At 43.9% G+C, this 72,089-nt stretch overlaps 2 long non-coding RNA genes across 2 annotated transcripts; one reads left to right on the plus strand and one right to left on the minus strand.

The window, feature by feature from the left end:
• Window positions 1-12,194: 12,194 nt before the first annotated feature.
• Window positions 12,195-32,184, minus strand: LOC116572086. Its single transcript, XR_004278120.1, has 4 exons — window positions 32,093-32,184; window positions 18,105-18,545; window positions 12,536-12,622; window positions 12,195-12,451 (listed from the first exon to the last, which is right to left on the minus strand). It is a non-coding gene; the product is annotated as an uncharacterized LOC116572086 (long non-coding RNA).
• Window positions 32,185-46,544: 14,360 nt separating this feature from the next.
• Window positions 46,545-66,426, plus strand: LOC116571607. The gene is made up of 3 exons (XR_004277924.1): window positions 46,545-46,841; window positions 47,822-47,952; window positions 65,897-66,426. It is a non-coding gene; the product is annotated as an uncharacterized LOC116571607 (long non-coding RNA).
• The last annotated feature ends 5,663 nt before the right edge of the window (window positions 66,427-72,089 follow it).

The following is a 72,089-nucleotide window of genomic DNA, read 5'->3' on the forward strand; positions in this document are numbered from 1 at the left end:
CAGGATTTGGGGCACATGCGGTTTGTTCCTAGAAACAGGTGCCCCAAAGAGATCCAAAGAATAGGACAGTCTACATTTCACTTATGACCCCCAAGCAGATGTTTCCCTTTCTTCTTTGGCTGTTATCCAAAATTACTTTTTCTAGGTGATATGCTGTCTAGGTCATATGCTATCCCCCATCCCTTTCAGTTCCCCAGAAGTAAGCATGGTGTAACTATAAGGACATTTTGTCCTCAGTTACACAATGAATAGCCAGTCTTTCAACATATGGTGAAAGATGGCTAATTGGTTAATGAATTGTGTTAATGAGGGATAGATACCCAAGCACATAGATTGTTAGGAATGCACAAAGAACAATGGGTGATGTAGACCATGAGTAGAGACAAACTTTACATGTATGTGGATAAACATGTACACTTGTCCATGAGATGGTAGCTCGAAAGCAGAAAGAGTCTTCATTAGAGTGGTTTTGATAGAGTGTTTGTTAGTTCTCTTGACCTTTCCTCCAGATCTCTTTCCAACAGCTAAGCTATGGCTTTTTTCTGTGACAAGGGCCTCAGAAACTCATGTTGTTTGGAGGCACTTATGTTTGTGTGAGGAATACATAATGCGAGGTGGCATTGTTTCACATGCTTTAAAACACTAGACTTTGCAATAGTGACCCTGCCATCCTTCACCCTGGGATTCCTCTCATTTGGTCTGCTGACCATGAGTCAGGCAACTGGAACAATCTAGAGAATAATCATGACTATTTCTGACCAAGGGTCCCAGAGAGTGTATTCAGGCAATCAGCAATTGGTTGTTTTTTCCTTATTGACTTCTTGATGCCTCTGATCTATCCAAAAGAAATTGTGTTGGGGTAAAACACTTGTATTTAGGCAAAGCAGCTGTGTCACAAAGCAATGGTCTGGGAACTCAAATGCCCAGATGTGAACCCAGCTCTGGAAGCTGTGAAATTGTGAGATCGCCAACAAGATCTATACCGTCTAATGAGCCTCCCTAACCATGCGACATGGATTAATTCAGTAAATGCTCATCATGCCCCTATTTGATGTTTTGTTTACTCTCCGTATTTCCCAGGTGGAGGAACGCAGGCATAGGGATGAATGTGACCAGGTTCATGGTCTCCTATGTAAAGGAGCCAGGAGGTGAACCCAGGCCTGTAGTCCCAGGGCTCATGCTCCAACAACTGAACTGAACTGCACTGATTACTCAGACATGGGATCATTCATGCTGTGCATAGAGCTGTAGTCTCAGCGTGTACGTCAGGAATTACCTGAGCCAAGGGAAATCCCAAGCACTATTTAGCATTATGAGGTCAACTCAGGGGTCACATAGGCCGCCAAAGCTCCTGAGCCCCGCAAGTACAGACCTTGCCATAGTCTTTACTTGGAGACATAGAAAGCCTGGTCAGTTCAAAGATTTTGAGGGATGGGAGGCACCCTTTAGGACAACCCCGTCAAATTATGTTTTAATACAGGGCTACTCCTCAGCACCTGACCTCAGTCCAGTCAGAACTGAGGAGACACTTTCACTGTATTTGATGGCACTGCCAATATGAGTACGTCCTAGTAACGCAGGAATCCTGTGAGCCCAGGGACACTCCTGGGACAATGAAAGGGACTCAGAGAACCAGTTCATGATTAGCCTTCTCTCCACTGCCCTCATTGCGATTGCCTTGTAGAGCTGAGATAGAGAGTGGTCAGTGTCATGGCATGGTCCCTTTTCAGGGCATGGCACAAATAGAATAAGAATAGGGAGCATAATGGGTGGTTCCTGGCTGACTCAGTCAGGGGAGCATTTGACCCTTGAGTTCAGGGCCATGAGTTCAGTCCCCATACTGGGCATGGAGCATACTTAAAAAAAAAAAAAAAAAGAAGAATTGGGGACCTAGTGTAGTATATTGGATAACATTCTCCCCATAAGCCATAAAAACATGCTTGAATGCTGTGAATTACACACTTTAGGGACACTGACCAATAAGAACTCAAACGCTTGTAACAGCCTGGTGTCCATCGTCCTTATTTTGACAGGCTTGTCCTGCAGGGTCAGGGAGTGTCCATGCTCCAGTGGGGACCTTGCCTCCATAAAGAGCTCTCCCATTGTTGGCTAGTAAGTGCAAGCATGGAGAGAGTCCATGCTCAATGAATATGTACACCTGGCATCACACAGCAAGACCAGAAGGAAATCAACATAGAACTAAGAATGGTGTTTGGTTTTCAATGACAGGACTTCTTTATTTACAAATTGTCAACAACTGGTGAGCTTCCTCACCAAGGACCAAGCAATTTGGTTGCTTCCTAACCAAGAAACATAATGTTGTGCCTAGATTTGAATCTGGTCTCTCAATGAAAGGTCACTCATCATCAGGTGCCAAGGAGTATAGAGCAGAGGAGAGATGAATGCAAAAAGAGGTCTGCATGATCCTCAAGGAGTGTCATGAGAGGGGGAGCTTCATGGGGGAGTGTGTTTAGAAGTGTCCCTCCCTATGGGTCCTTTGTATATTCCCGGTTTTTGAAAGAAGATTTTATTTGAGTGGGAGAGAAAGAGAACGGGAGCACTGGGTATGAGGAAAGTGGGGAGGAGAAGAGGGACAAGCAGGCACCAAGCTGAGTGCAGAAGCAGAGGATGGGCTCGATCCCTGCACCCCGAGATCATGACATGACCCTACGTGAGACATGTAACCCACGCCACACAGGTGCCCCAGAGGGGTTCCGCTCAAAGGAGGTGGGACTTGGTCCCCTGCCACTGCAGGGTGTAGAGAAGAATGAGGAGTCTATAGAGACTGGATCTGGGGGAGGGAGGAAGGAACAGGGAAGGTGGGCACTGAGACCCTGTTCACTCTGAGCCAGCCAGACCTTTGTCCAGGCTGTTTGGAGACTTACTCAAATCAATAACCAAGGAGACACTGAAGGTCCCAGGCTTGTTTAATCAACCACCAAAGACTAGGCCAGGTGGCCATTTTCCCAGTTAACTGGGAGGAACGGCTCAGCCAGGCTTAGTTCTTTGAAGGGAAGTAGATTCTTGGTAGAGCTATCATTTGGAATGTCCTGGCTTCTGAATGAGCTTGGGATCCCAGCAGACCACTGGTCCCTGAGGGTGGTCCACTGGTCACAGGGAAGGCTCCACATGAGAGAGCTAGGAGTATGAATGCTGTGGGTGGATGACCCTTGGCTTCCCCTGGCTCTTCAGAGGGGTTTCTCATGGGGCCATCTGCATTGTGTTCAAGGCTGGGGATTGAAACCTAGTGGTAGGAGGCCGAGTTAGGATTTGGACTGTTCCATTGGCTCAGGCACCTCCTCCAGGGCATCAAGTGTCTCCCACACTCCCACTTGGGGAAGGAGGATTTGAGAATGAGATGGAACTGAGAAAGCCCTGGTTCAGGACTGCAGGGCATGATCTCAGGTGCCCTGGGAAGATCTCAGGTATTGAGGGATCTCTCTCCCCAAGGATTCGACTCCATTCCTGTCCCAGATTTCTCACTCCTCAGTATAGTCACTCTTGACAAGTCACCAACCCCACACTCTCAATGACAGTGTCATTCTGTCTTTCTCTATAGTCTCACACAGTGTCTGCTAGAGCTTTTCCCCCATCTTTTCCTGTGGTAGTAAAGGACACTTAAGCTACACGTAACCTACATTCCAACATTTTACTGATTTTCAAGCCTGGAATACAGAGTTGTTAATCCCCGACCCCATGTAGGAAGGTCCATTACCAGAACTCATTTATTCCGTATCGTTGAAACTTTATTCTATCGTCAACATTCCCCTCTTTGCTCCTCCTTCCAGCCCCTATTCTATTCTCTGCTTCTATGTATTGGACTGTTTGAGGTGCCCCATATAAGTGACGTGACGCCATATTTGTCTCACTGGGTCTGGCTTATTTCTCTTAAGATGAAGTCCTCCAGGGACATCCAGATTGTCACAAATGTTGACAATTCCTTCTTTTGCAGGTGAAAAATTATCCCAGATTTGGGCCCAACGATGGAGACATCATAGAAAAATAAAACCCTCTGACAGACCAAATGAAGGTACCATGGGAATTCGTTCATGAAGTGGATTCAAGAATAATTATTCTAGGAGCACCTGGGTGGTGTCCAACTCGTGATTTTGGCTCAGATCATAATGCCAGGGGCCTGAGCTCGAGCCCCATGTGGGGCTCCATGGTGGGTATGGAGCTGCATAGCTTCTCTCTCCAATTCCCATGCCCTTCCCCTGCTCACACTCTCTCTTTGTTGCTAAAAAAAAAAAAAAAGAAAAGAAAAGAAAGAAAGAAAGGAAAAGAAAAAAAAAGAAGTTGTATCATTATACTAGCTTGTGAGTGTTCCATACTTCAGACAAAGATAGCAAGCCATATTAATTTTGTGAACATTTTATTTCAGCTGGTCACTCATGAGTTTATAACCACAAGAGTAAACTTGCATTTGCAACTCGAGTTTGGTCACGTTAAATGGTAGGTATAGTGAAGCTAACATTTGGACATGAGTGTGTTGTTAAACACTAGCCAAAGAGATCTCTTCTTAATTTTTAATCAATAGACCTTAATACTTAGAGTCGGTTTAGAGTATCCTAACAAGTGAAGAGATAATCAAAAAAATTTCCCTTATCCCCCTTATCCCACAGTGCACCTTTTCACAAGTATCAAAACCTTCATCATTGTAGAACATTCGTCACAAATAACAAACCAGCCTAGAGATATTATTCACTGAATTCCACCATTGCTATTAAGGTCTGCTCTGTGTTGTGCAGTAGTAAGGGTTTTGACAAATGGGTAAAGTCCTGTATCCACCATTTATAGGGTAGGTTCACTGCCATAAAAATCCTATGTTTCACCTAGTAATGCCTTTGCTCTTTCTCTAGGAATCAGAGCACCACTGGTGGTTTGTCATCGCTCTAGATTTCCTTTTTCCAGAATATGTTAGAGTTGGAACCGTAAGCCATGTTGCTTTTCCACACTGACAGCTTTCCCCTCTATCTATACAGTTACCATTCATTGATATATTTCTGTGACTTGACACCTGAATTATTTTTCTTTTCTTTGTATTATTGTTTTAGTTAGAGAAAAAGGGAAAGTGTGGGGGAGAGGCAGAGGAAGAAGGAGAGAGAAACTTCAGCAGGCTCCTCCTCAGCATGGAGCTTGCCTGATGCGGGGCTGGAATTCCTCACCCCGAGATCCTGACCTGAGCCAAAATCAAGAGTTGGGTGTTTAACTGAGAGAGCCAACTACATGCCCGGAAGGCTCATCTCTTTTCGTTACAGAATCCTATTTCATTGTATGAGGGTACTGTTGGTTGTTTACCCATTCACCCTGTGAAGGACAACTTAGTTGCCTAGAGTTGTGGTGTTCCTAAAGGAAGCTGATAGATTATTTGTTCTTTGGGTGTTGAGTTTGCTAAGTTCTTTATAGATTTTGGACACTAGTCCTTTATGTCATTAGTCCTGATATGTCATTTGCAAATATCTTCTCCCATTCTGTCAGTTGTCTTTTGATTTTGTTAACTGTTTCCTTTGCTGTGCAAAAGCTTTAGATCTTGATGAAATCCCAATAGGTCATTTTTGCCCTTGCTTCCCTTGCCTTTGGAAATGTTCCGAGGAAGATGTTGCTGCGGCTGAGGTGGAAGAGGTTTCTGCCTATGTTCTCCTCAAGGATTTTGATGGATTCCTTTCTCACATTGAGGTCCTTCGTCCATTTTGAGTCTATTTTCATGTGTGGTGTAAGGAAATGGTCCAGTTTCATTTTTCTGCATGTGGCTGTCCAATTTTCCCAACACCATTTATTGAAGAGGCTGCCTTTTTTCCATTGCACATTCTTTCCTGCTCTGTTGAAGATTAGTTGACCATAGAGTTGAGGGTCTATTTCTGGGCTTTCTATTCTGTTCCATTGATCTATGTGTCTGTTTTTGTGCCAGTACCATGCTCTCTTGATGATGACAACTTTGTAATAGAGCTTGAAGTCCGGAATTGTGATGCCACCAACTTTGGCTTTCTTTTTCAATATCCCTTTGGCTATTTGAGGTCTTTTCTGGTTCCATATAAATTTTAAAATTATTTGTTCCATTTCTTTGAAAAAGATGGATGGTACTTTGATAGGAATTGCATTAAATGTGTAGATTGCTTTAGGTAGCATAGACATTTTCACAATATGTATTCTTCCAATCCAGGAGCTGGAACATTTTTCCATTTCTTTGTGTCTTCCTCAATTTCTTTCATGAGTACTTTATAGTTTTCTGAGTATAGATTCTGTGCCTCTTTGGTTAGGTTTATTCCTAGGTATCTTATGGTTTTGGGTGCAATTGTAAATGGGATTGACTCCTCAATTTCTCTTTCTTCTGTCTTGCTGTTGGTGTAGAGAAATGCAACTGATTTCTGTGCATTGATTATATATCCTGACACTTTCCTGAATTCCTGTATAAGTTCTAGCAGTTTTGGAGTGGAGTCTTTTGGGTTTTCCACATATAGTATCATATCATCTGTGAAGAGTGATAATTTGACTTCTTCTTTGCCGATTTGGATGCCTTTAATTTCCTTTTGTTGTCTGATTGCTGAGGCTAGGACCTCTAGTACTATGTTGAATAACAGTGGTGATAATGGACATCCCTGCCGTGTTCCTGACCTTAGCAGAAAAGCTTTCAGTTTTTCTCCATGGAGAATGCTATTTGCGGTGGGTTTTTCATAGATGGCTTTGATGATATTGAGGTATGTGCCCTCTATCCCTACACTTTGAAGAGTTTTGATCAGGAAGGAATGCTGTACTTTGTCAAATGCTTTCTCAGCATCTATTGAGAGTATCATATGGTTCTTGTTCTTTCTTTTCTTGATGTGTTGTATCACATTGACTGATTTGCGGATGTTGAACCAACCTTGCAGCCCTGGAATAAATCCCACTTGGTCGTGGTGAATAATCCTTTTAATGTACTGTTTAATCCTATTGGCTAGTATTTTAGTGAGAATTTTCGCATCTGTGTTCATCAAGGATATTGGTCCATAGCTCTCTTTTTTGATGGGATCCTTGTCTGGTTTGGGGATCAAGGTGATGCTAGCCTCATAAAATGAGTTTGGAAGTTTTCCTTCTATTTCTATTTTTTGGAAATGTTTCAGGAGAATAGGAATTAGTTCTTCTTTAAATGTTTGGTAGAATTCCCCTGGGATGCCGTCTGGCCCTGGGCTTTTGTTTGTTTGGAGATTTTTAGTGACTGTTTCAATCTCCTTACTGGTTATGGGTCTGTTCAGGCTTTCTATTTCTTCCTGGTTCAGTTGTGGTAGTTTATATGTTTCTAGGAATGCATCCATTTCTTCCAGATTGTCAAATTTATTGGCGTAGAGTTGCTCATAGTATGTTCTTATAATAGTTTGTATTTCTTTGGTGTTAGTTGTGATCTCTCCTCTTTCATTCATGATTTTATTTATTTGGGTCCTTTCTCTTTCCTTTTTGATAAGTCGGGCCAGGGGTTTATCAATTTTATTAATTCTTTCAAAGAACCAGCTCCTAGTTTCGTTGATTTGTTCTATTTTTTTGGTTTCTATTTTGATTTCTGCTCTGATCTTTATGATTTCTCTTCTCCTGCTGGGCTTAGGGTTTCTTTCTTGTTCTTTCTCCAGCTCCTTTAGGTGTAGGGTTAGGTTGTGTACCTGAGACCTTTGTTGTTTCTTGAGAAAGGCTTGTACCGCTATATATTTTCCTCTCGGGACTGCCTTTGTTGTGTCCCACAGATTTTGAACCGTTGTATTTTCATTATCATTTGTTTCCATGATTTTTTTTCAATTCTTCTTTAATTTCCCGGTTGACCCATTCATTCTTTAGAAGGATGCTGTTTAGTCTCCATGTATTTGGGTTCTTTTCAAACTTCCTTTTGTAGTTGAGTTCTAGCTTTAGAGCATTGTGGTCTGAAAATATGCAGGGAATGATGCCAATCTTTTGATACTGGTTGAGTCCTGATTTAGGACCGAGAATGTGATCTATTCTGGAGAATGTTCCATGTGCACTAGAGAAGAATGTGTATTCTGTTGCTTTGGGATGAAATGTTCTGAATATATCTGTGATGTCCATCTGGTCCAGTGTGTCATTTAAGGCCTTTATTTCCTTGCTGATCTTTTGCTTGGATGATCGGTCCATTTCAGTGAGGGGAGTGTTAAAGTCCCCTACTATTATTGTATTATTGTTGATGTGTTTCTTTGATTTTGTTATTAATTGGTTTATATAGTTGGCTGCTCCCACGTTGGGGGCATAGATATTTAAAATTGTTAAATCTTCTTGTTGGACAGACCCTTTGAGTATGATATAGTGTCCTTCCTCATCTCTTATTATAGTCTTTGGCTTAAAATCTAATTGATCTGATATAAGGATTGCCACTCCTGCTTTCTTCTGATGTCCATTAGCATGGTAAATTCTTTTCCACCCCCTCACTTTAAATCTGGAGGTGTCTTCGGGCTTAAAATGAGTTTCTTGGAGGCAACATATAGATGGGTTTTGTTTTTTTATCCATTCTGATACCCTGTGTCTTTTGACAGGGGCATTTAGCCCATTAACATTCAGGGTAACTATTGAGAGATATGAATTTAGTGCCATTGTATTGCCTGTAAGGTGACTGTTACTGTATATGGTCTCTGTTCCTTTCTGATCTACCAGTTGTAGGCTCTCTCTTTGCTTAGAGGACCCCTTTCAATATTTCCTGTAGAGCTGGTTTGGTATTTGCAAATTCTTTCAGTTTTTGTTTGTCCTGGAAGCTTTTAATCTCTCCTTCTATTTTCAGTGATAGCCTAGCTGGATATAGTATTCTTGGCTGCATGTTTTTCTCGTTTAGTGCTCTGAAAATATCATGCCAGCTCTTTCTGGCCTGCCAGGTCTCTGTGGATAAGTCAGCTGCCAATCTAATATTTTTACCATTGTATGTTACAGACTTCTTTTCCCGGGCTGCTTTCAGGATTTTCTCTTTGTCACTGAGACTTGTAAATTTTACTATTAGGTGACGGGGTGTTGGCCTATTCTTATTGATTTTGAGGGGCATTCTCTGAACCTCCTGAATTTTGATGCTCGTTCCCTTTGCCATATTGGGGAAATTCTCCCCAATAATTCTCTCCAGTATACCCTCTGCTCCCCTCTCTCCTTCTTCTTCTTCTGGAATCCCAATTATTCTAATGTTGTTTCGTCTTATGGTGTCACTTATCTCTCGAATTCTCCCCTCGTGGTCCAGTAGCTGTTTGTCCCTCTTTTGCTCAGCTTCTTTATTCTCTGTCATTTGGTCTTCTATATCACTAATTCTTTCTTCTGCCTCATTTATCCTAGCAGTGAGAGCCTCCATTTTTTATTGCACCTCATTAATAGCTTTTTTGATTTCAACTTGGTTAGATTTTAGTTCTTTTATTTCTCCAGAAAAGGCTTTTATATCTCTCGAGAGGGTTTCTCTAATATCTTCCATGCCTTTTTCGAGCCTGGCTAGAACCTTGAGAATTGTCATTCTGAACTCTAGATCTGACATATTACCAATGTCTGTATTGATGTGGTCCCTAGCCTTCAGTACTGCCTTTTGTTCTTTTTTTTTTTTTTTTGTGGTGAATTTTTCCACCTTGTCATTTTGTCCAGATAAGAGTATATGAAGGAGCAAGTAAAATACTAAAAGGGTGGCTACAACCCCAGGAAAAAATGCTTTAACCAACACAGAAGAGATCCCAAATTGTGAGGGGGGAGAAAGGGGATAAAAGGAGGTTCAAAAAGAAAGAAAGAAAAAAATAGGAAAAAAAACGAAAAGAATTAAAAAAGGAAAATGAATAAAGAAAAGTACAAAAAAGAAAAAATATATATATTACACTATTTAAAAAACATTAAAAAAGAAAAGGGTAAAAGTTAAAAAAAATTTTAGCAGAAGAAGAGAAAAAAATGAAAAGGAAAAAAAATAAATTAACTGCAAGACTAAAAAATCACAGGGAGAAAGCCATGAGTTCCATGCTTTGCTTTCTTCTCCTCTGGAATTCTGCTGCTCTCCTTGGTATTGAAACCGCACTCCTTGGTAGGTGAACTTGGTCTTGGCTGAATTTCTTGTTGATCTTCTGGGGGAGGGGCCTGGTGTAGTGATTCTCAAGTGTCTTTGCCCCAGGCAGAATTGCACCGCCCTTACCAGGGGCCGGGCTGAGTAATCCGCTCGGCTTTGCTTTCAGGAGCTTTTGTTCCCTGAGTGCTTTCCGTAGGGTTCCGGAGGACAGGAATACAAATGGTGGCCTCCTGGTCTCTGGTCTGGAGGAGCCGAGAGCTCAGGGCCCCACTCCTCAGTGCACCCTCAGAGAACAGCACCCAGTAACTCCTGTCTGCCTGACCTCCGGCCGCGCTCCTAGCTCACCGAGCCTGCGACCGGTTCAAGGTAACCCCCAGCTGTGAGCTTACTGTCGGCTGTCTCTGTAGCCGGCTTTCCCATTCCAGTACCCGCAAGCTCTGCGACACTCAGACACCCCCGATCCTTCTGTCACCCTGCGGGACCTGAGGCCACGCTGACTCTGCATGGGCTTCGCCCCGGTTTAGTCTCTGGAGCGATGTCCCTCAGCGGAACAGACTTTTAAAAGTCCTGATTTTGTGCTCCGTTGCTCCGCCGCTTGCCGGGAGCCGGCCCCTCCCCCCGGGGTCTATCTTCCCATCACTTTGGATTCACTTCTTCGCCAGTCCTACCTTCAGAAAGTGGCTGTTTCTCTGTTTCTAGAATTGCTGTTCTTCTCTTCGATCTGCCGATGGATTTGCAGGTGTTTGCAATCTTTAGATAAGCTATCTAGCTGATCTCCTGCTAGCTGAAGTAGTCTCAGCCTGCTACTTCTCTGCCATCTTGACTCCTCCCTCGGGTATTCATCCTTTCTAATGGAGGCATAATACTCCATAGTGTATATGGACCACACCTTCCTATCCATTCATCTCTTGACTGGCATCTTGGTTCTTTCCACAGTTTGGCGACCGTGGCCATTGCTGCTATAAACATTGGGGCACAGTTGGCCCTTCTTTTCACTACATTTGTATCTTTGTGATAAATACCCAGTAATGCAATTGCAGAAGACCCTACATTTTTATACGGAGTTTGGTATCAAAAATATATTTACCCTTGTTCCCGATCCTCCTCCTGTGGGGAGCTTGCCAGTCCCGAGACTACAGAGATCATAACCTGAGCGGAAGGCCGATGCTCAAAGGATTGATCCCTCTGGGTGCCCCTCCCCGAATTATCCTTGAGCAGCACCACCAATGTGCTGACAGGTACATTCTTGATGTCCGTCTAGATGTGGACATCGGCTCAGTCTGAGTGTGGCCTCGCCAGAGCATGGAAGTGCAGAAAAAACGGGGTATTGCCAAGGTGAGCATGCCTGTCTTCACCCAAGGAACAAGCATTGTTTTCTTGGTTTCTTTCATCAAATTCAGGTGAAAATCAGATCATACATGTTGGCGAATTGAACATAATATTAAAAAATTCATTTTCCTAATATAAATTGCTTGTATATGGAAATAAAATGATGTTTCAACTGTATATGTGTCTGAATGTGTGTGTATGTGTAATTGTGTAATTACACATACACACACATTTGAGAGGACATATATATAATTTCCTTTTGGGGAGTGCTGAGTGGTTGTCTCTTGTCAACCACCATCTGATTTGAGAGGACATTCACCAATGGCAACAGCAAACCTGGTTAGAATTGCGCTGGTGTACAAAAGAAAAAAGAAAGAAAATGGTGTAAATTTATCATTATTTAGAAAAGGTATTGATACTATTTGTTTCAAATTATAGAAATATTATCGTATAACCTCACTTTCTTAAAGCTAAGAAAGTAATTTCTTTCTTTTTTTTAATTTATTTTTTATTTATTTTCAGCATAACGGTATTCATTATTTTTGCACCACACCCAGTGCTCCATGCAATCCGTGCCCTCTATAATACCCACCACTTGGTACCCCAACCTCCCACCCCCCCACCCCTTCAAAACCCTCAGATTGTTTTTCAGAGTCCATAGTCTCTCATGGTTATTTCTTATTTAACTTTTAAATTTGGTAAACTTTTATGAGGTACCTATACAAAATACATAAAGCAGGGAGTGTTCTTGCTGAAAAGAACTTTCTATAGTTAGTAGATCATGTTTTCTTTTTAGACCAGCATTAGTCTACACTAGACTTTTCAAGCTTTATTATTACATTAGTTAAAATGGTTTGTGGTTCTGTGAACAAATGCATTTGCTAAACACTAAATATGTACCTAATATGTATAGACAAATAAAGGTTGGTTGAACTTCACAAATGATACTTAAAAAAAAAAAAAAAGAATTGCGGTGGTGGCATTCTTTCCCTCAGCAACAGTTTCCCTGCTTGGATGAAGAATTTTGTAGGCACCATCCTGAGTGGCTGGGCAGACACATCTCCAAGGAAAAACAATTTCCTACAGGTGTCCTGTTTCCTTACCGTGGGGGCCAAACACTGGGTTCCCTCTGGTTTCCTAATGTCACTGAGAGAATTAAAGATCATGAAGTCAGACAGTATACAACATGACCTGAGCCTCATGGTGCCCTCCTTTCTGTACCTGCAGGTGCCGCCCAAAGAGGTGTATATTCTGGAATCAGTCTCTTGCTGTCTGTAGTCAGGGGCACCATCAGATCCTGGGTTCCCACTGGAATGGGGATCAGAGGTGTGGTGAAACAATGGGTTTTCTATGTGGATAACCATGGTCATATCTTTGTAAGTGGCTGTTTAGTGTTCACGTAGTGAGTTTGTGTATGTGGAGGTGGGCTGTGTCTCTGTGTGAACAGACGAGGTGCGATTCTGAATAGGCATGTGGTTTTGTGTGTGTGTGTGTGTTTCCAGGATTTATGTCTCCCTAAATAGCACAGTTACTGGTGTGAACTTATCATTTAGGAAAAGACAAAGAAAATCCCGCCCCTTGCCTCATGGGTGTGTTGTGTGTCAGAACTTAAGGCATTGTAGTAAAATCTCACTTAATATCACTTAATATCCCTTTTTAATATCACTTAAAAATGTGTGCAGTCTATCGTATGCCAAATAGATCTGGTTTCATCTGACAAAATCTCAACACCATGGAGGAAAGTGTTCCCAGGGTCCTGAGAGGAAAATAACATTTTCAGAGTTCCCTTGAGTCTGTCAGGAATGACTTCAGTTCATGATGGGTCTCACCTCTGAGCAGATAGCAGGAGCGATCATGACTAACGAGAAGGAGCCATAGGATATTCAGTTGGCGTCAGAGAAAAGGGAGGCTGGAGAGGGTACGAGGATGTAGTGCCTGTGTTTGGGGAGCCCAGCACCGAGATGAGGCCCTTCAACCGCAGATCTTCTGATCCTTTTCCCATCTCAATTTCTAGGGGAAACCCTATTATTTCTACACTGAGTGGCATTAGTAATAGCTTTTTGCCTTGTTCTTGATCTTCTCTGAACGGGGCGCTCACCAAACCCAATCCCAGAGGCCATGTTCCATCAGACTGTTCAGATTAAAGGGATATTTTGCCAAAGGCCCCTCCTCTGTTCCCACAACATTTTGATGAAAGGAGCCTGAGAAAGAATCCTCTTCCTCTTAGAGGGAGAGCTGGGGCAGGTGGTCCTAAGCGCAGATGGTTGCCATATCCTTTTCTGAAGGGAATCTGAGAAGTGGGAGCCTGCAGGGTCTAGAAATCCTTTGTCTCTAGACCATGGTCTCATGGTAGGGAGGCAGAGGCTTAACCCACTGAACCACCCAGGAACCCCAGATTGGTTTTTTTTTATTTTTTATTATATTAATTTAGCCACTGTAGAGTAGTACATCATTAGTTTTTGATGTAGTGCTCAATGATCTACTCTTTACTTATGACACCCAATCTCAGCATATGCCCTGCTCAATACCCATCATCCTGTTACCCCTTCCCCCTATACTCCTCCCCTCTGAAACCCTCAGGTTGGTTCTTGGGGTCCATAGTCTCTCATGGTTCATCTCCCTCTCTGATTTCTCGCCTTTCAGATTTCCCTCCCTTCCCCTATGGCACTCCATGCAATTGCTTATGTTCTACAGATGAGTGTAACCATACGATAATTGTCTTTCCCTGCTTGACTCTTCTTTCCTTAACATATTCCCCTTCAGCTCCATCCATGTCAGTGCAAATGGTGGGTATTCATTGTTTCTGATGGCTGAATAATATCCCATTGTATATATGGACCACATCTTCTTTGGTTTTTTTTTTTAATTTCTTTTCAGTGTTAACAGTATTCATTGTTTTTGCACCACAACCAGTGCTCCATGCAATCCGTGCCCTCCTTAATACCCACCACCTGGCTCCCCCACCCACCCACCCCACGTACCTTCAAAACCCTCAGGTTGTTTTTCAGAGTCCATAGTCTCTCATGGTTCACCTCCCCTTCCAATTTCCCTCAACTCCCTTCTACTCTCTAACTCCCCTTGTCCTCCATGCTATTTGTTATGCTCCACAAATAAGTGAAACCATATGATAATTGACTCTCTCTGCTTGACTTATTTCACTCAGCATAATCTCTTCCAGTCCTATCCATGTTGCTACAAAAGTTGGGTATTCGTCCTTTCTGATGGAGGCATAATACTCCATAGTGTATATGGACCACATCTTCCTTATCCATTCATCCGTTGAAGGCCATCTCGATTCTTTCCACAGTTTGGTGGGGTTTTTTTTAAAGATTTTATTTATTTGACAGGCAGAGATCACAAGTAGGCAGAGAGAGAGAGAGAGGAGGAAGCAGGCTCCCTGATGAGCAGAGAGCCCAATGCGGGACTCTATCCCAGGACCCTGAGATCATGACCTGAGCCAAAGGCAGAGGCCCCAACCCACTGAGCCACCCACGTGTCCCGAACCACATCTTCTTTACCCATTCATCTGTTGAAGGGCATCTTGGATCCTTCTACACTTTGGCTATTGTGGACACTGCTGCTATGAACATTGGGGTACATGTGTCCCTTCTTTTCACTACATCTGTATCTGTGACGTGAATACGTAGTAGCACAATTGCTGGGTGGAAGAGTAGCTCTATTCTTAACATCTTGAGGAAACTCCATACTGTTTTCCAGAGTGGCTATACCAGCTGGCGTTTCGAACCACCCAACAGTGTAAGAGGTTTACCCTTCCTCCACATCCTCGCCAACATTTCTTGTCTCTTGACTTGTTAATTGTTGCCATTCTAACTGGTATAAGGTGGCATCTCAGTGTGGTTTTGATTTGTATTTGTCTGATGGCTAGTGATGGTGAGCATTTTTTTTGTGTGTCTATTAGCCATTGCATGTCATTTTAGGAGAAGTGTCTGTTCAAGTCTTTTTCCCATTTTTGGACTGGGCTATTTGTTTTTTGAGTGTTGAGTTTGAGAAGTTCTTTATAGATCTTGGATATCAGCCCATTATCTGTAATGTCATTTGCAAATATCTTCTCCTATTGTGTGGGCTGCCTCTTAGTTTTGTTGCCTGTTTCTTTTGCTGTGCAGAAGCTTTTTATCTTGGTGAAGCCCAGAAAGTTCATTTTTGGCTTTGTTTCACTTGCCTTTGGAGGCATGTCTTGAGAGAAGTTGCTGTGGCTGATGTCGAAGAGGTTACCGCCTATGTCCTCCTCTAGGATTTTTATGGATTCCTGTCTCACATTGAGGTCTTCCATCCATTTTGAGTTTAGTTTTGTTTATGATGTAAGGGAATGGTCCGGTTTCATTCCTGTATATATAGCCATCCAATTTTCCCAGCACCACTTATTCAAGAGACTCTCTTTTTCCCATTGGATATTTTTTCCTGATTTGTCAAAGATTAGTTGACCATCAAGTTGAGGGTCCATTTCTGGAGTCTCTATTCTGTTCTACTGGTCTATGTGTCTGCCTTTGTGCCAATACCATGCTGTCTTTGTGATCACAGCTTGGTAATACAGCTTGAAGTCAGGCAACGTGATGCCCCAGCTTTTTTTTCTTTTTCATCATTCCCCTTTGGTGATTCAGGGTCTTTTCTTCTACCATACAGATTTTAGCATGGTTGGTTTGAACGCTTTGAAAAATGCCAGTAGTATTTTAATAAGGATGGCATTGAAAGTGTAAATCGCTCCGGGCAGGACATTTTTTTTTTTAAGATTCTATTTATTTATTTGACAGACAGAGATCACAGTAGGCAGAGAGGCAGGGGAGGGGACGGGAAGTGCAGGCTCCCTGCTGAGCAGAGAGCCCGATGTGGGACTCAATCCCAGGACCCTGAAGGAATGGGTAAGGGACAAGTGGGGCTGGTAGGGAGAGAGAGATAGGGGACTATGGGATCAGGCTCACAGAAATCCCCAAAATGTGAAGGTGTGGAGAAACCAGAGGCATTTGGGATGGAGGACCACCCTGCCACAGGCATGTGGTGTGGGTCATGTGCGGTACCTATTGTTATGATAATCACCTGTGATCAACAAAGAATAACCAGCCCCTAAAAAAGAATTAAGCCACTGAATGTGTTATCAATAGAGATCTTAAAAGATTTTAAGTTCCCTGGTTAGCTATCTCTAAAAGACCAACCTTAAAGGCCCTCTTTGGCGACCCTGTCAAGACCCCTCTCACTCTTGAGAGCTTTTTCTGTATCCTGACTTAATAAACTTCTATCACTTTACTCACTGGGGAAAAAAAAAAAAAAAAAGACCAAAAATCGACAGCATCAGTTACAAAGTGTATGGCAGTGAGCAATTTCCTCAGTAAGAAATCCTCCTCCTTATCATAACAAATAACATGGAGGACATGGGGAAATGGAGAGGAGAAGGGAGTTGGGGTAAATTGGAAGGGGAGGTGAACCATGAGAGACTATGGACTCTGAAAACCAACCTGAGGGTTTTGAAGGTGCGTGGGGGTGGGGGGAGCCAGGTGGTGGGTATTAAGGAGGGCACGGATTGCATGGAGCACTGGGTGTGGTGCAAAAACAATGAATACTGTTAACGCTGAAATGAAATTTAAAAAAAAAAAAAAAAAACCTCCTCCTTGACAAAGAAGTTTGTATTTGCTGACCAAAATGCACTTGAGAGGTCTGCCATGAAAAGCCCAAACTTTTTCTTTTGGGGGCTGTGTATCCCATCTGGTTCCATAAAATCAAGAGAACAAAGCCATATGTAAACAGTGTACAAGATGATATGATCTTCATACTTTTTAATCACAGATGGATGCAAAAAGAAACTAAAATTGTACATATTCTGGAATCACGTGCTGAAGAAGGATCTCAGTGCTGATGAAGGTGGGGCTTTCCTGTCTGCTTTGGCCTGCGTGGCTACCCTGATTCTGGGTCCTGCCGGAATGGAGGGATGGGGTGCCATGAATGCTCAGCAGAGAGCTTTGGCCACAATCTATGGGCTCTGCAAGCAACTTAGTCACTTAGGTGATGTGGGTTCATGTGCATGTGAGAGTTGTGTGTGCATGTAAGTCTACATGGTATGACTGTGAATGTGAGTGTATGTGTGTTCCCTCGGGAGGTATTCCCCATGTACCCAGCCCAAAGCAAGTGTCAGATCTCCCTTCAGAAATCTCATTACCCCTGCACATTTTACATACAACACCACGTTCCTCTCTTACCACCTCTGGACCTGGGGGTTTGTTGGCCATTCCCTCTCTTTGTGGAGAAGGTGCAGAGAGGGATGGCCCATGCTCTTGACTGCCTAGGTTGGAAAAGCCAAACTGTGAACCCAAGCATGGGTCCCAATGTTGTTGCTCTGGCCACTAACAAGCACTTACCACTTAACCATGAGATCATTAGTCACAGAGCAACGCAGTTCTGGCATTCATGTACATGCCTGCAAATACTAGAGTGTACAGCGGTCCCACATACTGCCATCGTGCTGGGGCGGCCTCAGTGGTCCCATAGCCCAGGGAAGCTGCATTTATCAGTCAACTGCAAAGCTGAGGACAGAATCTGTCCTCAGATCAGGGGACAGCAGATCCTGAGATCTGCAGACATAATCCTGGGAGCAGCAGGGCCCGCTCTGAGTCCTTAGCTTCCCTTCTTCTCCACTTTCCTTTCCCATGGACATCCCAATGTCATTGCTGCCCTGTCCTCTCAAAGACTACTTTGAAGATGTTGAAGACTCGCACAGAGTGGGCAAAACTGTGCCTGCAATTTATCACTATAGTCCTCTCTTTTCATTTTCTTGCATCCTTACCTTTGATCTCCTCTTTGTGTTTCTTCCCCTTTCCCTCTTTGGATGGTTCTTCCAAAGAACCTGGCGCCATGCAGGTACTGGAGGTTCTTACACCTTCAATGTCTTTCAGGTCTCTCTGCTGGCCCCCTCACCAGCTTTACTGGAGTCACCCTCGCTCCTGACCTAGGTCTGCACTGCTGAACCATGCTGAGCAGCCCTGAGTGGTGGGCAGGGAGCAGGGTGGGGAATCAGAATGGCTGGGCCCCCTTGCTGCAGGGGCTCCAGGAAGTCAGGCTCTGCCCTGGCACCCCCCCTAATGTGAGCATTTTCCTGCCCTGGTGGGTGTTGCCGGGGGGGGGGCTCTGATATTTCCAATTCTTTTCTTCTTTTTAGTTGTCAAGAAATCCTCTAGTGGACGATTCGAGAAAAGGAGAAGAGGAAGCAGTTTGGGGCGAAGAAGACCTGGAGGAAGAAATGTGAATGTGGACTGTTAGGGATGTAAAGGGTGAAGCAACCAAGGCCACATGAGGATGCATTTACTCAGCCAACATTAACTGAGACTCCACCATGTGCCATGCTCTGTAGTAGATGCTGGCAACAAGTTCGCTCTACCCTCAAGGTTCCCAGTGCAGAGGACACATGACAAACTGGCCAAAGAATGGGTCTGTCTTATTCATCTCTGTATCCCTCATACCTCACATGGTGCCCAGCACATAGTAGGAGCTCAAAAAAGAGAAATTTCCTTGGACCGTGGGACACTGTGGTGGTCGAGTCTCTGGCACTTGGAATCTGGGAACTTGGGTTTGATTATAGCCTGTCCAGTGCTGTGCAGCTCTGGGCAGGTCACTTCACCTCTCTGAGACTCAGTTTCCTTGTAGATAAAATGGGAACTTGGAACACAAGACCTGTCCGGGGGGTAAGGAGCTAATCTTTGAAAAGAGCCTGGCCCTTGCTAAGTGTTCAGATTACAGTTATTGGGGTTAATGTTGTCACCATAATGTCAACAAGCTTGAGTAAACAATCCGGTCTCCATTTGCTTTCTGGAAAATGAGAAGGACTGACCAGATCGCCTCTGTGTGATCAACACTAGGAATCTAAAAATTAAAAATGGTGGTTGACCTTCTTTCTCTTTATGTCTCCCTCCTCCCTCCCTCTCCGCTGCTCTGCTCTCCCATTTCAACTCCTCTCTCTTTGGCTTGCTGGTCCATCTTTCCCAACCACCCTCCTCTGGGGACAGGGCAGAAGGTATCACCTCTCAGCTCCTGAGGGTACAGGCCCTTGTCTACCCTTCCTGCCTAGTTGGGCTGCTATCCATAAATCCCTTCTCCCTGGAGAGGGGCAAGACTGGGCTCAGAGGACAGGCAGGCTCCTGCTCTCAGGCCTGATGTACGGGCTGCATAGCACCTTCTCTCCTTCCCCACCACACTCCAGCATGCTCTAAGACCTCCACAGATGAAGGTAGTTCAGGCACCAAGGTCTGCTCAGGCAAAGAAGACTGGTTAGGACACAGCTCAGAGAATGGACTCAAGTCAGCAAAACCTTCCCATCTGGGTGACTTGGGACAGGTGGTTAACCCTCTGCTTGCCTTGGCTCTCCTATCTGCAAGACAGAGTGGACCACAGTATCCACTTCCCAAAGATGATGTGAAGAAACACATTAATGTAAGTGAAGAACTTAGCTCAGGGGCGGCACAATTAAACCATGTGTATGTGTTTGTGATCATCATCGTTACATGGTTAAAGGCCAGTCAATGCCCCTTAACCGGTGACCACCAGACCTGCACCTGCAGCTCTCCAAGCTGGGCTTCCCTCTCCTCTCCATGTAGGAGAAAACAAACCATGGGGAACTCTTGGGTGTTTCTGTAAGAAAACCATGAGAGACTATGGACTCTGAAAAACAATCTGAGGGTTTTGAAGGGTCAGGGGGTGGGAGGTTGGGGGAACCAGGTGGTGGGTATTAGAGAGGGCAGGGATTGCATGGAGCACTGGGTGTGGTGCAAAAACAATGAATGCTGTAACGCTGAAAAGAAATAATTTTTTTTTTAAAAAGTCAGGAAAAAAAAATATTGGTGGGGTTTTAAAAAGGTATAAGTAATCTCTACACTACTCATGGCAGAGTAAAGGAAACCCAGGGTCAGAGAGGACAGGAGTTCACTGGATGTCAGAGGACAAGTGGGCAGCAGGACTCAGAATGTAACTGTCCACAGACATCCCCAGAAATCACTGTCCCTGGAATTTGTGTTTCCAACCAAGACGTGGTTCTTCCTGTTGGACCTTGTGATTGGGAGTCCCTCCCTGGGGGAATGGAAGCTGAGAAGCCTTCCTATGTCTCCTGGGGGTGGGGGGGGGGCACAATGGAGACAGTGCCTTCAGAGGCTGGAAGATAGGCAGGACCCAAAACCTGGACCTTCACACTGGAGGCCAGAGGGCTCAGGAAGCACAGGGAAAGGAGAGAGACACACTCTTCCAGGCAGGGAGGAGAGGACCTTCTAAGACCCAGTGGGCTGCTAAGGCCCTAGGTTACTGGCTGGAGGCTGGAGCAGTCCAGGGTAACCCCAGGGAGAGAGAATGGTGAGCCTCTGTGTGCTGCCTGGTGGAGAGGGTGAAAGGGAGGCAGTGCTGGTCCCACGTGTCCCCGAAATTCTGAATGCCACCCTGACACCCATCTGTGGCTCCTGAAGGTATGCAGGGAAGGCTTCTGCCAACCAGAGGTAGAGCAGGTGTGTAGGGTGGGATTAGGGCATCCCCTCTGGAGCTTTGACAATTTGCAAAGACTCCCAGATGAGAGATGCTGTTATGGTCCTCTCTCCATCTCCAGGTTGGGGAAGGCAGATTGTACTCCTAAAACTGCAGAATTCACACTGTGTGTCCCTGGATGTCCACTGTTGCTTCCTTTGTTCAACAGATCTGGTGCTGGGGTGTTGGGGTCGAGAGGATCCTTTTTTCACTGTATTGCTGGGCAAGCTACAGTCACCTCTCTGAGCCTCTGTTCCCTCATCTGTAAAATGGGGCTGACAATAGCGCTTTCATAGAGTTTTTAGGATTTCATGAGAGAACAAGGCCCTGGGTAAAGGGGGCTGTTCCTATTGCTCTCCACCACCCCCTCCCACCCAACCTCTCTGCTCTAGGGAGACCCCTGCCGGTCGACCCAGAAGCACAACCTTGCTGGCTGTTTGGGGACTGAGCAGGGAGAATGGTTAAAGCCACAGCTGGAACCAGCAATATACAGACTCAGTGACCTTAGACAAGTCCCTGGCACTCTCTGGGCCTCAGTTTCCTTATCTGTGGAATTCAGGAGTTCTACAGGAAAAGCTGAGACAGCAGTGCCTGTACACTTAAGAAGTGCTTACTGTATGCTCCACTCTTCACCTGCTTCTCAATAATTCTAGGGGCCACCCATGTCATCGACAGCCCATTGTCCAGGAAGCGAGGCTCAGAGAGGTGGAGGGACAAGTCCACAGGCACACAGCAGGGAGCAGTGGTGCTAGCTTGAGGCTTGCTCTCCTGTACTAGTAACTTGCTCCCCTTGGGGTGCAAGGTCGACTCTGGAGGGGCTTCTATTCCCACTCCAGCCTTCCCCACCTCACTTCCAGCATCTGTGGGGAGGGGCTCTCCCGAAGGAGCCGCTGCCATCCCAGCTCCACTGAACTCAGCACAAAGGTAGTGACAAGGCCAAGGTTCCCTCTCCACCAAGTCACCAGGTCTGATGGAAAAACACCCCAGAGCCGGCCCAGGTGGGGAGGGTGTTCTGGGAGCTGCTTTGGTTCTCTGGGCCCACAGCCAAAGGGCCACAGAAATGAGATTTGATTCCTTCAGCAATCTGAGCCCCTATCATGTGCCTGTCATGGAACAAGGCCCTGGAGTCAGGTAGAGGAATAGGAGAAGTCACCCCAAATCACAGAAGTGTTTATGCAAGACTTACCAAGTGGACTCTCCTTTAATCCTCACCACCTCGAGTGATCCATGCTGTCATGATCCCCAAGTGACAGATCTGGAAAATTAGGTCCAGAGAAGGTAAGTGATTTGTCTAGGCCACACAGCTAGTTCATGTCGGAGCTGAGAATCAGAATTCTTTACTTTGAATCAGACAATGTATTCTTAAGTATTGACCTCCTAAAGACAAAATAATGCTTTTGATCTCCAAGCATGTCTGTCTTACTATTCATGAACATGCCTCAGTTTTCTGTCTTGTTCATTAGTGTTTGCCTAATATCTTCCCCAACATCTTCATCAAAAACATTTATAGGTACTTATATGTACCTATGTTTTTAAATAAATTATCCAAAGTCGATACAGCCTTTGAGTTGTCATGTTAAGTCCATTTACATTTAGTATGAGTACTGATCCATTTATAGATATTTTTACTCAATTTTTTTTGCTATTTATCCTGATGGATTTATGCTTCTATCCTCCTTTCTTCTTTTGGATCGACTCAGTGTAGGTATTATTTTTGTAACTACAACCACTGCACTATTATGGAAGTACACAGTCACTTTTAAATTATTCTTCAAAGTTTAACATGCCAAATTAACTTAAAATGCAAAGTAATGAATACACGTACGTTATTCCAAACAGAATGAGAACACTTCAAATCTGATCACCATACATGTTACTTCTGACCCTACATGTTACTTCTGCTTATGGGTTTGCTTCCAACTTGCAGTTTTCATCCTGGCTTGGGAAACAGTATTTACTTGGTGGAGATATCATTTTTGCCTACTTGTATATTTGCTGAGCATCCAGATATCTCTAACTTCCATTCTGAGATCATTCATCTTCAGTTTCTTTAATGACCTCTCAAGAAATCATCTGTTTTTCTCTGTTATTTGAATAAGTGTTTGACCAAGTATATACCTCTGTCTTGATCTTTGGGCTCAGTTCACTAAAGGTGTTATTTCACTTTCTTTGGTTCTACTTTTGCTGATTGTTCTTCTGGGGTAAGTAACACAGGTCTTATCTTTCCCTTTTTTTCTTGACTTGCACCAACATATATCTATATGTAGGATGTTTCTTTCCTTTTCTTTTCTTTTCTTTTCTTTTCTTTTCTTTCCTTTTCTTTTCTTTTCTTTCCTTTTCTCTTCTCTTCTCTTCTCTCCTCTTTCTTTTCTTTCATTAGTGTTGACCTTCTAAAGACAAAATGATGCCTTTGGTCTCCAAGCCTATCTGGCTTGCTATTTATTAACAACATGGAACTTGAACTCATGACCCTGAGATCAAGACCAGAGCTGAGACCAAGATCTGAACGCTTAATTGACTGAGCCACCCAGATGTCCCCACCCATCGCTTTTATTTTGGCATTTCTTTGTTTTGCTTTGTTTGTTTTCAATCTATTTATACTCTGTGGCTTTCACCCTGTTTCCCAAAGCTGAGAAATCATATATTTTTTATCAGATTAAAGAAATGCTCAACTGTTATGACCTCAAATGCATTGTCTACTCCAGTCTCCCTGTTTTCTCCTTGGAGCCAAATTAGATTATTAGACCTTCTAATTCAGGCTTTCATATTATTTAAATGCTTTCTTTGAATATCCAATTTCTTTTTCTGCCTGAGCTGGGTAAATATGTCAGAACTACCTTCCATCTCTGTATTTCTTTTATCCTCCTATCTCTAACCTGGTATAATGAATTGAGTTTTTTTGTTTTGTCTTGTTTTGTTTTGTTTTTTATTAATTCATTTATTTTCAGCATAACAGTATTCATTAATTTTTCACCACACCCAGTGCTCCATGCAATCTGTGCCTTCTATAATACCCACCACCTGGTACCCCAACCTCCCATCCCCCCCATCACTTCAAATCCCTCAGATGAATTGAGTTTTTAATTTTAATTTCTGGTATGTTCATCTCCTATAGTTCTAGGAGAGTCCTTTTATAAAGGTGTGGTTTTTAAAACCTGGGCATTTTCATACTATATGATTCTTTGACCATGTTTTTAATTCTATGTTTGGTTTTGATTTAAAAAAAAAGTTTAAAAGCCATTTCTGATTTGGGCAATTCTTGACTCTCAAAAACCCTTGGCTAAATAACTTGACAGAAGAATACAGGTGAGATCCAGACTTGTCTTGACGTTATCTGGAGACTGTACTTATCTGGAGATCCATGTGCTCTATCCTCATCACCTACCTGGATCTTTTTAAAAATTAATATATAATGCATTATTTGCCCCAGGGCTACAGGTCTGTGAATCATCAGGCTTACATATTTCACAGCACTCACCACAGCACATGCCCAAGTGTCCATATCCCAGCCACCGTCTCCCTACCCCTCTGCCCCCCAGCAACCCTCAGTTTGTTTCCTGAGATTAAGAGCCTCTTTCGGTGACTAATGAAACCCATAAGAAAAATTTTGTTTATTTGTTAAAATAAACCCCAAAACCAAAAACGTAATCTGACTGAGGTGAGATTTCTGACTAAAATAAGTTTGCTAAGATGTAAACTGTCATCAGTGCCAGCGGTCTTCAACAGGAATCAACTAACAAGGCTGTGAGCCACCCAATGTAAGAAAAGAATGCCACTGTGAGGACATTCAACTCAGTGTGGTTTTTGGAGGCTGACCATGCACTGGGTGAAATGGAAACTAATATTTTTCCTCTATTCCATGAGTTTGAAACCACCCCCAAGCAGCGTTTAAGATATCTGTGCAGAAATACTAAAAATACTATTTGCTAATTAAAAAAAAAAAAAAGAGCCTCTTTTGGTTCGTCTCCCTCCTGATCCCATCTTGTTTCATTTTCTCCCTCCCTATACCCCATGACCCCCCACTTTGCCTCTCAAATTCCTCATATCAGAGAGATCATATGATAATTGCCTTTCTCTTGATTGACTTATTTTGCTTACATAATACCATCTAGCTCCATGTCATTGAAAAATGGCAAGATTCTGTTTCTTTTGATGGCTGCATAGTATTCCATTCTATATATATATCACATCTTCTTTATCCATTAATCTGTTGAGAGACATCTAGGTTCTTTATAGAGTTTGGCTATTGTGGACATTGGTGCTACAAACACTTGGGTGCACGTGCCCCTTTGGATCACTACATTTGTATCTTTAGGGTAAATACCTAGTAGTGCAATTGCTCGGTCGTAGTGTAGCTCTATTTTCAATGTTTTGAGGAACGGCCATACTGTTTTCCAGACTGGCTGCATCAGCTTGCATTCCCACCAACAGTAGGTGAGATCCTCTTTCTCTGCATCCTCACCAACATCTATCATTTCCTGGCTCATTAATTTTAGCCATTATGACTGGTATGAGCTGGTATCTCACTGTGGTTTGGATTTGTATTTCCCTGATGCCGAGTGATGTTGAGCTCTTTTTCATGTGTCTGTTGGCCTCTGGGATGTCTTCTTTGCAGAAATGTCTGTTCATGTCTTCCGCCCATTTCTTGATTAGATTCTTTGTTCTTTGGGAGTTGAGCTTGAAAAGTTCCTTATAGATTTGGGATACAAGTCCTTTATCTGATATGTCATTTACAGTATCTTTTCCCATTCTGCTGGTTGTCTTTTGGTTTTGTAGACTGTTTCCTTTGCTGTGCAAAAGCTTTTGATCTTGATAAAGTCCAAATAGTTCATTTTTGCCCTTGTTTCCCTTGCCTTTCGTGATGTTTCTAGGAAGAAGTTCCTGCAGCTGAGGTCGAAGAGGTAGCTGCCTATGTTCTTCCCAAGGATTTTGATGGATTCCTGTCTCACATCAAGGTCTTTCATCCATTTTGTGTCCATTTTTGTGTGTGGAATAAGGAAATGGACTAGTTTTATTTTTCTGAATGTGACTGTCCAATTTCCCCAACACCATTTGTTGAAGAGAGTGTCTTTTTTCAATTGAACATTCTTTCCTGCTTTGTTGAAGACCAGTTGACCATAGAGTTGAGGGTCCATTTATGGGCTCTCTATTCTGTTCCATTGACATCTGTGTCTGTTTTTGTGCAAGTACCATACTGTCTTGATGATGACAGCTTTGTAATAGAGCTTGAATTCTGAAATTGTCATGACACCAACTTGGTTTTCTTTTTCAACATGCTCCTGGCTATTTGGGATCTTTTCTGGCTCCATATAAAGTTTAGGATTATTTGTTCCATTTCTTTGGGGAAAAAATTGATGGTATTTTGATAAAGATTGCATTAAATATGTAGATTTCTTTAGGTAGCATAGACAATTTCACAATATTTATTCTTCCAATCCAGGAGCATGGAACATTTTTCCATTTCTTTGTGTCTTCCTCTATTTTTTCATGAGTACTTTATAGTTTTCTGGGTATAGATTCTTTTCCTCTTTGGTTAGGTTTATTCCTAGGTATCTTATGGCTTTCAGTGCAATTGTAAGTGGGATCAACTCCTTAATTTCTCTTTCTTCTGTCTTGTTGTTGGTGTATACAAATGCAACTGATTTCTGTGCATTGATTTTATGTCCTGACACTTTACTGAATTCCTGTATGAATTCTAGCAATTTTGGAGTGGAGTCTTTTGGGTTTGCTACAGAAAGTATCACATCATCTGCGGGGAGTGAGAGTTTAACTTCTCTGCCAATTTGGATATCTTTTTTTCTTCTTGTTATCTGATTGCTGAGGCTAGGGCTTCTCGTACTATGTTGAATAGCAGTGGTGATAGTGGACATTACTGCCATGTTCCTGACATTAGGGGAAAAGATCTCAGTTTTTCCCCATTGAGAATGATATTCACTGTGGGATTTCATAGATGGCTTTGATGATATTGAGGTGTGTACCCTCTATCCCTCCACTGTAAAAGTTTTGATCAAGAAAGGATGCTGTACTTTGTTAAATGCTTTTCCAGCATTGATAGAGAGTATCACATGGTTCTTGTTCTTTATTTTTTATTAATGTATGGTACCACATTGATTGATTTTTGCATGTTGAACCAACCTTGCAGCCCAGGAATAAATCAACTTGGTTAGATTTTAGTTCTTTTATTTCTCCAGAAAGGGATTCTCTAATATCTTCCATGCTTTTTTCAATTTGACAATCATCATTCTGAACTCTGGTTCTAACATCGTACTAATGTCCATATTGATTAGGTCCATAGCTGTCAGTACTGCCTCTTGTTCCTTTTTTGTGGTGAGTTTTTTCACCTTGTCATTTTATACAGATAAGAATAGTTGAATGAGAGAACAAAATACTAAAAGGGTAGCAGTGACCTTAGAAATATATACACTAACCAATTCAGAAGAGACCTGCATCCAGGGGAGAAGAAAGGGGGAAAAAAAGAAAAGATATATCTATATCTATATCTATATCTATATCTATATCTATATCTATATCTATATCTATATCATCTATATATTAGATTGGTGAATAGAACAGAGCCACACACTTGACTTTGGGTGTATTTTGGACTGTAAGGAGAAACTACATTCCAAAATTTTAAAGAAAGATAAACTTACATATATAAAAAATAAGGGTAAACACAATGAAGGGGTGGAATATGACTGGAAAGATGAAAATTTAAAAAGATTCTTAAAAAGGAATTGATAAGATAAGAAGTTGGTTGAAAAAAGAAAGAAAAAGAGGAAAGAATGTGATCAGGCTGAAGAATAGAACAAAGCCATGCACTAGATTTAGGGTATATTTTGAGCTATTAGAAGAAATTGTATCCCAAAATTTTAAAGAAAAAAAACCTATGTGTATTCAAAGAATAAGGTTAACTACAATGAAGGGATAAAATATGACAATAACAATGAATATGTAAAAGATTTTTTTAAAAAGTATTGGTAAGATAAAATAGTTAAAACGTTAAAATAGGAAAGATGAAAAATATAAAAAATAAAATAAGAAAAGAATAAAAAATAATAACTTTGAAAGACTAAATAATCATGGGGAAAACACCATGAATTGTATGTGTTGCTTTCCCCTAGCTCTGGAGTTCCACAGCTCTCACTGATTGGTGAACTTGGTCTTGGCTGAATGTTCTTGCTGATCTTCTGAGGGATAGGCCTGTTGCTGTGATTCTCAAATGTCTTTGCCCAAGGTGGAATTGCACTGCCCTTGCCAGGGTCCCAGCTAAGTAAACTGCTCGGGTTCGGTTCTGGGAGTTTTTGTTCCCTGAACACGTTCTGTAAAGCTTAGGAGGATGGGAATGAAAATGGCAGCCTTGCAATGTCCAGCCCCATAGGAGCTGAGAGCTTGGGTCGCACACCTCAGTGCACCCTCAGAGAAAAGCAGCCAATCCCTCCGGTGCCCCTGGTCTCTGGCCACACTCTGTGCTCACCCAGCCTGGGACTGAGCATTTCTATCTCTGGCACATGGCCCCATTTGGATTCTCCAAACCCAGACATCGCTGTCATGAGACAAAATTGGGATGCCTTATAAGGGAAGAAGGCATGGATGAAAGGATAAGCAATGGCTATAATCTCCACCAACATATTATGGAGTCCTTATTTTTTGTATGTGTGGGAATTTCTCAGAAGTGCACTACACATGCATGCAATACATTCAGTAAATGTGGGTAAAATCATAGAAAATCAAAGTGCAACAGGTAGGCAAGAAAAGTTCCCAATTCAATGTGGATTTTTATTTAAATACTCCAAGATGTATGCTTTTTGTGTGCTTAGGAGATTCTCCTGTCTGTATCAAGGATCACTCAGAGGTGAGTGCTTAATGATACAGGTTTGGGATCATTCTGGTCATGAGGGGTGAATGGCTGTGAATATTATCAGGTTCTTGTAGCAGTCTGGGGATTTTTGATGCTACAAAACAGTTACTCTAAGAGTCCCCACGTGATTTCTGTATTTGGATACAGGGCTATGATTCAGGGTTTGTGATAAAAGACCCTCTTACCCTGTCTGCAACAGCATGGACCTGCTTGGATTTTGATACCATGTTTGAAATATACAGGCATATAATTCTTTGAAGTGTAGGAAAAGAAAGAGTATATATGAAATATATATTTCATATATACTGTATATGAAATATATACTATATACTATATAATATACTATATAGTATATATACTATATAATATACTATATATAAATATATACTATAGGGGCGCCTGGGTGGCTCAGTGGGTTAAGCCGCTGCCTTCGGCTCAGGTCATGATCTCAGGGTCCTGGGATCGAGTCCCGCATCGGGCTCTCTGCTCAGCAGGGAGCCTGCTTCCTCCTCTCTATCTCTGCCTGCCTCTCTGCCTACTTGTAATCTCTCTCTGTCAAATAAATAAATAAAATCTTTTAAAAAATAAATAAATATATATATATACTATATACTATATATATGAAATATATATTTCATATATACTCTTTCTTTTCCTACACTTCAAAGATTTATATGCCTGCCCCCCAAAATCTATCACGACATGATTGTACATCTCAATGAATTTTCACAAATTGTGTCATCATCCTTCAAATTAAAAAACAAAGACAACCCCCCAAAATTCACGACTGGAACCCAGAACCCCCAAAAGTGCCATTGGACCTCCTTCCTGTCATGAACGTCACCCCAAAAGGAACCGTCGTCAACCACTTGCCATTAAAGGAAATCTTGATTCCTTTTGTGCCTGACTTCCTTTGCTCTATGTTTTGTGAGATTCACCCATGCTGTAGTAGTATGTTCTTAAGGATCATTCTTCCCTAGGAAGGAATAGTGCATAGTTGAAATGTGCTAGAATCTGTTAACATGTTCCCTTATTATGAGCGTTTAGGAAATTAAGAGGAATGCTTCTGTGTACATTCCTGATGGAAATGTCTTCTGGGAAACACATGTTTGCATTTCTGTTGGGTGTTTCTCCACCCGAAGAAACACTGGGGCATGGGAGATGCTTGTATACACCACCATGCATCCTGACCAAAGGTTTTCCAGATCTGCACATCTGATGCTCATGGCTATCATAGAAGAGAGTGTGGGTGCTCCCCAGCCTCAGCTGCATTTGGTATTTTCTGATGTATTTAATTTTAGTTATTCAGGGGAATATGTAAAAAGCACATCAAAAGTTTAGATACTTCCAATCAGCTCACACATTCTAAAGATTTGGTGACAAAAAGAAAGGCAATGTGGCCAACCTCTGTCTTTGCTGGGGTTATGCCTTCGTGTCTGACCCCAAACAAATAAGAATGAGGAGGATTTTACTGGAATTTAAGAGTATTCTCTGCAGAAGCACTGGAAATGCCCAAATTCTGGGTATTACACAACTTGGGTACAGAGACAAATAAGAGTTTATAGCACCAGCCTGGTGTCCAGGACCTTTTTTTTGCAATTCTTCTTTAAGCTAAGATCCAGTACTGCATGAGCAGTCTCACCCATGGACTCAAAGGTCATCTATACACTTGTAGTTCCCCCAGAGGACCAGGAGGCAGGGAAGATGAAGGGATCCCACCAAATGCCAACTCAAGATTGTCTTTGCCTGGGATAGAAATGTTGCTTTCTTGATTTTTTTTCTCCTTAGCCAGTCTAGTTCCAAATGAAAACCCATTCATCTCTATTATACAGGTTAGTTACATTTTCCTTGGAGGACTGGAAGGATAGTCTCTTGCCAACTGATGCTTGTTTCAAGAGGTGCTCAACTATGGGAGTAGTGATTAGAAACTGTGAGTAGGGGGCCTTTTCCTCAGCAGTGATTTTTTTTCCTCATTAAGATTTTTGTAATTGACAACCAAGATGCACTTGATAGATACCTCCTCCAAGAACAATTCATTCATTTTGGTGTCTATAAGTGTCCTCTACTCTTGCTGATGAATTACCTTCCCTTGAGCACTGTTTCCCATATAATATTCTTTTTTTAAATTAATTTATTTTAAGTAGGCTCCATACCCACTGTGGGGCTTAAGCTCATGAGCTCAAGATTAAGAGTTGCGTATTCCACCAACTGAGCCTGGCAGGTGCCCTTCCCATCTGATTTCCTATAGTCAACAGGAGACCAAAAGGATAGACAGGGCATAGCATGACCTGCCCCTCATGGTAGTTGCTTTTCTGTGACTACAGGTGGCCTCAAGAGAAAAAAAGAAAAAATATTCATGGTCTAGGCCAGTCACTTGCTGAGGGAAAAGATCCAGATGACAAAAATGGTGGGTCTTCCTTGTAAGTTTTCATCTGAGGTACCACCCCAATTCGAGCTCCAGCTTAGTGAAGGCAATGAGGATTGAGAGTGTGGTGAAGGAAAATGATTTTCTAGGTAATGAACTATGCCCTTGTTTCTACAAGCAGCTGTACTCCCTTTAGATGAAACAGGTTTGGGTCATGGGGCCGGGGAGGTGGGCCTATATGTGAATCTGTATGGTGCGATGGTGTGTACATGTGTGTCTTTCCCATACAACTGTATCCCCCTTATGCAGAAAAATCACAAGTTCCACTTTTTCAGATAAAAAACACTCATTACCATTGCTTCATGGACATTTATGTGTGTCCTCTCTCTATCCTAATTGACTGCACAGTGATGCCATTCTGACACCATCCACCCAGAGTTACAGTGAGAGCCCACAAGTTGAGGGCAAAGTGCTACACTTGACTGCCCTTTCTTCAGACACCAGCCACATGTTGGAGGTCCTGAGGCTACCTGCACTTCCAGAAGACCAGCTACAAATTCAGGGGTTCCCATGACCCACTAGGATTTGGTAATTTGCTATAAGTGACTCATAGGACTTAGGAAAGTGCTATACTGAAGATCACAACTTAATAAAGGATACACAGAGTGCCAGGTCTGGGAGGGTACTGGAAGCAGAGTTTCCACACCCTTTCTGGGTGCAGTCAGGTCATGTTACCCTCCCAGAACAACCATGTCTTTGCCAATGAAAAAAACATCACTGAGCTTTCCTATTGAGTATTTTTATTGAGGTGTCATTTGGTAGGCATGGTTGATAAAAACCTTGGCTATATGAATGTAGTAAATCTCAGCCTGCTCTCCCCTCTCCCAGCCTTTGACCACATTTACCTTATAGAAAAATGAGCACACCTGTCTGAGAATCCTCATTTTAGATAGCATTTCTATAACAGAGTCAGAAATCTTCTCAACATGAATATACCCAATATTTGGAGGAGAAAGCGTGGGGTGCAGAAACTAGGTTTTTAGCTCACCTGTACTCTGCAATGTGTTTGACTCTCCATACCGGTGTTGTACTCACAATGCCAGTGTGAGGGCCTATTGCAATGTGGTAGACATGACCTGAAAAATAAAAGTCAAAAGGTAGTGTCCTATTCCTAGAGTGAATTGCCGACATTAATAATTAGTTCAGTGCATTATCTTATTACATGAGCAGAATGTCTCCTGAGGTCACACAAGTTTGCAGGCTTACATTTGTGATTAGGAGGTTCCAAAAGATGGAGTGGTCTCAGCAACCTATGGCTAAGCCCCATCAGGCATCCAACATCTTGAGCTAAGGGTCTTTTCTGAAGAATATGGGATCTCACACATTGCACGATGCATGTGTTCATTCCTTATCCTCAGCTGTTAGTGCCCCTTCTCTGCATTTGTGCAGAAGTAGTGGGCTATTTCTACCTCTTGGTGATATAGGTGCATTCACAGTTAACCCCATTTTTGCCAGAGGAAGTGACAGCCCAATCCACTGAGTCAGGCACTTCTCTCATTCTCTTCCCCATTGGGAAGAATTTCATAGTCCCACCAGCATCCTCTGATCCCCCTTTCCCCTAGGTCCACCAGAAAAGCAGAGGGGTCTGTCTAGTGGGGACACACTCTCTGTGCCCCTCATGTTGACTGTGAGCAAACATTCATGAAGCTGTGTAACCCAGCCCACCATGCTTGCCTCTCCCTCTGTTTCAGACCACCGATCCTTTCATTGCCCATTCTCACTTCCTGTCAAACCACTACTCCTTCTAAGATAATGTAACTTGGCAGTCTAAATTAGTGCAGGAGCTTCATGCTGGTTCTCTTGTCATCCTATGACCCCCTTTCCATGAGAACTGCTGGAAACATGAACTAGAGAATTTCCATTTGAGGGATAATAACTAGCTAAGCTACAGGACATTGATTCCGCCCTTGCAACTGAAGGGCATAAAAGAAGCTTGAAACCTAAAATACCCACAATACCTTTGGTGCTGTTAGAGAAACACTCTAATATGGAGGGCAAAGGCCGGATGAGTTCCATCATAAAATAGAAATGGTTTGTGCATGGGGCATGTTCCAAGAGGAAAAGAAATGGTTAGTCAGTGTGTCTGTGAGTAGGTACACCCTATTTCCTGAGAACTGACTTGGGCATCACATCTCAGGAGCTGCGTGATTCTGTTGCCCCTTCCCCCCAGATAGTGCCCTATAACAGCTCCTGATTGACCAACAGAGTTGTTTGGCTTTTGGATGGCCGTTTGGGGGTGAAGTGAGAGTGTCATGTTTAGAATACCACCACTCTGATCAAGAAGGTAAAAATAAATCAACTCCCTGGGCTAGATTGCATGCTATTTGCTCCTGTGTTTGGCTTTGTAGAGTTTCTCTGGTTCTGACCAATAGCCTATGCCTATGGTCGGGCAGAAGGACAAAGGCCTATCAGAAGGAAGCCCAAAAGGGGGCATGGACCAATGGCATTCACCATGGAAAGTTGAAGAAAGCATTAAAGTAAGACCTGTCAGTGTTTCTCAGAAGAACTCCCAACCAGATTGGTATGGTTGGAATTGATGAGTGTATGTACCAGTATGCTTGCTGGGGGTGGCCACCTTGCCCTGGGACTGTAGTAAAGTGGAGAGCAGCTAACCCTAGACATATTCCTCTTGCAACTTCTGAGACACAAGATGGCCACAAGAACTGTTCTGTCTTCCAACCAGAGAGACAGAGTCTGCAGGTGGGTAGGACATTGCCTCCAGGGGGCAAGAGAGGCAAGTGTATTGCACTGGACCAATATCCATGCATCCTAACGGGAACAGGCCCTGACTCCAGATCAGCTGTCTGTACCAGGTGGTAGATCTAAAGGCTCAGAGGATGACAACCCCCAGTCCACGTTCCACACAGGGTTCTTGGATAGAGACTTTGTACCAACTCTCCACCCCCTTTTCTTCCCACTGTGTGGGCTCTGGCATTCTTCCTGATACCCATTTAGCATGTCCAATTATATGGCTTGAAGGGCGGATTTATGTGCCTTCTGTTTTACACTGCCGGGTGGGGGAAACATTCACCAGTCAGACACATTATCCATCCCTGTAATACTTTGCCAGGTAAAATAGGCACAGCCTGCATGAACATTCCTATTGTCAATCAAACTTTTCACCTTAATCTTATCAATATTTGCATTTCTAGATTCCCTCCATTTAACTGTAGGCTTCCTGTGTATGTTCTTACCAACAGATTTTGGTATGACAACGTTCCTGGAATCCCCTTGTCAAGGAGTCCAAGAAACCTCTTCACCCCTCAACCATTCCACCTGCTCATGGGCACAAGGTTTTGGGTCCCCAGCACAGCGTTGAGCCAAGATACACTGGCCCTTTTGTCAATACTCATCTGGATAAATCTGCTTGACTATCGCCCCATCCAACTCCATGTTGGGCTTCTCCTTGTAATCTTTACCTTTGGCTTTTAAATTTCATCCATACTGGATTAGATGGAGGGGACAGGCTTGGTTGGGGACCTTAAATGTTGGAGTATATCAAAGAACTTCCTTCAGTGTTCCATTCAGAAGTCTTCAAAAATGTACCTTTGCTTCAACCCCACTAACATCTGCTTTATTGATCCCATTCCTTAAAAGATTTCCATTCTGCTGAGATGAATCCCTTGACTCTCTGATTCTCTGCATTTGGGGGGTAGGGTAACATCTGAAAAACCTTTAAGGGGAAACTGAGATGGGTTAATCCAGTAAGTCATTTTGTCCCCTTGCTCAATTTCGCACCAGTAAAATTTCATGGTTTGCCCATACAAAAGGGGCATTTTAATCACAACAACTAGCATGTCCTGGTTTATTCCAGGGATACACTTCCTGGTCATCATAAAGCCAGGGCAGCTTCGCTTACATACAAAGTCTATCAGTTGCTTCATCCAAGATGTACCCCTTGGCATTTATAGGGGCAGTCAGACAGTTCCCTCCTTCTCAGTATACACAAACCATACAATGCCTTTTGTCCAGTCCCTGGGCTTGCTGGTTGCCTCAGGAATAACCTGCAGTGTGTCTGACCATGTGCAGTATCTGCAATTGTTCCATAGTGAGACATGGGTCCTCTATGGACCCAAACATGCCCACCTCACACTGTAGCCTTCAAAACCAAAGACACAGCCCCAAAATGAGTCAGTCTCACATCCCATTTCAGTAAAGGTTTGCTGGGGAGCTGGTGATGCCCATCCATAAATGAGACAACTTCTTCACACTCTACCTCCTGGCTTTGGTAACTTCTTGGTTTTGTCATTTCCCCCAAGCTGGACTCACTTTACTGTAACCAGAGGTGTTAGTAGCAGTAATATGTGTTGTCCAAGCCTAATACTTCATTTGGGGGAAGATTTGTTACTGCCCGAAATCTGACCTTGGTCGGGCCTTGAGATCTGACTTAGCACTTTATTTCTAGCTCCACTTGGCTATCTGTGATAACCATGACCAAGGGATTGCTTCCTTAACATTGTTCTTATTATTTTACATTTCCTTTCCATTTCTAGTGGGCCAGCTCCCTAGGAGTTGGGTCCATCACTTCCAAATTCTGTTACTCTACTTTCCTTTATAAATTATTTTTTTTTAATATTTTGTTTATTTATTTGACAGACAGAGATCACAAGTAGACAGAGAGGCAGGCAGAGAGAAAGCAGAAGAGAAGCAGGCTCCCTGCTGAGCAGACAGACCAATGTGGGGCTCTATACCAGGACCCTGGGATCATGACCTGAGCTGAAGACAGAGGCTTAACCCACTGAGCCATGCAGGTGCCCCTCCTTTATAACTTTTAATGTACAGAAATGACTGAGGTACAGCTGCTGTTCAGCATCATGGCTGACCTTCTGAGTACATGGGAATCAAAGAAGACTCACACCCCCACTGTCATCCCTTCTCTTTCCAAACCACATGTGTCAGTGAGTCAGTTCTTCTCAGGAACCTTGCATTTCTGATGCCATATATTCCATTACCCCCCAACTTGGCATACTCCTATATGATTCTGATGCTGATCACTGAGTTAGCACGAGATCCCACAAGAGAAGGACAGGGTCTCCCACATGCCTGTCCTCATATCAGTCACAGATGAAGTTTGGAGATTCCTTAGGGCACCCATATTTTTCCTGACAGACTGGCTCTATATTCAGAGGTTCCCAGAGCCCCTCAGTTTCACCAATTCCCTGGAACTCATTCTTAGAACTAAGGAAAGTACTATACATCCAATTTCAGAAGATTATAAAGTACACACCTAGATTAAGACCAGAGAGGGTCTCTAGCCCTCTCCTCCCCCTGAAGGTCAGTTTGGTTCAAAGTTACAACCATCTGATCTATACACGTGGTCTTTTATGCCTCGGATCCCACGATGAGCCACCTCACTGGTATAATAAAGGCAACCTTATCACTTAGGGAATGCCACAGACTTCTGAAGTTCTGTGCCAGGAATCAGAGATGGAGACCAGCAAGAATACCCATCACACTGAGGTCATGTATCAAGTTTTATTGAATTGTAAGCTTTCATTATGTACAGCATACTGTATGCCAGTATCCCTCAATAAGCCAGGGAAGAAAATACCATCACCACCCAGGAAAATGTTCAAAGTGTTCTAAAAGGACAAAATGCGGTCTCACAACCCCCTGTCAGCCTTGAAATAGAATGGCTGGTTACTTTACAAGCACAATGGGTTTCTTCAGGAATAGCAGAGGAATTGCACCTAGGGACAAGCAAGCAATATGAACCCTGGGAAAGTACAGAGAGAAAAGAAGAGGACTGCTCCCCTATACAGGAAGGAATGGATCAGGTAAGCAGGCTATTGTAGAGAAAAGCTCATTGGGGTGACCTGGGATTTCCAGTGTAGTGACTTTTCATTGGCACAGTTGTGGCAGTCTCATTGGCTGGGCTGTTGCCAGGGGAGGAGAAAATCTTCCTTCATCATGCTGCTGGGCTTCTTTCTCTTCCTGAAGGGCCTGCAAAGGCTGCAAGGAGACCTCCCTCCTCCCGGCCACCAATTCCATCTCAAGTGTGGTTTCATTTATTCAGATGCAGGCTCTATTCCTGAGTCAATAACCACTTCATTTCGTAATAAATCTCAACCCTGAGGAGGCCTTTATGTTGCCCTTGTGGCATTTTGGTGGATCATATAACAAGTAAAGTCTCTCAGGCTGTAATTATTTGATTTACGAGAAAGACAGGCTTGAGAATGTGGGCAAATTGTGCAGAGCTGCATGACCAGCAAATGGGAAGTTAGGCACTGAGACAAGGTCCTTTAACCCCAACTCCCATGCATCTTCTCCCATGTTTCTACCACCTGGGAGGTGGAGGAGAGTCTAAATTTCTACCTTGGATTTGGCATCAGTAATACTTTTATGCCTTGTTCCTGATCCTCCTCCTGTAGGACGCTCGCCAGCCCGGAACTGCAGTGATCCCAGAGTCCCTGTTCTGTCAGATACCTCAGCATTAAAGGGATATTTCCCCCACTGATACTTTCCTTCTGCCCCTCCTCTGTTCCCACACCCTTTTGAAGAAAGGAGCCTCAGAAAGAATCCTCCCCCTCTTAGCTGAAGACCTGGGGTTAGCTGGCCCTAGGGGCAGCCCGAACCAGGCCCAGTTCTGGAGGGAATTTGAGGAAAAGGAACCTCCAGGCCAAGCTGTCCCCCTTTCCATTCACCTTTCGACCAACAAGGTCTAATATGTTGCCCTAGAAAGTGCTGCCAAAAGTAGGAAATGGCCTTCCCATGTGGAAAGTCTGTCTCTAGCCCTGGTTTCTGGGCAGTGGGACAAGAAACACTCTGTCAGATGAAGAGAGAGCCCCAAGGTCTTCTTAAGGGACTGAGCTTCTGGGTGGGCGCTTGGCTTCCCACCTGGGAGGATGAAGGGGAGGTCACATGTTGCAAGGCCCAGGGAAATCAGTATGTGATGGGAGGATGGCCACTCATGTCCTTGGAGGTCCTACCAGATGAAACAGGTTCTTGCCTTATTCTGTACACCTTTGCAAGGGAATGAGTCAAGGTAGTTCTTTTACTAATCACAACTAGAAAGTGAGGCAAATTATGCCTTGGGACCTTTGGATCAAGACTCTTATGTGAAACACGTGCTCTTTAAATTGAAATCGATTTTCCCACAGGTGTCAGTATATCCTGCATGTAACAAAAAGATGAGACAACTTTGTTGAAAACAACATTTTATTTCCCCCAGATCAAGCTGCTTGTCACAAGGAATTCTTCATCTCTGCATCAATTTCCCTGGGTGCTTAGGGGACCCAGGCTGTGAGTGATTGTTAAAAAATGAGTGATACCAAGAGCAAGGGATCTAGGAATCCAGGAGAGCTGTCCAGTGAATTCCATGGGAGAATGGGCAGGTGGTGTCCAGAGCTGTGGACTAGACCTTAAGAGGGAGAAGACACCGAGGGACAGAAGGAAGACAGAAAGAGCACACAGGCCACATGAGGGTACAGAGTGGGGACGAATTCCATGGTGCGAAGGTCGGGAGAACCAGTACAGCGTCATCGCTGGAGCCCAGCCATGGCCATCAGCACGAGGATTCAGACACAGCTCTGAGAGAGTACACCTTCTGCTCCAGACCCAGGGCATGAAGCAAAAATCTCAGTAAAGTGGGTCCAGTGAATTTCATTGTTTCCCGTGCATACAAGAGTGACCTTGACACTATCCTGTAGTCTGTTAAGTATGCAATAGCCTTCTGTCTTAGAAGATAGAAGTATGTTATAGCCTTCTATCTTTAAAAAACAAAAAAAAAAATCCATGGAGCACTGTGTGTGGTGCAAAATTAATGAATACTGTTACGCTGAAAATAAATTTAAAAAATAAAATAAATAAATAGTATACCTCATAGTAAGAAAACAAAACAAAAAAAAAACAATGAAAAACAAGGTCCGTACTTTCCAAAAGAACACTCTGTTGTCATAAAATGCTCATCATCATCTGATCTCCCAGTAAGCTGCAATCCACAATCACAGATCAGTTTAATAAATACAACAATAGAGAAAATGTTTGAAATATTGTGACAATTACCAAAATACGACACAGAGACATTGCAGCAAATGCTGTCAGAAAAATGGTGCCAATATATTTGCTCCACACAGGGTTGCCAAAACCTCCGTCTTTTAATAAATGCCGTATCTGGGAAGCACAATGAAGCTGAGGCTCAGTAATCTGGGGCAGGGCTCCGTTTATGCTTCTTCTAAGTGGGAGGGAGGCACGAGGCAGGTGTGATTGCTAGACGGAGAATGGCAAGGACATCTTCCAAACGTCTACAGGGAGAAGCATCCTTCCTGTTCCGTTGTCATTCCATCTACCATGACATCCCAGGCCCTTCCCTTCCTGGAAATTGGCGAGAGCCAGTGCACAGGAGACAGGCCTGACATGGGCTAGCAGGAACAGTCCACAGGGTCTGGCTGGAGACAGAAGACCCTGAGTCCCGTTCTCCCTTAAACCAGGAGAGGGATGAGTTCATATAAGGCTCTTGCCTGGACCGGGGAATGGAAAGGCAGGAGCATTTGGACAGTTAGGAGGCCCCGTCTGCTCTGCTGCTCTCATTACATCCAGCACAAATGTATGGGGTCCTGCTCGTCAGCTCTGCTTACAAGGGGGCCCCTGCTGGAATTCCTTTAGGAATTTAGCCTGCTTCTCCCTCTCCCTCTGCTGCTCACTCTGCTTGTGCTCTCTGTCAAATAAATAAATAAATTCTTTAAAAGGAAGTGGCCCTCATATTTCCTATTTGACATAATGACATAAGAGTAAGATCTGTCACCTCTATTGGCTGCATGTTTGTAGTCACCTTTTCTTGCTTTGTTATTTAAGATCTTCTTTCCCCAGGGATGCTTGGGTGGCTCAGTCTGTTAAGTGTCTGCTTTCAGCTCAGGCCATGAACCCAGGGTCCTGGGATTGAGCCACACATCTGGATCCCTGCCCTGTGGTGAGCATTCTTCTCCCTCTGCCTCTGCCCCTCCCACTGCCTGTGATCTTTCTCTCTCTCAAATGAATCAATAAAAACTTTTACAAAATTATCTTTCCCCCAGACCTGTTCTTTTCTGCTCTGCCTATGCCAAGCAGCAAGGCCTTGCTTATATTTGGTTCACGTGTGTTGAGAACTGAGCAGGGGATTTACTGGGTCGGGCTTAGCGTGACCCCTCACAGAGGCTGTCTGGTGGGACACACTGTAAACCATAGGTAGGGTTTGATGACGTGTTAGGAAGAAGAAGGATTATGACCAAGGAAAAGGGGGCAGGCTCCAGTCTTTGTCCATCATGCTGGGGCAGGTGTCATGATGGGTTGTATTGCATGAGGGGTGGGGGGCAGGGTCACCACTCTTGGCCTCTGTCTTCAGACCTCCCGCTCCTCAAAGGGCCCAGAGGGTGGGACTTGGCCTTTTTCTCCTGCAGTTACTTACATAAATTTCCCCAGTGGCAGCTTGACATAGAGAGGAGCTTGCCTGCCTTCCCCTGAGGCAGTGCTAAAGCTTTCCTTACGTGCAGCAAAGTTTCTGCACGGTAAGGTTTGACTGGATGCTGTGTTTCAGCATCTCACTTTGCAGGCACCAATCCCTTCCTCTTGTCCCCAGACTTGTGTCATAGAACCCAGGACAGGACAGTGACCTCACCCTTCGCATCCTGAGTTAAAGTGGAGACTAATTCCTGTCAGGGCTCCAGGTTCCTGATCTTGGACATCAGCTCCCCCAGATGAACACTTGTCTTGATCTCACTCTTCTGAGGGAACACAGAGCAGAACAGACACAACAAACCTTCCCCCTGGGGCTCCTTCTGCCCTGAATTGGTGCACTTATGGCCGCAGACAGAAGCACATTTTTGGTACATGGGTTTCTCAAGATAACCCAGGCAGATGAGACATCTACTTCCTTCTTTAAAATGTTCAGCCAGACCCACTCTCTGCAGAAAAACGTGTAGACTGGAGTTTCCTAATAATAAATGACCTTGAGTGCTTGGGTTCTTAATCTTCTTTGCTTGCATAGACTTATTATGTAGCTACTACATGTCATCCCTCTACTAGGAAATGACACACAATATAACAATAAGAGACTCTTGGCCCCGACCTTCTGATATTTGAGATGCTAATGAGAATAAAAAACTCGATTGGTCATTCAGCCTTGACCTGAGCTGGTGAATTGAACCAGATCGTGCGTGGGTGTCCAATACTGTAGCCACCGACCACCTGTGGCCATCGAGCACCTGGAGTTCAGCTCCTCTGAGTTGAGATGTGCTCTGAGGATAAAATGCACACTGGATTCTGAAACCGGAAGAAGGAAGAGGAGTTAAATTATCTTATTGAGATCTTTAAAACAATACTCATTAACATAAATACATGTGGAAGGGACACATCATTTTATCTCTCCTGTCACATTCATCTCATCTCTGGGCTAGGGCACTTACGGGCTGTAATAACTCTCAAGTGTGACTCAAGTGCCTATGATCAGCGCAGGCACAGGACTGTGCCTGGATTGCCCAGTTGCCTGTCACACTCATGCCCAGCACAAGCCAGGCCCATGGAAACCACCTCCATGCTAGCTGGTTTGGCTCACGGGTCAACTGAGGGACTAGGGAGCATGGCAGTAAACCCATCATCATTGCTTCACTGTTCCCATTTCACAGAACAATCTGGTTGTTGGAGGTGAGAGGAGAAAGGAAATAGGAATTTAGTGATTTAGGGAGGGATAAGGGAGCATAACAGGATGGAACAGAGGAGGGGAGGAAATCATGTTGACAGAAAGTCATGGGCAGTCCCATGGCTGTCTCTTGAAAGAATGGGATGACAGGCATTGCTTCTAGGTCCTGGTTATGAGCGCTGGGAAGGGCCAGAGACCCCGGATGCCTTCCTTGTCAGTGGGGTAAAGGGATCACTGTTCCAGGGCTGGTGAGGTGGGGGGACTGCAGAGCTGAGGACAGAAATTGAGCTCGGGTCAGGGACATGATCCCAGAAATAGTGACCTGAGTCCTCACCTCACCCTGAGTGTCCCCTTTCCCTTCCCAAGGCAAGGCTATGTCTGTTACCATAGCTCTGCCCAGAGAAGACTGCTTCGCAGACTGCAAAGACTCAGAACCATATATCCACAGTCTGTATGCCATTATTTTCTCTTTCATTCCTTTATACTATTTCTTTTCTTTCTCTTTATTTTCTTTTGGCAATGATTTATTTTCTATTGGGAGATCATTTGATGGGGTCGGGGGCAGAAGAAGAGGGAGAGAGAATCCCAAGCAGATTGCCTGCTGAGTGCAGAGCCTGACAGGGGACTCAACTCCAGGACCCTGCGACATACGCCTGAACTAAAATCAGGACTCACACACTTCACCAGCTGAAGAAACTAGGCACCCTCTTCTCTCTCTTATCCATAAGCTCCTTTTTATAACTTTGCTTACTTTCCTCTTTCCCGCTTTTTATGATTCTCATCCTGTAGGACCTGGGCTTATGGAGGCACTCGATGTTCTCAGATCTTCAAATCTATAGTCTCTGTCCTCAGCCCTGCTCAGCAACTTCCTCAGCATTTTCCTGGTTTTGGTCCCCAGTCTGCATGAAAAAGTGAGTGCACAAATCGGCCATAGGCAGACGGTACATTAAGATGGGTTTCTGACCACAACCAATCCAGGACCCAATTCTTGGTGTCAGCAGAGCAAGCAGGCCTACTATGTATGTCAGACTTGGAAGGAGGTTGGCTGCTGTATCTAGCAAATGGCCAGGAATCTGCACCCGATCCCACAGAACAACTGGCCCCCACACAGCAATAATTTTATCTGAGAGCTTCCCAAACTCTTGTCCCACTCTCCACCTAGGACTGTCAGACCAGAAAACAACCCAGTATGGACCAAACCCTAACAACCACATAGGATGCCTCACTTCTAGACAGCTCACTGAGGCTCTCTGTGCCAATAGGCTCCCATCGGGGCATAGCTGAGGCCTTTCTTTTTCCCCACCAGCATGACTTCTCACTCTTCTGCTTGATGTTGAGTCTCTGCCAAATGCATGTAATGGTGGCATGACCTCCCTGCTCTGGAAAGCTCTAGATGTTCTTTGCCTGTTGTCATTTGGTTGGCCTTTCTTTACTGGACAGGTCATCCCACAGGCACCGCCAAGTCCCTGTATGAGCTGCCTGTTGCTTCAAAAGCCCAGCTTTCCAGCCACTGTGGTGCCCACAAGACCCTTGGGCCTTGCTGCCTGCAGCTTGTCGAGTCTTTGAGGATCTGGTGTGTGAGCATTGCATCTGAAATTTGCTGTCTTGCAGTGAGTTCCTAGGCTGTTGATACACGGGCTGGCACCTGGGCCTTGTTTTGGGGTCCCATTTTTTTGGCCTCCTTGGTGGAATCAGACCATTCCTTCTTGTGCCCTTATGCTGTCTTTTTTCTTTGAGTGTTGTGTTGTGCTGTGTACAAATGCTGTGTGTCATAAGAAGAAGAATCAGAGTATGGAACTATGTATAGGCACTTGTGAATCTTGTCTGAGCCAGCCTCACAGACCAGGGAACTGATGATCTCAGCAGATTGTCATCCACCTGGATGAACTGAGCTGAAGGTCCCCAATCAAACCAGCTGAAGTTCTCCCACTAAGCCAATGTTGGATCCTAGGAGAATCCTCTCTAGTTTTCCCCTGACTGGAGAGTCCATATAGATGGACCATGTTTAGAGGTGGCCACCTGCCATTTTGGGGGCTCAAGGTATGAGATATAAAAATGTTCTATTTTGACCAACCATCACCACTTCTCTTCAGAATCCTCTAAATGTAAACTCTCTCTTCTCCCAGAAAACAAAAATGTCTGCTTCCTGTATGTACTTTCCTCACAATCTCAATTCTTATTCCCCACAACTTTGCCAATGATGATTTGGGTCTTCAGGGCCCACTCTGGACAATCTGATTTGACAAAATCGTTCATTTGAGAAGCAGGCATGTAACACACAAGATATTGGGTCAAGGCTCCCATCTAATTCTTTCTTCATTTTGTATACGCTTAGTTAAAATACTACTTCTCATTTCCCATAAACAGCTTACTGTCATTCACCCAGAATGACCACTTTACTCCTTTTTTTATTATAATCACTATACTAACTATTATCCTTGTTAAGTCAGAACATAGCCTATGCCACTCCTCTCTGTGCTTCTGACCGCAGGATGTGCCATCCATCCCTGGACCCCATGGCAAATCCTTCTGGGAAATTCAGATTTCAACAAATGAAAAGAATCACCAAGACTGGAAATTCCAACTCCTGGGTGAGCTCCAAAAGGCGGCAACTTTTGATTGTTCAGGCACACGACTTGGAGGATTTACTATTTATGCCACAAATTAGAACAATGTTCCCTATTGGAAACTGCATAAATAAGAAAGCCTGTAAGAAACCTATCTCTAATTTTGGGGAAATTGACTCATAATACAATTTATGTCCCAGATGGAATATGGATCCGTCTGAGCCTATTGTTGGCATAGTGATTTTCATGCCATTGTCGTAGATTTCTAGTTGGCAGGAGGTAGTGGTATTTGTGTTACTGTTTACACCTTTTGGTCCATAAAGTAAGACAGGTAGAACAGTCTCTGAAAGGCCTCAAGGAAGAAGCTGTTTGGCATTAAGGTTGAACCTCATGGCTTAGGGGATTAGTTCTCTTGGACTGGGTTGGGCAATAGAGGTTCCTGTTTGGAAGCACCCTATATAGACTCTTAACATGTTCTTGTTTGTTTTGTTTGTCTTCATAGTAGTCATAGTGCTGGTCCACTGCGTTCTGGCCAGAGTCTTACAAGCATCTATACAGATGTTCTGACATCACATGCATGGTCAAGAAGATCTTCCAGGGACACCTGGGTGGCTCAGTTGGTTAAGCAGCTGCCTTCGGCTCAGGTCATGATCCCAGCGTCCTGGGATCGAGTCCCACATCGGGCTCCTTGCTCCGCAGGGAGCCTGCTTCTCCCTCTGCCTCTGCCTTCCACTCTGTCTGCCTGTGCTCGCTCTCACTCTCTCTCTCTCTCTGACAAATAAATAAATAAAATCCTTAAAAAAAAAATAAGAAGAAGATCTTCCAATACAGTTGCCTATGAAGATAACTAGACCATGTCCAGCAGTGAAGTGTGGGATCTCTGGTCTTCTCTGACTGGGCCAACCTCTCCCAAGTGAGATAAGGCCCAAAATGGAGACAGACATGTGGAAGACACGAACGGGCAGTGCCATGACCGTACATAACAATAGGTCTCTGGAGGTGTCTGGGTGGTTCAGTAGGTTAAGCCTCTGCCTTCGGCTCAGGTTATGATCTCAGTGTGCTGGGATCGAGCCCCGCATCGGGCTTTCTGCTCAGTGGGGAGCCTGCTTCTCTCTCTCTCTGCCTGCCTCTCTGCCTACTTGTGATCTCTCCGATAAATTAATAAAATCTTAAAAAAAAAATAGGTCTCTGGCCTGAAGGGTGTAGCCCAGGAAATCAACCCATTATCTACAGTTTTCTCCTTGGAAGGCATGTCCTTGGAAGACCTCCATCTGGGGCATCTGGCCTAGAAAACGAACCAATAACCTCTGTAGCAATTGTCCCCAAATGACCAGGACATGATTTGGAACTGAGTCTGTGCCTGATTCCTTTCCCTATATGCACCTGAGGCCCAGCAGATACAACAGCCCTGACAAAGACATGGGATGCCATGCTTCTAGACCACTGGCTACAGCTTCCTTATGACTAGAGGCTCTAATTGGGGCATCCCTGAGGCCTTTCCTTCTGGCTGTACAATGTTTTCCTACTCCTTTGCTGCCTTTGAATCTCTGCCCAAATGCAAGTGATAGTGGCAGACTCCCCAGGCATGGAGCTGGCCTAAGTCAGGTGTACTAGGCCCACCCTGCTCTAAGGGAACCCTGCGACGTCTGGTTCTGGACCAGGTACTACCCACACTGGTGTTTTCCTGACTTGGGTGGCTCTGAACATGCACAATTTCCCCTCTCTTTCAACTTTCAAGATTGCTCCAGCAAGGGTCTGCTTCCAGAAGCTCCCTTGCCTTTTTCTTCAGCTTTAGAAATATGAAGACTGATGTGTGACACAACCATGTGGAGTTGCTGAATAAGATTCTGGACGTCTGGGGCATAGTGTGGGCAAAAATTTTAGATTTGAAGTGGGGCCATGGTAATTCCAAAAGTTTGGAACTGATGAGCATAGAGTTTTCCTGAATGCAAGAGAAAATAGGAAAATAGGTCTGGTGACCCTTGGTGAGTATCCTGGGGAGGGAGTTGGCAGGTTGTGGGTATGGAAGGGGCCCTCAAGAGGAGATGGAACAAGTCCCCTGCCCTGTAAGGAAATAATGAAGGAGAAAGTCCATAGATACATAATCTGGGGATGCTTTGCAATGAAAGAGTGGGAAATTTGCCCACTCAGAGTCAGTGCAGCCCCTGTTCACTCTCAGCCAGTCCTTAGTCTAAGCTGTTTGTACACTTGCTCAGATCAACAAGCGGTAAGACACTGAAGGTCACAGCTTTAATTTATTAAGCCACCAAAGCACCAATGCAGGTGGCCATTTTCCCACTGTGTGCACAGTAACTGGTCAGCCAGGGTTGGTCAGTAAAAGGAATCTAATTCTTGGCAGAGTCATCCTGTAACAGTTGTTTTGGAATGTCCCATGTTCTCAGTGGTTGAGCAGTTGAGCAGACCACTCACTGGCCACTAAGTGTGGTCAGCTGGTCCCTAGGAAGGCTCCATTTGAGACAGCTGGTCATGTGAACACTGAGGGAGGATGGCCATAGTGGGTTTTTTCCACTGGCACTTCAGAGGGGCTTCCCTTGGAGGTAACTATCTTGGGGTTTGGACCATGGGTGGAAACCTAGAGGTGGGAAGCTGAGTGAGCATGTGGACTTTTCTGTTGGCTCAGGCACCTCCTGCAGCAGGAGTGTCCAAGAAAGAGACTTGGTTATGGGCGACAGGACATGATCTCAGGTGCCCCAGGAAGGTGTCTCATGTTCAGGGATCTCTCCCCCCAGGGAACCAACTCTATTCCTGTGCTGGATCCATCCTCACCTGTATGGTACCTCCTGGCATGTCAATTTATCTCTGTACATTTCAGGGCCCTCACTCTAGAATATGGCTTACAACCCCTTTCTGTCGCCCCACACCTCAAAAGGGCCCACCTGGGGATTACAGGAGATGGTCAAAGGTATCATCCACGAGCTGTGAAACATCATTCCCACGTGAAAGCTAAGAGAGAGCTTCCTTCCTCCCTGCTGTGGAGCCGTCCAAATCCCCTCTCTGGATTCAACCACTACCAAGTGTCTACTTCTTGCATTCACTCAGGGATTGAACACTAGGGCAATTAGGAAACACCAGTCATCTATTTTTTCTTAAGGCTTTCCTTGTGTTTAATTATGTTTAGCCTCATAATACCATACTGATAAGTAGGCCATATTCACATTTCAACATCTCAGGGAAATGAGACCCAGAGGGGTCTACGTAACATTCTGCATACTGATGGCTTCTAAATGGAGTTGAACCCCAGGCCATCAGTCATGCATACTGCCCATTGCTGCATTTCTCCAATACCTCCATCAAATGAAGGTATGTGCCCACAGGACCTATCTGTCCGGCGTTCTTAGTGCAACCCCAACTGCAAAAGCTCCACAAGCCCAACTTGGATTCAGGAGGCTCTACTGAACAGGCAGCAGGTGAATAATGGGATGAAAGGATTGAACTAGGAATAGGTTATCACCCATTTCCCTGGGTTCTTCTGCCAGCAAGATGTCCACAGTTCTCTCTATTATGATGCATTTCCCAGGATCTTGCCTCAAGGATTAAGAAGAAATGTGCACCCGAAGTGAAGAATATCAACTGGCCTGAAGCAGTGATTCGGGAAACATCACATCTGGCCAAACAACGGGAGGCCCCCTATGGATGACCCACTTGAAGGTACTGTGGAAACACACTCTTTAGGTTCATTTCAGAATAATGAGTCTATTTTAATCAGTGACCCATATTTAAGACAAAACTATGAGATGTTCAGCCACATTCCTCTCTCCTGTATGCAAGGGTAGATGATCCAGTCAATCAGTAGTGCCTCTAACTCTAGACATCAAGATACACCAACTCCAGAATGGGCTCCTGTTGAACAGTAAACAACATCTCTAGCCAACGAGTGGACCGTTAGTTGTTTTTTTCCTCTTTTGTCTACATTCTTTGTTTTTCTTATGTTCAATTAGCCACCATAGAGTACATCATTAGTTCTTGATGCAGCGTTCAAAAACTCATTGTTTGCTAAGAACACCCAGTGCTCATCACCCCATGTGTCCCCCTTAATACCCATCACCCCGATACCCCCTCCACTCCCCTCCCTCACCCTTCTGTAACCCTCAGTTTTTTGCAGGAATCCGGAGTCTCTCATGGCTTGTCTTCCTCTCTGATGTTTTCCCATTCAGTTTTCCCTCCCTCCCCCTGTGGTCCTCTGCACTATTCCTTATTCTTCCACGAGTCAGTGCAGCCATATGATAATTGTCTTTCTCTGCTTGACTGATTTTTGAACTTTGGCTGAAAGACATCTCTGCCCGATAGAGTGTTTCCAGATTTTAAAAAATGAATGGGCATTATTTTAGAACAGGAGGTTTAGATGAATGTAAGAGTTGAACATATAATACAGAAAGTTCCCAGGTCCCACCCCCACCCCCAGATTCCTCCATTAATAACATCTTACTTGCTTGCGGTACATTTGTTATAATCAGCAAAACAGAATATTTCCCTCCTGCCCTGCTTTTCATTCCAAACCCTTTTGATTAAAGGAGGCTGAGGTAGAATCTTCCCCCTCATAACTGGAGACCTGGGGCTGGTGGCCCCTGGTGCAAACTCATGTCACACCCAGCTGCAGAAGGACCAAGAAGGAGGGACCTCCAGTGGATTCCATGGGATTTCCGTCCAACTTTGACTCACTAGGGTCTCATATTTTGCTTCAGAAAATGTGGCCAAAATTAGGAAATGGCCTGCTCATGTGGAAAGTTGGTTTCCTGTCACTTGTGTTAGCTGCGGTTTCTGTGTCTTAGGAAAAGAAACACCCTGTCAGATAGACAGTGAGCCCCAGGGTTTTCAGGGGCTGAGCCTTAGGGTGGGCACTTGGCTTCCCACCCAGGTGGATGAAGGAAGGGGAGGTGCTGTATTGCCAGGCCCAGAGAAACTCAGTATGTGACAGAGGGATCGCCACTCATGTCGCTGGCGGACCTACCAGATGAAAAAGACTCTTGACTATTCTCTAGCCTTTGAAAGCAAACAAGTCAAGATAGTATTTTAGTAATCACAATTTAGCAAGTGAGGCAAAGTATGATCTGAGGAGTCGTTTGAATCATGACTCCTCCATGAAGCACAGGCTTTTTTGTGTGTGTGTGAGAGATGATGTTTCATTGTATTTTTTATTTATAATTCCCAGTGATGAGTGATGTGGAGCATCTTTTCATGTATCTGTTCTCCATCTGAAAGTCTTCTTTGAGAAAAATATTTGTTTAGGTCTTTTGCTCATTTTGAAAATGGATTATTTATAGTGTGGTATTGACTTTGATACATTCTTTATAGATTTTGGACACTAACCCTTTATCAGGTACATCATTGTGAATATCTCCTCCCATTGCATAGGTTGTCTCTTAGGTTTAGTGACTGTTTACCATACAAAAGCTTTTAATCTTGGTGGTGTCCTAATAGTTTGTTTTTGCCTTTGTTTCCTTTGACATATCTTATAAGAAGTTGCCATGGTCAATGTCAAAGAGGTTATTGCTGTGTTCCCTTGTAGGATTTTGATGGTTTCCTGTCTCACACCTAGGTCTTTCATCCATTTAAAATGTACTTTTATGTATGGCATAAGACAGTGGTCCACTTTCATTCTTTTGTATGTTGCAGTCTAGTTTTCCTAACACCATTTATTGAAGAGACTATTTTTTCCTTTGGATATTCTTTCCAGCTTTGTCAAAGACTAGTTTACAATATTTTTGTGGGGTCATTTCTGAGTTTTGTTCTGTTCCATTGATCTAAGTGTCTATTTTTGTGCCAGTACCATCCTGTCTTGATGACTATAGCTTAGTAATAAACTTGAAGTCCAGAATTCTGAAGTCTCTAGCTTTGCTTTTGCTTTTTCAAGATTGCTTTGGTTTTTTGGGTCTCTTGTATTTCTTTTTTTTTTCTTTTAGTTTTATATATATATATATATATATATATATATATATATATATATATATCTTCTCGGCATAACAGTATTCATTGTTTTTGCACCACACCCAGTGCTCCACGCAATCCGTGCCCTCTATAATACCCACCACCTGGTTTCCCCAGCCACCTACCACCCGCCCCAGCCCTTCAAAACCCTCAAATTGTTTTTCAGAGTCCATAGTCTCTCATGGTTCCTCTCCCCCTCCAATTTCCCCCAACTCCCTTCTCCTCTCCATCTCCCCATGTCCTCCATGTTATTTCTTATGCTCCACAAATGAGTGAAACCATATGATAATTGACTCTCTCTGCTTGACTTGTTTTACTCAGCATAGTCTCTTCCACTCCCATCCATGCTGATACAAAAGTTGGGCATTCATCCCTTCTGATGGAGGCATAATACTCCATAGTGTATATGGACCACATCTTCCCTATCTATTCATCCGTTGAAGGGCATCTTGTTTCTTTCCACAGTTTGGCGACCGTGGCCATTGCTGCTATGAACATTTGGGGTACAGATGACCCTTCTTTTCACTACATCTATATCTTTGGGGTAAATACCCAGTAGGGCAATTGCAGGCATAAGGAAGCTCTATTTTTAATTTCTTAAGGATTCTCCACACTGTTCTCCAAAGAGGAGAACTTGCATTCCCACTAACAGTGTAAGAGGGTTCCCCTTTCTCCACATCCTCTCCAACACACGTTGTTTACTGTCTTGTTAATTTTGTCCATTCTAACTGGTGTAAGGTGATATTTCAATGTGGTTTTAATTTTAATCTCCCTGATGGCCAGTGATAATAAACCTTCTTTCATGTGTTTGATAGCCATTTGTATGTCTTCATTGGGTAAGTGTCTCTTCATGTCTTCTGCCCTTTTTTTTTAAAGATTTTATTTATTTATTTGACAGAGAAATCACAAGCAGGCAGAGAGGCAGGCAGAGAGAGAGAGGAGGAAGCAGGCTCCCCGCCAAGCAGAGAGCCCAATGCTAAACACTATCCCAGGACCCTGAGACCGTAACCTGAGGCAAAGGCAGAGACTGAACCCACGGAGCCACCCAGGCGCCCCTTCTGCCCATTTTTTTATATGATTGTCTGTTTTGTGTGTGATGAGTTTGAGAAGTTCTTTATAGATCCTGGATATCAGCCTTTTGTCTACTATCCTTTGCGAATATCTTCTCCCATTCTTTGGGTTGCCTCTTTGTTTTGTCGACTGTTTCCTTTGCTGTGAAGAAGTTTTGAATCTTGATGAAGTCCCCCAAATTCATTTTTTTTATTCTTCTATATATATTTATTTTTATTTTTTATAAACATATAATATATTTTTATCCCCAGGGGTACAGGTCTGTGAATCTCCAGGTTTACACACTTCACAGCACTCACCATAGCACATACCCTCCCCAATGTCCATAACCCCACCCCCCTTCTCCCAACCACCCTCCCCCAAGCAACCCTCAGTTTGTTTTATGAGATTAAGAGTCACTTATGGTTTGTCTCCCTCCCAATCCCATCTTGTTTCATTTATTCTTCTCCTACGCCCTTAACACCCCATGTAGCATCTCCACTTCCTCCAAATTGATTTTTGATTTTGTTTCCTTTGCCTTTGGAGACATATCTTTTTTAAAAAACTTTTTTAATTTGGGCGCCTGGGTGGCTCAGTGGGTTAAGCCGCTGCCTTCGGCTCAGGTCTTGATCTCAGGGTCCTGGGATCGAGTCCCACATCGGGCTCTCTGCTCAGCAGGGAGCCTGCTTCCCTCTCTCTCTCTCTGCCTGCCTCTCTGCCTACTTGTGATCTCTGTCTGTCAAATAAATAAATAAAATCTTTAAAAAAATAAAATAAAATAAATTTTTTTAATTTCTTTTCAGCGTAACAGTATTCATTGTTTTTGCACCACACCCAGTGCTCCATGCAACCCTTGCCCTCTCTAATACCCACCACCTGGTTCCCCCAACCTCCCACCCCCCGGGCCTACAAAACCCTCAGATTGTTTTTCAGAGTCCATAGTCTCTCATGGATCCTCTCCCCTTCCAATTTCCCTCAACTCCCTTCTCTGCTCCATCTCCCCTTGTCCTCCATGCTATTTGTTATGCTCCACAAATAAGTAAAACCATATGATAATTGACTCTCTCTGCCTGACTTATTTCAGTCACCATAATCTCTTCCAGTCCCGTCCATGTTGCTACAAAAGTTGGGTATTCATCCTTTCTGATGGAGACATAATACCCCATAGCGTATATGGACCACATCTTCCTTATCCATTCATCCATTGAAGGGCATCTTGGTTCTTTCCACAGTTTGGCGACTGTGGCCATTGCTGCTATAAAGATTGGGGTACAGATGGCCCTTCTTTTCACTACATCTTTATCTTTGGGGTAAATACCCAATAGGGTGATTGCAGGGTCATAGGGAAGCTCTATCTTTAATTTCTTGAGGAATCTCCACACTGTTCTCCAAAGAGGCTGCACCAACTTACATTCCCACCAACAGTGGAAGATGGTTCCCCTTTCTCCACATCCTCTCCAACACTTGTTTTCTGTCTTGCTAATTTTGGCCATTCTAACTGGTGTAAGGTGGTATCTCAATGTGGTTTTAATTTGAATCTCCCTGAGGGCTAGTGATGATGAACATTTTTTTCATGTGTCTGATAGCCATTTGTATGTCTTCACTGGAGAAGTGTCAGTTCATATCTTCTGCCCATTTTTTTAACATGATTGTCTGGTGTGTGTGTGTTGAGTTTGAGGAGTTCTTTATAGATCCTGGATATCAACCTTTTGTCTCTACTGTCATTTGCAAATATCTTCTCCCATTCTGTGGGTGGCCTCTTTGTTTTGTTGACTGTTTCCTTTGCTGTGCAGAAGCTTTTGATCTTGATGAAGTCCCAAAAGTTCATCTTCGCTTTTGTTTCTTTTGCCTTTGGAGACATATCTTGGAAGAAGTTGCTATGGATGATATCGAAAAGGTTACTGCCTATGTTCTCCTCTAGGATTCTGATGGATTCCTGTCTCACGTTGAGGTCTTTTATCCATTTTGAGTTTATCTTTGTGTACGGTAAGAGAATGGTGGAGTTTCATTCTTCTACATATAGCTGTCCAATTTTCCTAGCACCACTGATTGAAGAGACTGTCTTTTTTCCACTGTATATTTTTTCTGCTTTGTCAAAGATTATTTGACCATGGAGTTGAGGGTCCATATCTGGGCCCTCTACCTGTTCTGCTGGTCTATGTGTCTGTTTTTATGACAGTTCCATGCTGTCTTGGTGATCACAGCTTTGTAATAAAGCTTGAAATCAGGTAACGTGATGCCCCCTGTTTTGTTTTTCTTTTTCAACATTTCCTTAGCAATTCGGGGTCTCTTCTGATTCCATACAAATTTTAGGATTATTTGCTCCAGCTCTTTGAAGAATACCGGTGGAATTTTGATCGGAATGGCATTAAAAGTATAGATTGCTCTAGGCAGTATAGACATTTTAACAATGTTTATTCTTCCGATCCAAGAGCATGGAATGGTCTTCCATCTTTTTGTGTCTTCTTCAATTTCTTTCATGGGTATTCTGTAGTTCCTCAAGTACAGATCCTTTACCTCTTTTTTTAGGTTTATTCCCAGGTATCTTATGGTTCTTGGTGCTATAGTAAATGGAATCGATTCTCTAATTTCCCTTTCTGTATTTTCATTGTTAGTGTATAAGAAAGCCACTGATTTCTGTACATTGACTTTGTATCTTGCCACATAACTGAATTGCTTTATGAGTTCTAGTAGTTTGGGAGTGGAGTCGTTGGGTTTTTCTTAAAAAGTATTATGTCACCTGCAAAGAGAGATAGTTTGGCTTTTTGATTGCCAATTTGAATACCTTTTATTTCTCTCTGTTGTCTGATTGCTGTTGCTAGGACTTCTAATACTATGTTGAACAAGAGTGGTGAGAGTGGGCATCCTTGTTGTGTTCCTGATCTCAAAGGGAAGGCTGTCAGCTTTTTCCCATTGAGGATGATATTCACTATGGGTTTCTCATAGATGGATTTTATCAAGTTGAGGAATGTTCCCTCTATCTCCATACTTTGAAGCGTTTTAATCAGTAACGAATGCTAGAATTTGTCAAATGCTTTTTCTGCATCAGTTGAGAGGACCTTGTGGTTCTTCTCTCTTTTCTCATTGATTTGTTCTATCACATTGATTTCGGAATGTTGAACCATCCTTGCAACCCCAGGGATGAATCCCACCTGGTCATGGTGGATCATCTTTGTAATATGCTATTAGATCCTATTAGCGAGGATCTTGTTGAGAATCATCGCATCCATATTCATCAGGGATATTGGTCTGAAATTCTCCTTTTTGGTGGGGTCTTTGCCTCGTTTGGGGATCACTATAATGCTGGCTTAATAAAAAGAGTCTTGAAGTTTTCCTTCTGCTTTAATGTTTTGAAACAGCTTCAGGAGAATAGGTGTTATTTTTCCTTTGTAAGTTTGGTGGAATTCCCCAGGCAATCCGTCCTGACCTGGGCTCTTGTTTTGGGGAAGGTTTTTGATCACTGCTTCAATCTCATTACTAGTTATTGGTCTATTCAGGTTGTCAATTCCTTCCTGGTTCAATTTTGGAAGTTTATTGTTTTCCAGGAGTGCATCCATTTCATCTAGGTTGCTTAACTTATTGGCGTATAACTGTTGGTAATAATTTCTGATGATTGTTTCTATTTCCTTGGCGTTATTTGTGATCTCTCCCTTCACATTCATAATTTTATTAATTTGGGCCTTCTGTCTTTTCTTATGGATTAGTTTGGCCAATGGTTTCTCGATTTTATTCTTTCAAAACAACAGCTTCTGGGTTCATTGATGTGTTCTACTGTATCTCTAGTTTCTATCTCATTGATCTCTGCTCTAATCTTGATGATTTCCCTTCTTGTGTGTGGAGTTGGCTTAATTTGTTGTTGATTCTCCAGCTCTTTAAGGTGTAGAGACAGCTGGTGTATTCTGGATACAGTGGCCTCCACTGCCCATGGCCTTGGAGGAAGGGATGACGGTCAAGGCCAGTGCCACAAGGAAAGGATGTAATGCAAACATTTCCTGGGAAAGTAAACCCCGCCTTCTCTAGCCCTGAGTTTTCTAGGCTGAGTCCCCCATTGGCTCCCAAGCTGGGCAGAGGAGGCTGTAGACACCCAAGGGGTCGCCCTGTGCCTGACTCCAGGAGGAGCAAGTCACATAGTGTTCTTTGTGGAAAGTGTCCCTGGAGGGTTCACCAGTCAGGTGTGGCCCTCTAAAAGTGAACAGGGAGCAGCTCAGCCAATCCATGTGGGGAGATAACACGGGTTGGGCTTGATGTTGTCCAGCTCAGGCTCCTGAAGAAAGTAAGGAGGACAGAGGCCCTTGGGGTCCCTCCCATGCCAATAGGGTGGCGCAGCTGGCCCACCATGTGTCCCTGAGGGCATATGGCATCCCGGACTCAAGTCAACAAGGTAGCATCCAACCCCAGCTGGGAGAGGCCCAAGTCCCCGGGGGGCCCCTCAGCCTCTGTGGAGACCCATGGACAGCCAGGCTCACCTCATGTCACCATTTCACAGGTTTTATATATTTTCATACATACAGGATAACCAAACAAATCACAAGAATGTGAAGGAAATTGAGTGCAGTGCTCATTTGGAATATGTTAAAGAGTTAGGATTAGAAATTGTGCACAATTCAGGGACACCTGGCTGGCTCAGTCAGTTATGCATCTGCCTTCAAATCAGGTCATGATCCCAGGGTCCTGGGATTGAGACCGTGGCAAACCCGGTGTCGGGCTCCTGGCTCTGCAGGGATCCTGCTCTCCCTCTCCCTCTGCCTGCTGTTCCCCCTGCTTGAGCTATCTCTCTGTTTCACATCAATACAATCTTTTTTTTTAAGATTTTTTATTTATTTATTTGACAGAGAGAGATCAGAAGTATGCAGAGAGGCAGTCAGAGAGAGGAGAGGAGGAAGCAGGCTCCCCGCTGAGCAGAGAGCCCAATGCGGGACTCGTTCCCAGGACCCTGAGATCATGACCCGAGCCGAAGGCAGCGGCCTAACCCACTGAGCCACCCAGGCGCCCGTCAATACAATCGTTAAAAAAAGAAATTGTGTACATTTCACTTTCCACTTTTGTAAATAAAACAAATATAACTTCTATGATCAGAAGCAATGTCTTCTGTCATATTACATTGCTGGAATATACTAAAGCCATAAAATTAATTATTTTATTAGTTGTTACAAGATTTTCTTTTGACTTATTCATTTGAGAAAGATACAGAGACAGGGACAGAGAGAGAGCACAAGCAGGGGGCGAGGCCAAGGAAACAGAGAAGCAGACTCCCTGCTGAGCTGGGAGTACAACAGGGGGCTCGATCCCAAGTCCTGGAGATCACCACCTGAGCCAAAGACAGATGCTTAACCATCTGAACCACCCAGGTCCTCCTGCCATTTCTTTTTAATTTTTAAATTTTTTAATTAACATATAATGTATTATTTGCCACAGGGGTACAGTTCTGTGAATCGTCAGGCTTACACACTTCACAGACTCACCATAGCACGTACACTCCTCAATGTCCATAATCCAACCACATTCTCCATTACCCCACCCCCCGCCGTGACCCTCAGTTTGTTTTGTGAGATTAAGAGTCTCTTAAGCTTTCTTTCCCTCCTGACCCCATCTTGTTTCATTTTTTCCTTCCCTACTCTCTAAACCCCCACTTTGCCTCTCAAATTCCTCATATTAGGGAGATCATATGATAATTGTCTTTCTCTGATTGACTTATATCGCTCCACATAATACTCTCTAGTTCTAACCACGTCACTGCGAACTGCAAGATTTTCTTTCGAGGGCTGCATATTATTTCATTGTATATATATATACCACATCTTCTTTTAACCTTTCATCTGTTGATGGACATCTAGGTTCTTCCCCTGGTTAGGCTGTTATGCACACTGCTGCTATAAACATTCGGGTGCACGTGCTCCTTAGGATCACTGCATTTGTATCTTTAGGGTAAACACCCAGTAGTGCCATTGCTGAGTCATAGGGTAGCTCTATTTTCAACTTTTAGAGGAACCTCCCTACTGTTTTCCAGAGTGGCTGCACCAGCTTGTATTCCCACCAACAGTGTAGGAGGGTTTGCCTTTCTCCGCATCCTCGCCAGAATTTGTCGATTACTGACTTGTTAATTCTAGCCATTCTGACTGGTGTGAGGTAGTATCTCACTGTGCTTTTGGTTTGTATTTCCCTGATGCCCAGTGAGGTGGAGCAATTTTTTTTATAATTTTTTTATTTTTTATAAACATATATTTTTATCCCCAGGGGTACAGGTCTGTGAATCGCCAGATTTACACACTTCACAGCACTCACTAAAGCACATACCCTCACCAATGTCCATAACCCCACCCCCCCTTCTCTCAACCCCCCTCCCCCCAGCAACGCTCAGTTTGTTTTGTGAGATTAAGAGTCACTTATGGTTTGTCTCTCTCCCAATCCCATCATGTTTCATTGATTCTTCTCCTACCCACTTAAGCCCCCATGTTGCATCACCACTTCCTCATATCAGGGAGATCATAGGATAGCTGTCTTTCTCTGCTTGACTTATTTCGCTAAGCATGATACACTCTAGTTCCATCCATGTTGTCGCAAATGGCAAGATTTTATTTCTTTTGATGGCTGCATAGTATTCCATTGTGTATATATACCACATCTTCTTTATCCATTCATCTGTTGATGGACATCTAGGTTCATTCCATAGTTTGGCTATTGTGGACATTGCTGCTATAAACATTCGGGTGCACATGCCCCTTTGGATCACTACGTTTGTATCTTTAGGGTAAATACCCAGTAGTGCAATTGCTGGGTCATAGGGAAGTTCTATTTTCAACATTTTGAGCAGTTTTTAATGGGTCTGTTGGCCGCCTGGATGTCTTCCTTGGAGAGATGCCTGTTCATGTCCTCTGCCCATTTCTTGATTGGATCAGTTGTTCTTTGGGTGTTGAGTTTGCTAAGATCTTTATAGATTTTTGGATACTAGCCCTTTATCTGACATGGCATTTGCAAATATCTTCTCCCATCCTGTCAGTTGTCTTTATACCGATTGTCTTTTAACTGAAAGCCATAGGCAGGGTTTGATGGTGTGTTAGGGAGAAGAAGGAATATGAGCAAGGGAATGGGGCAGTTTTGCTCTCTGTCCACTGTTCCAGGGCAGGTGTCACGATGGGTTGTATTGCACGGGGGGTGGGGAGCAGGGTCCCCTCCCTTGGCCTCTGTCTTCAGACCTCCCGCTCCTCACAGGGCCCAGAGGGTGGGACTTGGCCTTTTCTCCTGCAGTTACTTACATGAATTTCCCCAGTGGCAGCTTTGCATTGAGAGGAGCTTGCCTGCCTTCCCCTGGGGCAGTGCTAAAGCTTTCCTTGCGCGCAGCAAAGTTTCTGCACGGTAAGGTTTGACTGGATGCTGTGTTTCAGCATCTCACTTCGCAGGGGCCAATTCCTTCCTCTTGTCCCTGGGCATGTGTCACAGAACACAGGACAAACCAGTGGCCTCACCCTGGAACTTCGCAACCTGAGTTAAAGTGGAGGAGGATTCCCGTCAGGCCTCCAGGTCCCTGATCTTGGACACCAGCTCCCCCAGCTGAACACTTGTCTTGATCTCACTCTTCTGAGCACAGAGCAGAACAGACACAATAAACCTTCCCCACCGGGCACTTATGGCAGCAGACAGAAGCACAATTTTGGTACATGGGTTTCTCAAGATAACCCAGGCAGATGAGACATCTACTTCCTTCTTTAAAATGTTCAGCCAGACCCACTCTCTGCAGAAAAACGTGTAGACTGGAGTTTCCTAATGATAAATGACCTTGATTGCTTGGGTTCTTTTTTTTTTTTTTTTTTTTTTTACTTTTCTTTTAAATTTTTTTTTTTCAGCATAACAGTATTCCTTGTTTTTGCACCACACCCACTGCTCCATGCAATCCGTGCCCTCCCTAATACCCACCACCTGTCTTGGGTTCTTAATCTTCTTTGCTTGCATAGACATGTTATGTAGCTACTACATGTCATCCCTCTACTAGGAAATGACACACAATATAGCAACAAGTGAGTGACTCTTGGCCCCGAACTTCTGATATTTGAGATGCTAATGAGAATATAAAACTCGATTGGTCATTCAGCCTTGACCTGAGCTGGTGAATTGAACCAGATCGTGGGTGTCTAATCCTGTAGCCACCAACCACCTGTGGCCATCGAGCACCTGGAGTTCAGCTCCTCTGAGTTGAGATGTGCTCTGAGGATAAAATGCACACTGGATTCTGAAACCGAAAGAAGGAAGAGGAGTTAAATTATCTTATTGAGATCTTTAAAACAATACTCATTAACATAAAAACATGTGGAGGGGATACCATTTTTCCAATTATAATTATTTTGACTTATTTCCTTTTACTGTCTGTAATGTGCCTGCTAGAAAATTTGTAACTGACATGGGCGGGACACATTAGATTTCTGCCAGGCATTGCCAGACTCAACTCCCGAGAGTCTCCAACTTGGGGAACTGGTCCCACCTGGCCGCGACTCAGAACCACCGCAGCCACTGAGGGGTGGAATCAGTCAGTCGGGAAACTCAGTGCAGCATCTCGTAGAGCAGTCTGAGCTATGATCTGGTTAAGGAATAGAAAGACTTGGTCCTCTCTCCAGTGTGGGTATTGAAAATCTAGTCCTGCCCACAACTCCTAGAGTAGAGAGCCCGAGTGTACCCATTGTCTCTAGGTGCAGATCCTGTGTTTGGAACTGAGCTGGCCTCCAAAACACTCACTGTATTGGGAAAATACTTAATTCCCCAGACTTGCTGTCTCATATTTCCTTTTGTGAAACCCTGAGGGTTAAATAAAAAAAAGTTTCACAATCTTGGATGTGTCCTCTATGAGAGTCTTCTCTGGCCTTCCACTCCCTCTGAAGGTGACTTGGTTCTGGAATGAGATTGATCCAGAAGGGATCTCTGTTAAAGGGTTCTTCTCACACTCTACCATAGCAGCAATCGCCTCTGAAATTTGAGTCCTTTTAATTTAATTCTAGGAGAAAAGCGATTTACTGATGACAGAAAGGTGGCCACAAATGTTTGCATTCAACATTCACCCAAAATTGAACAGGGTGCTACACTTTCAAGAAATTTGAAGTTGAGTATTTACAAATCTCAAGAATGGCCCATGGCCATTATAATTTTTCTCATTGTTTAGACGAAGTCAGACATGTGTATTTGACTTCATCAATATTTCTCCATATAGATTCCTCCATATCCATTTGGAAAAAATTCATGCTTCATGTGGAAACCACACCCTCGGAGGTAAAATTCCCATTTCAATTTGACTGCTATTATCTTAAGATTAAAACCTCGGTTTTACTAACCAATACTCACCCTTCACTAATATCTGTATAAATTATCTTTCACTTTAGCTCAAGTGTTTAGAGTATGTGGGCCAGGGTGATGGCCATACCACCTATTTGGGGAACCAAGCCAAGGGGGATGGCATTTTACTCCGCTTCGTTCCCATCCTATGAGATAGAGGCTTCATGTTTGTTGATTTTATTGCCAATCGGTGACTAGAAGAAGAAATCCCTTATTCCTACCACGTTTTGATGCACAGTGAAATATGAAAATATAGGCATATCAAAACCATGAAGCAAATTTTAAATACATTTGAATTCAAAACACGGGAAGGTAGGATGAACGTTTCAAGAATTATAACTGTTTTAAATATCCTTGTTAGCAGTCCCTCAGTGAAATTTGAGGTGTTTTGCTGTTGCACCTCCCTTATTTTGCCTTTATTCCTCAAATACGGAAAGTCCTGGTGGATTTGATTTCTTGAGTGACTGTGGCAGACACGTGGAACTTTTGGTGAATGGAGCAATGGTAAACGCAGCTGGCCACTAGGTGGAGCGATGTCACCGACTGTGCAAGCTCTTCTGGCTGGTTCCTGTCAGAATTGAATGGAATTGTTGGACAACTTGGAGAGTTGGTGGTGGTTGGTGTCAGCAAATAGGACACACCCATGTACTTGAAACAGGAACACATCTGCTACCACCACGGCAGCAACAGCTGCATAAAGAGCCCCATGGGGGTCCTCTGTGCTCTGTGGTCTTGGAAGAATGGAATCAGGTTCATCTGGCAGTGGGGGGAATTGGTTTCCAAGATCAAGGATCTGGAGCCCTAGGCAAGAGCTATAATCTGGGTGAACCCGTGGATGCTGACATAATCCCCCCCCCAGCCCCCTACCTCACTAAGGACTCAGAGATCATGATATCACTGCTGGTTCTCCAGAAATGGCAGGAATTATCTGATCTTAGGCATTCTATGTGCCTATGCCCCTCAGTCCCGAGTGCACAGTAGAATGACCTGGCAGGTCCCTGATAAAGACTGATGCTTGAGTCCTGCTCTGGACACAAGTGAGTCACCTGACAGAGCCTGTTCTCGCTACAGGTTGGTTTCTTGTGAGACTTCTATGCTTTGGAAGGGAACCCACCCATACACTCTTGCTACCATTGCTTCTCCACTCCTCTAGGCTCTTGATTGGTGCCCTTGTGGAAGGTCTCCTTGTCATGCCTAACCTCAGGGGGAATCTCTATTACACAGAGGAAGCACCTGTCTCGATTCTTGATTTCCCTCACAAGACATGTAACACAATCTTGTCATTGTTGTTAGCTTTGTAGGGGGGAAATGATAATAATAACATGTGTCTTAACTCTTACAGGCTAAAGGATGTGGGTCGCCTAGAGTACAAATTAATGAAGGCTTCAAAAAAATCATAGTGCCAGGGCACCTGGGTGGTTCAGTGGGTTGGGCCTCTGCCTTCAGCTCAGGTCATGATACCAGGGTCCTGGGATTGGGCCAGGCATCGGGCTCTCTGCTCAGTGGGAAGCCTGCTTCTTCCTCTCTCTTTCTGCCTGCCTCTCTCTATGCCTACTATGATCTCTGTCTGTCAAATAAATAAATAAATCTTTTTAATAAATTATAGTGCCCCCTCTGTCTGGTATTGCTTATTTCCCTCATTAAATCCTTTTTTTTTAATAGGTCTTATTTATTTAGACACAGAGAGAGAGACAGAGAGAACACAAGCAAGGGGAGTGGGAGGAGCAGGCTCCCCGCTGAGCAGGTAGCCTGGTACAGGACTGGATCCCAGGACCCAGGGATGATGACCTGAGCTGAAGGCAGATGCTTAACTACTGAGGCACCCAGGTGCCCTCGTTAACCTCTTTTCCTGGTTGGCTGCTTAACGTCCATGAGACAAGATTGGTGTTAATATGCATCCTTAATTTTAGACTTGAGGTGGGAGTTCAGGGAAGATTTCTGTGGAAAAGTTTATTGACTGTGGAAAGAGTAGAGATAAGCCACTTAAATGCAAAAGGAGTATGTGGGCCTCTTCTAGGTTCAGGCTGTGCATTCTGACCAGTTGTTGATTTGGGTTCTTTCTCTCCAATGGCTATGACCTCAGATGTAGATACACCCAACGAGAACCTCATGACTTCTGCTACTCTGAAGGGTGTCCAACATGGACATTCATTTCAAATAGAATCAGAAAGAGGTGCTGAGAGGTTCAGCAACTCCATCTGCACCCTGGACTCCCCTTGCTTGCCCTCTGGGCACCCTACTGGGAAATAGATGTTGGAACAATCAAAGAATAGGATATGGGCATTTGCAAAGAATCTCTTCACCAACACAGGAGGCACCCAGTGCCTGCAAGATGTGGATTCTGGACTGTGGATTTGAGAAATGGAAAGCACTCATACTTTGATTGGCGCTGGGCCTCGGGCTGCTCTCTTCATGGACCCCACGTTCTACTTAATGAGGTTCTCCCGGGGTGTGGATATTTGAAACCTTTCATTTTCTAGCAACAGCACTGTGTCCTGGCTGAATTCCCAACCCCACGACCATGAGCAGAATAATGTGGTTGTTTTATGCCATTCCTTTGGGGGGAATACCTACTCAAAGGAACCCCCCCAGGAATACAAACATGAATGCATAAATGGTTTTTTATTTATCTGTTTTGTACAAAACTCTAATGCTTGCATTTTCTCCTCCTATTTGACACGCAGAGGTGTGAACTTGTTTTCCAGTTGTTTCCTATTTCTGTACATATCTATTGATATGTTTAAGAAGTTTCCCATCACAGTGGGGCCAAAATTCTCCATTTTTAATGCTCCAGTGTACCATTGCCTGTTTCCTCCATACTGGTTCAACTACCTGGATATTCTATGGAGAAAATGTGGCCCTAACCATATTAATGCAATTTTTTCTGTCTCCTGAAGAGCTTATTTGATTGACTATGTCTAGAAAGTTGCAGTGAATCAGCAACGATGGGCACTGGTGCCGTGTGGATTTTATCTTCTTCTTTTGAAAGATGTTATTGATTTGCAGAGAGAAAGACCATGGGCACGCACATGAGCGCGTGTGTAATCGTGGCACAGGGAGATGCAGAGAGAGGATTTCAAGAACACCCACACTTAGCGCTAAGCCTCGCGTGGGGCTGGATCTCATGAACCCGAGTCAAGCCCTGAGCTGACATTCAGAGTCCCAGGATAACTAGGCACCTGGAATATACGCAATTTTTTTTTTTACCATGTATTGCAATTACTTCATTTTAACCATGCCATGTCTCTTGGTTTTGTTCTAAAAGTTTTCCTTGTTTCATGTATTTGGGGGCTGGTTCCTTCCCTTTCCATTGCTCCTTTTCGTAAACAGAACAAGATCATGTATTACCCATCTATGTGCCAGAACACACACTGAACCCTACCTTTTGGGGAGTATTTAAAATACATCATTTAGAAAAGTATTCATTGTATGTATTTCCTCCACCCATCCACTCATACAGAAATGCTGTGTTGAAAATACAGTGATTTGTTTCTCATAATTACTCATGAAGAGCCTGTTTTTCCCACACATAGTGACCAAGAAATTGGACAGTGAGTTCACAAAGGTCTAGAGATAAAGTACCTAGCCTTAGCTACACACAGAGAAAAAGCAGATCAAATACATAGATGGTGAGAGAATGACATAATTGGATTAGTTTGTGCATAGAGAAATACGACTCTGGAAAATGGAATTGGTGTTAACACTGCTTTTGATTTCACCTGGGACCCATGTTAAACTTTGTTCTAGAAATGTCTGGTGACTCTGGATGGTAGAGATGGATCGGGATGGTGTTTTCAATCAAGAATGGGACCTCTATAAATGGTGCTGGGAAAACTGGGCAGCTATATGTAGAAGAATGAAATTCGACCATTCTCTTACACCGTACACAAAGATAAACTCAAAATGGATAAAAGACCTCAACATGAGGCAGGAATCCATCAGAATCCTAGAGGAGAACATAGGCAGTAATCTCTTCAATATCAGCCACAGCAACTTCTTTCAAGATATGTCTCCAAAGGCAAAGGAAACAAATGCGAAATAAACTTTTGGGACTTCATCAAAATCAAAAGCTTCTGCACAGCAAAGGAAACAGTCAAGAAAACAGACAACCGATGGAATGGGAGAAGATATTTGCAAATGACAGTAGAGACAAAAGGCTGATATCCAGGATCTATAAAGAACTCCTCAAACTCAACACACACAACAGACAATCATATCAAAAAATGGGCTGAAAATATGAACTGACACTTCTCCAGTGAAGACATACAAATGGCTATCAGACACATGAAAAAAATGTTCATCATCACTAGCCCTCAGGGAGATTCAAATTAAAACCACATTGAGATATCACCTTACACCAGTTAGAATTGCCAAAATGAGCAAGACAGGAAACAACATGTGTTGGAGGGGATGTGGAGAATGGGGAACCGTCTTCCACTGTTGGTGGGAATGTAAGTTGGTGCAGCCTCTTTGGAGAACAGTGTGGAGACTCCTCAAGAAATTAAAAATAGAGCTTCCCTATGACCCTGCCATTGCACTACTGGGTATTTACCCCAAGGATACAGATGTCGTGAAAAGAAGGGCCATCTGTACCCCAATGTTTATAGCAGCAATGGCCACAGTCGCCAAACTGTGGAAAGAACCAAGATGCCCTTCAACGGACAAATGGATAAGAAAGATGTGGTCCATATACACTATGGAGTATTATGCCTCCATCAGAAAGGATGAATACCCAACTTTTGTAACAACATGGACGGGACTGGAAGAGATTATGCTGAGTGAAATAAGTCAGGCAGAGAGAGTCAATTATCATATGGTTTCACTTATTTGTGGAGCATAACAAATATCATGGAGGACATGGGGAGATGGAGAGGAGAAGGGAGTTGGGGGAAATTGGAAGGGGAAGTGAACTATGAGAGACCATGGACTCTGAAAAACAATCTGAGGGTTTTGAATGGGCCGGGGGTGGGAGGTCGGGGTACCAGGTGGTGGGTATTATAGAGGGCACAGGTTGCATGGAACACTGGGTGTGGTGCATAAACAATGAATACTGTTAAGCTGAAAATAAATAAAAAATAAATTTAAAAAACATTTTAAAAAAAGAATGGGACCTCTATTGGTTCTCAATATGCGTTTCTTTTCCTCTCTTCACCCTAAAGATGGGCTAGTGACTCTATTTGGGGGGCAGGTCACCTCCCCTCATGTCATTTCTTTTCAAAAACAGAGGGATAATGTGTGAGACCAGACTTCAACTTTGGAAAGGAAGTGTTTCCTCTCACATGAGACCCTGGTCTGTGAAGAGCCACCTGTCTGGACAGCAGGAGTTGGCCGCTGTGCAGCTGCAGTGACTCTGAAAGGTCTATGATGACACCATCACCATGGCGACGAGAGATACACCTCTGCTGTCCTGTCCAACGGCCCCTCTTTGAGCTGAGTGAGTCGGTGAGACAAATACAGCTCTCAAGATGGGAAACAGAATCGGAATGTGTGGCTGCTGTTGCGTTATGTTCTTACAGATCTCCTGACTGCTGTTTGCTGCTAACCAGATAGTTCACTCTTCCTCCAAATATTCTCTCATCATTAAAAATTTTCTCTCTCTAACTTGTCATTCAGAGTTATACAAATGTTTTACAGTTTAGTTTTATCCCTTGATTTCTATTTTTGGTTATTCTACCAAGCTAGCTGCCTTGACTTTAGTCCTCCGTTGTGAAAAATGTACTCCTCTCTTTGATATCCTGCACCTCACCCTTGACACACTAGGTTCCCCTAGGGGAGAAAATACGGCAATGTCTATTTTCATTTACCCTTTTTTAATGTCCAAAATTATACTTTCCCATTTCTTCTTTCTGAAAGTGAGAGTGAACCCAGAAAGATCGGTATGGAGGATATTTATGATTGTTTTATCCATGTTTTACAATGTCTTCCTGTACCGTTTAGCCCAAAATGGGTATGGATTTCAGGATTTGGGGGACATATTGGTTGGTTCCTAGAAACAGGCGCCCCAAAGAGATCCAAAGAATAGGAGAGTCTACATTTCACTTATGACCCCCAAGCAGATATTCTCTTTCTTCTTTGGCTGTTATCCAAAATTACTTTTTCTAGGTGATATGCTGTCTAGGTCATATGCTATCCCCCATCCCATTCAGTTCCCCAGAAGTAAGTATAGTGAAACTATAAGGACATTTTGTCCTCAGTTTCACAATGAATAGCCAGTCTTTCAACATATGGTGAAAGATGGCTAATTGGTTAATGAATTGAGTTAATGAGGGATCGATACCCAAGCACATAGATTGTTAGGAATGCACAAAGAACGATGGGAGGTGGAGACCATGAGTAGAGACAAACTATACATGTAAGTGGATAAACATGTACACTTGCCCATAGGATGGTAGCTCGAAAGCAGAAAGAGTCTTCATTAGAGTGGTTTTGATGGAACGTGTTTGTTAGTTCTCTTAACCTTTCCTCCAGATCTCTTTCCAAAGCTAAGCTATGGTTTTCTTCTGTGACAAGGGCCTCAGGAACTCATATGTTGTTTGGAGGCACTTATGTTTGTGTGAGGAATACACAATGCAAGGTGGCATTGTTTCACATGCTTTAAAACACTAGACTTTGCAATAGTGACCCTGCCGTCCTTTACCCTGGGATTCCTCTCATTTGGTCTGCTGACCATGAGTCAGGCAACTGGAACAATCTAGAGAATAATCATGACTATTTCTGACCAAGGGTCCCAGAGAGTGTATTCAGGGAATCAGCAATTGGTTGTTTTTTCCTTATTGACTTCTTGATGCCTCTGACCCATCCAAACGAAATTGTGTTGGGGTAAAACACTTGTATTTGGGCAAAGCAGCTGTGTCACAAAGCAATGAATGTGACCTGGTTCATGGTCTCCTATGTAAAGGAGCCAGGAGGTGAATCAAGGCCTGTAGTCCCAGGGCTCATGCTCTAACTACTGAACCGCACTGATTACTCAGACATGGGATCATTAGTGTCTGTGCATAGAGCTGTAGTCTCAGTGTGTACGTCAGGAATTACCTGAGCCAAGGGAAATCCCAAGTGCTGTTTAGCATTATGAGGTCATCTCAGGGGTCACATAGGCCACCGAAGCTCCTGAGCCCCACAAGTACAGATCTTGCCATAGTCTACTAGGAAAGGGACATAGAAAGCCTGGTCAGTTCAAAGATTTTGAGGGTTTGGAGGCACCCTTTAGGACAACCCAGTCAAACTCTGTTTTAATGATGGGCTACTCCTAAGTCCAGTCAGAACTGAGGAGAACCTTTCACCGTATTTGATGGCATTGTCAGTATGAGTAAGTCCTAGTAATGCAGAAATGCTGTGAGCCCAGGGACACTCCTGGGACAATGAAAGGGACTCAGAGAACCGGTTCATGATTAGCCTTCTCTCCACCACCCTCATTGCCATTGCCTTGTAGAGCTGAGATAGAGAGTGGTCAGTGTCATGGCATGGTCCCTTTTCAGGGCATGGCACAAATGGAATAAGAATAGGAAGCATAATGGGCGGTTCCTGGCTTGAATCACTCGGGGGAACATTTGACTCTTGATCTCAGGGTCATGAGTTCAGTCCCCATGGACTGGGCATGGAGCCTACTAAAAAAAAAAAAGAACTGGGGACCTAGTATAGTATATTGGATAACATTCTCCCCCATAAGCCCTACAAAAATTCTTGAATGCCGTGAATTACACACTTTAGGGACACCGACCAATAAGAAATCAAACGCTCATAACAGCCTGGTGTCCATCGTCCTTATTTTGACAGGCTTGTCCAGCAGGGTCAGGAAGTGTCCATGCTCCGGTGGGGACCTTGCCTCCTTAAAGAGCTCTCCCGTTGTTGGCTAGTAAGTGCAAGCATGGAGAGAGTCCATGCTCAATGAATATGTACACCTGGCATCACACAGCAAGACCAGAAGGAAATCAACATAGAACTAAGAATGGTGTTTGGTTTTCAATGATAGGACTTCATTATTTACAAATTGTCAACAACTGGTGAGCTTCCTCACCAAGAACCAAGCAATTTCGTTGCTTCCTAACCAAGCAACAGAATGTCATGCCTAGATTTGATTCTAGTCTCTCAATGAAAGGTCACTCATTATCAGGTGCCAACGAGTATAGAGCAGAGGAGAGATAAATGCAAAACCAGGTCTGGGTGATCCTCAGGGAGTGTCATGAGAGTGGGAGCTTCGCAGGGGGGTGGGTTTAGAAGGGTCCCTCCCTATGGGTCCTTTGTATATTCCCTGGTTTTTTTAAAGGATTTTATTAGAGGGGGAGAGAGAGAGAACCGGAGCACTGAGTATGAGGAAAGTGGGGAGGAGAAGCACCAAGCTGAGTGCAGAAGCAGAGGATGGGCTCGATCCCTGCACCCCGAGATCATGACATGACCCTACGTGAGACACTCAACCCACTGAGCCACACAGGTGCCCCAGAGGGGTTCCCCTCAAAGGAGGTAGGACTTGGTCACCTGCCACTGCAGGGTGTAGAGAAGAATGAGGAGTCTATAGAGACTGGATCTGGGGGAGGGAGGAAGGAAGGAACAGGGAAGGTGCGCACTGAGACCCTGTTCACTCTGAACCAGCCAGCCCTTTGTCCAGGCTGTTTGGAGACTTACTCAAATCAATAACCAAGGAGACACTGAAGGTCCCAGGCTTGATTTATTCAACCACCAAAGCACTAAGCCAGGTGGCCATTTTCCCAGTTAACTGGCAGGAATGGCTCAGCCAGGCTGAGTCCTTTGAAGGGAAGCAGATTCTTGGGAGAGCCATCATGGGACAGTTGGTTTGGAATGTCCTGGCTTCTGAATGAGCTTGGGAGCCCAGCAGACAACTGGTCCCTGAGTGTGGTCCACTGGTCACAGGGAAGGCTCCACATGAGAGAGCTAGGAGTATGAATGCTGTGGGTGGATGGCCCTTGGGTTCCCCTGGCCCTTCAGAGGGGTTTCTCACGGGGCCATCTGCATTGTGTTCCAGGTTGGGGATTGAAACCTAGTGGCGGGAGGCTGAGTTAGGATTTGGACTGTTCCGTTGGCTCAGGCACCTCCTCCAGGGCATCAAGTGTCTCCCACACTCCCACTTGGGGCAGGAGGCTTTGAGAATGAGACTGAACTGAGGAAGCCCTGGTTCAGGACTGCAGGGCATTATCTCAGGTGCCCTGGGCAGATCTCAGGTATTGAGGGACCTCTCTCCCCAAGGATTCGACTCCATTCCTGTCCCAGATTTCCCACTCCCCAGTATAGTCACTCTTGGCAAGTCACCAACCCCACACTCTCAATGACAGAGTCATTCTGTCTTTCTCTATAGTCTCATGCAGTGTCTGCTAGAGCTTTTCCCCATCTTTTCCTGTGGTAGTAAAGGACACTTAAGCTACACTTAACCTACATTCCAACATTTTACTGATTTTCAAGCCTGGAATAGAGTTGTTAATCCCAGGCCCCATGTGGCAAGGTCCATTTCCAGAAATCATTTCTTCCATACCATTGAAACTTTGTTCTATCATCAACATTCCCCTCTTTGCTCCTCCTCCAAGCCCCTATTCTATTCTCTGCTTCTACGTATTGGACTATTGGAGGTGCCCCATATAAGTGACATGGTGCCATATTTGTCTCACTGGGTCTGGCTTATTTCACTTAAGATGATGTCCTCCAGGGCCAACAGGTTGTCACAAATGTTGACAATTCCTTCCTTTGCAGGTGGAAAATTGACCCAGATATGGGCCCGACGATGGAGATGTCGTATAAAAATAGAACTGTCCAATGGATCCAATCAAGGTACTGTGGGAATTTGTTCATGAAGTGGATTTAAGAATAATTACTCTAGGACACAACCACTGTGTTCCATCTGGTTTCCTAAAGTCATTCAGAGAACTAAAGATCAGTGCAGGCAGACAAGTATACAGCACAACCAGAGCCTCATGGTGTCCTCTTTTCTGTACCTGCAGCCTCAGGAAACATCAGCAACAGAGGGAGGTGGTACATATTCTGGACTCAGTCTCTTCCTGGGGAAAAACTCTAGCTGGTAAGGCAGGTGGGGCCCCCTTGAAATCTTTAGTCTGGAGAGCCTCCCTGATTGGAGGTTCCTGGTAGGACTCTTGGGGATTTGGGGACAGGCATATTTTCAGGTGACAAAGTATGCTCTTCTGTCTGCAGGACTAGGAAGCCAGTGGGTTCCATGTGTGTGGTTTGAGTTTGTGTGCATGTGGTTTTGGGTTGGGGTGTTTTTTTGTGGCTCTATGTAGTGTGATTGTGAGTGGGTGTTTTTGTGTGGGAGACAGGGAGAGACAGAAAGATACAGAAAGACAGAGAGGGAGGAGGAGAGATGGATAGAGCAAGAGAGAGTGTATATTTCTGCAGGAGATAGATCCTACTGCCACTGCCGCTGGCCAAAGTCAACATTCTCAGAGAAAAGAAAAAAAACCTAATCACAAGGCACACACGTTCTAGCCCTATGACCACAGGAGGCCCCACAGGGGCAATTCAGCCCCTGCCAGCCAACCACATGACCCCACATGATCTAACCCCTGTTCATATCAAGCAATACTCTCCGAGCTATTCATTTTTCTTTTAAGTTTTGTTTATCTGAGAGAGAGAGAGAGCGAGCCCACAGTCAGGCGGGAGCAGTGGAAGGAGAGAGAGAAGACCCTCACTGAGCAGGGTGGCCCCCATGTGGGACTCGATCTCACAACCCTGAGATCATAACCTGAGCAGAAGGCTGATGCTGAAAGGATTGAGCCCTCTGGGTGCCCCTCCCCGAATTATCCTTGAGCAGCACCACCAATGTGCTGACAGGTACATTCTTGATGTCCGTCTAGATGTGGACATTAGCTCAGTCTGGGCGTGGCCTCGCCAGAGCATGGAACTGCAGAAAGAACACAGTATTGCCAAGGTGAGCATACCTGTCTTTATCCAAGGAACAAGCATTGCTTTCTTGGTTTCTTTCATCAAATTCAGTTGGAAATCAGATAACATACTACATGTTGGTGAATTGAACATAAAAATTCATTTTCCTAATATAAATTCCTTGTATATGGAAATAAAATGTTTAAACTGTATGTGAACATGTGTGTGTGAATGTGTGTATGTATATATGTGTGTGTGTGTATGTGTGTATGTATATATCTATATATGTATGTATGTATCAATATATATTTCAACACATATAAATATATATATTGATATATACATACACACATACACATTTGAGAGGACATATATATAATTACCCTTTTGGGGAGAGTGCTGAGTGGTTGTCTCTTGCCAACCATCATCTGATTCAAGAGGACATTTACCACTGGCAACAGCAAACCTGGTTATAATCGCTGTGGTAGGATCCTTTCCCTCAGCAAGAGTTTCTCCTGCTTGGATGAGAATTTTGTAGTCGCCATCCTGAGTGGACAGGGCAGAAACATCCCCTAGGAAAAACAATTTCCTACAGGCATCCTGGTCGCTTACTGTGGGGGCCAACCACAGGGTTCCCTCTGGTTTCCTAATGT

The sequence above is a fragment of the Mustela erminea genome, chromosome 13 (assembly GCF_009829155.1).
Source record: "Mustela erminea isolate mMusErm1 chromosome 13, mMusErm1.Pri, whole genome shotgun sequence".
NCBI classification, from domain to species: domain Eukaryota; kingdom Metazoa; phylum Chordata; class Mammalia; order Carnivora; family Mustelidae; genus Mustela; species Mustela erminea.